The sequence below is a fragment of the Cryptomeria japonica genome, chromosome 9 (genome assembly GCF_030272615.1).
Source record: "Cryptomeria japonica chromosome 9, Sugi_1.0, whole genome shotgun sequence".
In the NCBI taxonomy this organism is placed as follows: Eukaryota; Viridiplantae; Streptophyta; class Pinopsida; order Cupressales; family Cupressaceae; genus Cryptomeria; species Cryptomeria japonica.
The window spans coordinates 32084607-32156695 of record NC_081413.1 but is presented as its reverse complement, the minus strand read 5'-3'; the positions used below and the strand labels follow the sequence as shown (position 1 = coordinate 32156695).

At 34.5% G+C, this 72089-nt stretch overlaps 1 protein-coding gene across 1 annotated transcript; it reads right to left on the bottom strand.

The window, feature by feature from the left end:
* Nucleotides 1–44185: 44185 nt before the first annotated feature.
* Nucleotides 44186–62886, bottom strand: LOC131858255 (uncharacterized). The gene is made up of 5 exons (XM_059211442.1): nt 62867–62886; nt 49251–49317; nt 47598–47696; nt 44548–44738; nt 44186–44368 (listed from the first exon to the last, which is right to left on the bottom strand). Exons 1-5 carry the CDS (start codon nt 62884–62886, stop codon nt 44335–44337), a joined length of 411 nt encoding a protein of 136 aa, XP_059067425.1. The 3' UTR covers nt 44186–44334.
* Nucleotides 62887–72089: the final 9203 nt, after the last annotated feature.

Sequence of the window (72089 nt, the reverse complement as noted above, 5' to 3'; positions counted from 1 at the left end):
CGGCAAATACTCTTGTAGTCAAACAACTCAAATTATGTCAGTCATAGTGGCATTCACTGTTTATCACAAAATGCTATTTAAATGCATATGGCTATTTATCCTAGTGGTACTCCCTGTTCATCACAAAGTACTACGTGTGTGACACTCACTATTCATCACAAAGTGTTACTCACATTTGCACTCCCTGTTCATCACAAAGTGCTACTCACATTTGCACTCCTTGTTCATCACAAAGTGCTGCTCATATTTTAGTACTCCCTGTTCATCACAAAGTACTCTATCTTGGTACTCACTGTTCATCACAAAGTGCCTTGATCTATCCTAGTCTTCCTAGAGGACCTGCTTGAGTGTATCCTCTCAGCAGCTTATCGAATCGACAGTGTATGTTCATCACAGAACTGTCGATTTGACCTAGAAGATGCAAATTCATACTTTTTAAATGCAAACGCGCTTACATGACACAAACGCTTTCAAAGACTGCACAGATGCGCCTGCCTGACACAGACGCACCTGCTTGACACAGACGTGCCTATGCTCTTCATAGATGCACCTCTTTGACACAGATGTGCCTTCTTGGCACAAACATGCCTGAACAGCACAGACGCAGCCGCAATTGATGCAGACGCCGGTTCAGACATAGACGCGCCTGGCACAAACACAGACGTGCCTAGCAGACACAGACGCACCTGGCACCAACGCAGACATGCCTGGATGTTTTTGACACTTTTTTGGACCCTAGTCTAAGTGCATTTATTACCCTATTCGACATGCATTAATGAAAAAATTAAATGCATCAAAGTACGAGGAGGTTTGGTGGTACTTACCGGCTTTCCTGCCTCTGCTGGCCTCTGAAATCGGCGAACGCGGTCGAATCTGTGAGTGAAAGCCATCGCTGCTGACTGCTCCTGCTCTATTTTCACTCTGCAATATGGTCTCATGGATGTGTAGATGACAATGAGAATGTATTTCCCCCGTGGTCTATCTTATAGCCTACCCTAGCCCTCGCCTTCGTTTCCCGAGTCAGTCTTCATTATCTCATGACTTTGTCACTTTATCCAGTCAGTCCATTCTAGCCTTTCTTTCTTATCGAGAGATTGTCTGCTATCTTTCCAGACATTTTCATCCAATCTCTTGAGGGGGCATATCATTCCCATTCTGGGGCAACTCTGTATCAGTTCATCTTATCTTCTTTGAAACAACGCGACAAGCCGCATTGTCTCAAAGAGGGGCAAAATGTAGACACCTAAAATTGTCATGTCTAATTAAATAAATATTTTATTTATTTAATTATCTAAGCCTTATTTATTTAATTAATTCATTTATCCCCTTCTAGCCTTATTTCACATTTAAATAAATACATTTATTTATTTAAATTATCCTTTTCCTAAATTAAATAAATATCTTATTTATTTAATTATCCCACTTCTTCTATTAATTAAATAAATCTTTATTTATTTAATTAATTCATTAGCCTTTTCTACCTATGACACATGTCATTCATCTCTTAATTCATACACTACCTACCCCTTTCATTATTTTATTATTTCTTTTACCGACCCTCTAATCATAGCCGACCTCCTTTTACACCTCTCAATCTTATCCCTCCATTTCATATTGTGTCTTCTATATAAGGAGATGCTTCCTTCATTATCAAACCCTAATGATCCTAATGAGCTAAACTACTTGATCAATTGACTACACTACGATCCTACTTGCAACCACATTCCATTCTTTGTTGAGCTCTTGTGCATATAAAATCTGAGAGCAAATATATCAAGCAAGATCAATGGAGATAGGAAGAATGGAGATCAAAACCCTATTGGACATGTGATGGTATAATCTTTGTGATTTCATTTGATTTGCATTGTCTTAGGTAATCTTCATATGTTATGGTGGATCTTTGTTGTTGTTAGGCTAGGGTTTTGTGGTTGAATTCATTTAGCCTTTCAATATTGTTATTATTGTTATCCATTTTCACCATATACAATATATATATATAACAATCTCCTTTCAAAAAGTTGCACAAGCCCAAAGATTATTAATAAGGGGACATTATAGTGCAAGTAGTATTAAAGAAGGGAGAGAGAGAGAGAAACAACCTGGGAACGTCTAGACGTTTGTAGGGGGGCTGCTCAATAGTCCTTGAAAATCAACAACCTGCATGGATAACTAATGCTAGTGGTAGTCTACATTGGGAAGTAAATGTATTTCAAAAGACATAAAAGGAACCTACATGTTCATATATGAAAATGCAGTTTAACATTCAATATAAACTACCACTAAGTAATATATATCACCTAAATTATATGTGTCAATTTTCCATAGTGCCAGAGCCGTGCCAGAGCTGTGTATATTAGCCACCTATTTTGGTACTATTGTTATGCACTCAAGGACACATGCCTCTATTCTGACTCAAAATCAACATTATGGTGCGACTAACACACGACTTAGTCACACATTTTACACAATATATTTTACATTCAACGGTTGTGATTGAATAATATGTCACTAACACATAGTAGGATTTGTCTATTCTTGAGCCTTGTTATTGACTAACTCCAACTCCAACACCAAGTGGCTTTACCTGCCCAACAAGCCTTGTTATTGTAAATTGCATCGCGTGTTATCCTTTGGCTTTACCGCTGTTAGCTACATCAAATCACAAACTTTACATGATCAATGGTCTGAGAGGTTGTGTCTATTCTCGCTCCAAAATAGACAAATTGTACAGACTGAAAACACCATGTTAGACAAAGGCAACCATCAAATGAAAAACCTACGATGAAAAACCTACCACAAACATGGGATGTTAGTCGCCCCATACTATTTTCTACAACCACAATAGAGGCGTCCCGTTGCGAGACTAACTTGAGTTTCATGTTAGTTTTTTCTTTGACAAACGTACCAAGTTTTGGAGCCTGCGGGCCTCTTCTTCCTATCAGAATACGGTCCGAATGTGGTTCCTTCATTCGCAAGCTTTTAATGTGCATGTTATGTACAATAAACTATTGGTAACCATGAAGCATGCCGCGACTGTCGTCCGACATGTCCACATAATTTCGCGTGGGCTTTGAGGAGTGAAACCGACAACTCGACAACAACTCCACATCACATATCGTGGGTCCGAGTGCCATGACAAGTTGGCATGGTATGCATGTCTCAGAAATGTATGTTGATGCATTTCATTGGTATTGTAGGTCTGTTGTCGAGCCACAATACACGTAGCTATTAGGTGTCTCCCACATATATTTGCATATATGTTTATTCTGTATTTTTTGAGTGAGATTAGGTGCGTCCAACTTGTGTTAGACATGTCTATTCTGGCTTCAAAATGCAATTGTACCAATGACATGCATCGACATACATGGGATACGTCTATTTTGGCTCCAAAACGGACCTATCATACCAACGTCATGCATCAACATACATGTTTGAGAATAAATATATATGCAAATACATGTGCTAGGCACCTAATAGCTATGTGAAAGAGAAAGTCGTGCAAAATGTTCTATTTCAAATTGAGCTTCTTTTACGTGGTCTTGACCTTGTTTACATGTTATGGTTTGCATTTTATGTTGAAAATTATTATGGTTTGCGTTTTGATGAAAACAGACTCCTCAAAATCAGGTTGTTGACTGGTTGATGCAACCGTTCCTTGACTGTGCTTGACCTACTCTTATTTAGGAGTTGATCTGTTGTTTGCTGACAATTAGGAGTTGATCTGTTGTTTGTTTGACGATAGCAAAAATGACAACTTTTTTATTTGGCTAATATGGAAAAAGGAAGACTAATGCATGAACGAAAATATTATTGTTGAAGTAGGCTGTGTCTATTCTGGCTCATCGTTGAAGGGCATCTAATTTCACAATGGTTGAGGGCAAATTTCTAGGACTGCAGTTTTCTGTCTCGTGTTTCGACTTGGGGTATGTTGAAATCCACCTCTATAACTCGTATTTTTCCTGTTTCAGTTTTGATTTTGTTTAAAATAACCATGGTTTGTATTGTTTGTTTGTGTTTCTTGTTTGCCTCTATATATAGCCAAAATAGCTTCAGCCTATGTAGAATATTTGCTTGTTTTAGAGCCAGAATAGATGCATACCGTCACATTAAGGTTAGAGACCACTAGGATTAGGTTTTCTTTTTTTGATCTAATGAGCAGCTGAGAATAATGGAAATAGAGCACAATATTTCCATAGCTTCTTTTGTCTATGTTTTATTCTGTCTTTTTTCTCTGTATTGCAGAGGACATGTTTGTTGAATTACAAGGTTAGAGGATCATCTGCATCACCTTTTCTATATGTGTGTGTGTGTGTGCATGTGTGTATTGCTTCATATTCACACACACACATATATATCTATACTAGCACACACCAAATCCTTATATATATATATCTCTGTGTGTGTGTGTGTGTGTGCGAATATGAAGCAATATACACACATACCCACACACACACGTTGACAATTTTTTTTTCTGGCTTTTAATGTGCGTGTATAAGAACAAGAATTTAATCTTTAACAACTCTTCTCACTATGGAAAAATGACACATATAATTATGGAAATATACATACCTTTAAAAACTTCTAGATCTTCTTCACTCTGCCAACCCACAAACATGGAACCTTGGTATCCTGACACGACCATGCTGCAAAATGATTAATAATTTCACAGACAAAACACAAAATGACACACGAACTAAAAAAAATTATTGAATGTCTTAGGGTTTCAAATTACCGCAACCGCCTAAGACTCCACCCAAATCATTGTCCTCTTCACACTTCCCAATGACACACTTGTAAAACTATCGATATCTATTAGGGTTTGAATTTATTGATGGGGCCATAACCCTACACAACAATCTTCAAACGTCCCACCCACCTATGTGCTATGATACCTCCTCCCTACACATGAAAAAACCCGCATGTTAATAGGCGATAACAATATACCCATACAACTCGCATTATGCATGCGGCCGACTTTTGTCCTCCCCTTCGGAGCCACAGATATTTTGACAATGCATACCTATAAGTCCAATGGAAGTGCAACTCCACTCAGTGATTCAACGAAGGACATTGTGATGCCACGATCTCAATGGATTTCTTCGAATATTTTCCCCTCCTCCATGATAAGAGTTCGACATGCAGCTCCTGTACGAAATATATCCAAAAATTTTGCGAAATTGAGTTTTCATTCAAAATTTTAAAAAAATATATTGAAAATTGTGCACATAACATGTGACTACTGATGTTAGTCACCTGATGGACACAAAAATACCGGTTACCAAAAATGTTAACCGCACGGCCACCAAAATGTTAACCGCCTCGCCTGATGTAACCGTTGCATCACCGTGACATTGATCGAGAAAATGTTAACCGCAAGAAAGATTTTCTGTCAAACGCAAACCGACAACATCATCAACGTCATTGCTGCTGCAAATACCTCCATGTCATCTATGGGTTCTAGGAATGTTGGTCTCATGGACTTGTCGTACTTGAATGGTATGCCTTCGACATCATGTAGAGGCATGTCATTTTGGAGTCAGAATAGCTATAGCCTCGACTCTACACTATTATTCACATCACTTATCAGAACAAGCCAAAATGCAATATTATTATTCTCTGATCATTTTAACTTCTTGGTTTATGTGTGCATATTGACAAGTTGGCGAGCCAGTTCCCTATTCACATGTCAAATCAAACACTTTTCTTACATTTTTTGATTAAATTGTCTTTTACCATGCATCTCTTTTGGATGTACCTACTATTTGAGTAGATTGTGCCTAGTAACACGGCAAGGCTATACTTATTAGGTATGACTTGTCATGTCAATTTTTCTTTTTAACTTGTCCATCTTTCATCTTGTTTATCACTATTAGTGTTTAGAAGCATCACACGATTTATAATCTCACACTTTTTGGATTAGATTGTGTAGTCAATTTTTTGCATCAACATTTCGGATCACACTCGGTGATCCATCATCAGGATACTAGAGAGCTAAGAACCATGATTGCCAGAAACATGATGATAATACTGCGTGGGCAGTTTAAGTTCAATAATGTCAGCCCTGCTTTAAGTTATCTTATAGATTTAGTTTTGTATAATATTATTTTTATTTATTTATCATCTTTTGATACAAGACATAAATTTTTTAATTAAACTATTTAAAAATTATTAAAATATTTTAAACAACAATATTTATCATTAGAAATCATAGGGTAAAAATTTTAAGAGAAAAAAAAATCCTATTAAATCAACAAAACATAAAGTCTTTAGAAATAGACTACAAAGATCAAACAAATTCATTAAGAAGGAATCAAATAAATGTCAAGTAGTTTGTAACATTTCATTATTTAGGAATATGACTAGTAATTGCACATTGGTGTGCAATAGGTACGTTGAATAGGTATGCAAGGTCAATTAGAGAGAAAATTCGTTTGTTTATTGCATCAGATTGTGCAATACATGAGTTCAATGGGGGAGAGAGAGGGGGTAAGGAGATAGAGAGGAAGATAGGGATAGAGATGAAGTTGAAGATGGAGAATAGGGATGTGGAGAGAAGGGGATAGAGAGGAGAGGGGGATTAAGAGAGATGAGAAGATAAATATATAGGGAGGGAGATATAGAAAGATAAGATAAAGATAATATGTAAGGGTAGAGAGATTGAGAGATAATAAGATTGAGATAAAGGGAAAGACATGGATTTATATAGAAAATAAGGGACAATTGTAGAGAGATATTTGGGGTAGGGAGAGGGAGAGGTGTATGGTAAGAAGAGATAATAAGGGTCCATCACCAACAAACTCATGTTACGTTTGCAACAATTAGAGAGGAGAAAGAGGGAGAGATAGAGAGAGAGATAGAAAGCGATAGAGGGGTAAAGAGAAAGAGAGAGGGGGTTAGAAGATAGAGACAGAGAGGGAGGATGAGTGGGAGAGATAAAGAGAGAGAGGATAGAGGGATAGATAGAAATGCAAGAAATAAATATATATAGAGGGAGAGATTAAAAGATAAAAATAGAGGTAGGAAGTGATGTAAATAGAGGGGTAGAAAAAGGGAGAGATATAGGGATAGAGAGAGATGAAGAGATAACAAGATAAAAATAGAGTGAGATAGAGGGGCAAAGACCTCCATGAAGAGGGATGCATGTAGAAAGGAAGACATGTTTAGAGATAGAGGGATAATATATATTTTAATTTTTATTATATATTATATCCTATATAAAGTAAATCCATTTTAATTGCGCCTTTCAATTTTCACTCTAGTTAAAAAAAAATTAAAATCATGTTGCATGAGTATAATTTATTGTTAATATGTACTTTTTAATATTAAATTTGATATCATTTGATTTTGGTTACCTTAGATTTTTTTTAAAAGCTACTGATATTAGTTTTTTAATTATTATTTATTTAAAATATGATATTAGATTTTTAAATTTTGGTATTACCTATGTAAAAAGTTGAATAATTTATTTTAACAATTAAATGATAGCAAACTAAAAAGTTTTTTAAATGTTAAGAAAAATAAATAAAATTATTACATATAATAAATATTAAATTATAATTCAAAACATAAATTTATCAGAAATACTTTACGAAGTTTTTAATAATTTTAAGTCCTACAAAGGGAAAAAAAGAAATCAAAATATAATAAACTTAGGTGGAGAAAAACAAGGAAAAACTCGCAAAAATTTAGAAAAAACTTTAAACGTGGCAAACATTGGTGTGAAATCCAACACTGGCGTTCAATCCATGTTTGGAGGATCATGTTAGCCAAATTTCTTAAGACTTAGCCAAGTTTTTTTAGACCTTAAAATAGTACAGGTAAAAGTTTACAATGTTGTCACAGTTGCTTTGGCTGGAGATGTCTCATTACGAAATATATTTCAATCAAAGTTTGGAATAGTACAGATAGATGGGGTGAAATTCAAATAGTATGAATGTCTTCCAATTAGATATTATAAGTTTTTTTTAACGCATTTTTACTCTGAATTTGCAACTTCTAAAGATAGGGTTTGAACACTCAATGAATACATAGTGTAGGCAATGTAGTATACAAAATATACATAAGATTTCAGTAAATGGAATGGTTATTGTTTAAGCAAATTTTTGTTCATTTTTTTTGTGTTCTGATCCTCTTTTATGAAAATCTTTATGGATAGGATTCTTTAGTGTACAAGTGAGAACCCTAATTGACTTTCATTCCATTGAATTGCTAAGGTAATTTTGAAATCTTTACTAGCTACTCTAATTCAAGATTTTGGTGATCATTTCCTCAAAATTGTGATGTTTGTAGGATATTTGAAAACCAACATAATCATTAAGGATGTGGATGTTGGGAATTCAGAATCTTCTACTGGTGGTGGAGACTTAAAATGAGCACAATCGAAAAAAAAATGGATGGCACAAAATAAGAATGGACCCACTATTGTGGATTTTTTTTTCAAGTTGTTGTGCATAGCAGACAATTATGTTTTTGTTGTTCTCTGTCATTTTTTATTTAATTCATTTTCAAGATTGTAGGCATTGGAAGTTCACATTATACTCATATAAGGATTTAGGTTATTTCAACCAAAGCCAAGCTAAGTTGTAGTTGTCTGCTAATTGACTGTGCTAGAGTCCATTCAATTTATTTCTACATTTTTTAGCTTAAAAAATAAATACTGGAGAAATAGAGTAAGTAGTACAATAAATATGAAGGAAATTTGATAGTATTTTGTCATAAACAAGCATAGAACCTATTAGTTAATAGTCATAAAAAATACCTATGTGATGACAAGGTGAAACAATGGTAGTAACTTGGAAGCAAGAATACAAAGCTGGAAATAGTATGCATAGCAATTACATTAAAAATGAACAAAATAGTTTATAGGAAGATGAACTGAGCATGACAGTGTTATGGGCATGAAACATACTTGTTTGATCATTACAATCTTACTCTATGATCTCTGCAAAGACTATTACTGATTCAAGCATCCCTGCAATTTCACATTAATCAGAAGATTAAAGTTTGTGAAAATTGTTGTGCTGGAACATGAGATTCTAGGCTTCTTTTTTGTATTATTATTTTGTGGATATTGAAATAGCCTTTTCAGGGTATCCTGAGCATGATCAAACATGTTCTGGCTCGAATAGAGTGGAAAACATGGGGGCCTTATGATCTTGGAGGACCATTCCAATGGATTGTATTGCAAAATTGAACATGTTAGTGCTACGGAGCCTGATTCTTACCTATCGAATTCACATGCTTGTCTTCATGAGTTGAAAGTTATAGTGGAAAATATTGCTACTGCTGCTTACGAGGGATGCCCCTCATGGCCTTGTGTCCATTATGCCTTAAAAATTCATTGATACTGTTACAAATGAATTTTTCTATCAGTCTGATCGACAGATCCAATAACTTTGAAAGTTAAGTGGGCAGTTGATAGCTACAAGTAGAAATTTGCATTGAATGTGTGAATTGATTTGAAAGATGAGTCAATAGTACGTATGAGTCACTCGCCTGGAGATGGCATAGAAGACAGTGGTGCATTCAATAAGTGCTATCCAACGAGAAACATTTGGACAAGTTGAAAAATGAATGGCGATGATTGATGGAATGGTCTTGCAGTACCTTTAAGAGTTTATCAACCATTGATTTGAAACTGAAGGTCGTTCCCTTAAAATAAGGGAACGCCTTCAGCATAATTATAGAAGATAAAATCAAATTTTTATAAAAGGAAAAGAATCTTATCCATGGATATAAGATGCCAACATCAAAGAAGACTCATAAAACCTTCTGTTATTTAGAAGAGACACTAAAATCATAAAAGATATCTCAGTTATTATCTTCTTCCAATCCAACTCATAAGATTTAGCTAGAGACACGGGGATTTCCTAGGCCTCAATCTAATTATTAGCAGCAAACCTCATAGCAGAACAAAAAAAAGAAGGGAATCAAACTAGCACTATCGCACCCAACTCTATCTGCATGCACGCACACACACACACACATGTATGACAATAGGACAAGCACAAGTGCATAGATATATTATTTAATATAAATATAAGCATTATAATATATGCATTGAGATGAGAGAGAAAACCAACTAGAGAAGTTACAGAGAGCCATGCTCATTCTATAGGCCAAAACTCACTAGAAGCTAACGAGATGATTACAAAAAATGAGAGAACAAGGATCACTCTGCCATACATATTTGAGATTATGGAGGATTTATTAAAAAAATCCATAAATCCAATAACTATAAACTTCCCCAAATAGAGAAAAAAAAACAGAGTTCCAAAAGTTTAGTAAAGGGAACCACCAAGAAACCTACACCAAAAGACAAGAAAACCCTAGAGAATTTGGAACCAAACAACACAAAATGCCCTTGGCTAGATAACCTTTCGGATTCCTTTCCCCTACTTCTTCATCACCAGCGTTATTCTATTGGGGAGGAATATCACCAAACTTGTAACCCACAAAGGATTCATTGGGTTTTTTTTTTGTGATACACTTTCGTGTCTTCTCCATTTTCTAATGATGAGGTTTATGAAGCATAATCTAGTGAAGAGATTAGAACGATTCAGAGAAGAGGGTGGCCTCATATGGACAAATGTGCTCTGAAAATATCCCTAACTCGCCCTAAAAAAATTTACAATTGTTTGACTCCAGGCCGATCTTCATGGCATTGTATAGTTTAGCATACTGGGATTTCTTTCCCAAGTAATAACCAACTAGTTGATGAAACAAAGCATAAAAGGCATATTAACCTTGAAAGTTTAGAAGATTATGTAGTTGTCCAAGCAACTTTGATATCACCTCCACGTAGATGCAAAAATGGTATTTGGTCTCATTCAAATGCTTGTTAAATTGTCCCTTCCTTAGTTATGAACATAAAAATATGAATTGAAACATAATGTCATGGTAAAAATTTAGAATATCTACTTCATGATGCGAAATATGAATCTTAGAGAATATTGCTTGACATATACTTTTCCATATGTGCAACAAAATACACTGCCTCATAGAATCAACAATCACATTCTTATAAAGTTTGAAACCAAAAGGATCTTCCAAATCTGAATCTCTCGGATTATAGGGTGTGACACCATTCTGTGTGATCTCCCAAATCTCCTTGCGAAGACATCTCAGATGAGTTTCCATCTGAATCTTCCATACTATGTAATTTATTCCATCAAGACTTGAAATATCCCTTCGAAAGATAGCTCTAGAAGAACTGGATGAAGTTGAACTATTAGTCGCCATAGGATCTTCCTTAAGCAGTTAAGCTTTCTGCATAGAGGACCAAAGCTCTGATAGCAATTGTTAGACAATTCAAATAACCAAAAGACAACTGAGAGGGGGGGGGGGGGGGGGTGAATCAGTTGTCACAAATTACACACATCATTAGCAATTTAAACTTCAATACCGGAACCCAAAACATTAATACCGGAATAGCAGATAAACCAATTAAGTATGAACAACAATCATAGAATAAATACCATCCACATGACACCAAGATTTGTACATGGAAAATACATGAAGGCCAATAGCCTAGAGCACACTGCTCATCACAAAAGGAGCCTCACTGGCTACATATAAATCCAGACCACAATCCGAAGAAGTGTTGAACTACAAAAGATAGCATCTCCTATGCCTAAGTACAATTCTGGTTAAGCACAATACCAGAGGACTAAATCCTCTAACATAAACTCATTTCAATCTCCAATAATTGACCAACTCCTCTGCCTGAATGATAATATATTATTCACACATTACATTCCTTGACCATGACCTCTTTCAATAACCATGATGATCTACAAATAACAATTGCACCTTAGTGTGCAATGGGTACGCTGAAAAGGTGTGGAAAGCTAATCATAAAATTTTTGGTCTATTTTTTGCATACTAAGAGGAGAAGAATTTAGAGAGAGGGGGGGGGAGGTAAGGGGATATAGATTGGGGATAAATATAATGAGGGAGATAGAGATAAAGATAGGGGATAAAGAGAAAGGGGAGACATGGATATACACGGGTTTAGTGAGGGAGATATAAAAAGATAAAGACACATATAAGAAGTGATATATTGAGAGAGAGAGAGAGAGAGAGAGAGAGAGAGAGAGAGAGAGAGAGAGAGGCAAATATATATAGGGAGATGAATTTATACATAGAGGGAGACATGTCTAGAGATAGAGGGGGGAGAGGAAGATAGAGGTAGAGATGAAGAGGGAGAGAAATAAATAGAGAGATAGAGAGGGTTAGAGGGAGAGATAAAGATAGACATAGGGAGATAGAGAGGGTGAGATAAAGAGATTTAGAGGAAGAAGAAGAGGTAGAGATATAGATAGATATATCTATGTTGAGATAGAGTGATTTAGAGATCAAGATATAGGGAGATATAGAGGGGGGAGAGGGAGGAAAAGAGACAAATAGAGAAACAAACAAATAGAATGCGGAGGGGTAGATAGAGAGGGAGATAGAGATAAGGAAGGGAAAATAGGGAGTGCTCATGCATATGTGTGAGTGAGAGAGATATAGAGATAGAGGTAGGGAGGAATAAATAGGGAGTGTGTGTGCAAGAGTGTGTGAGAGAGATATGGATATAGGGATAGGGATCCAAAGATGATTGAAATAAAACTTATAAATTAGGAAAGGTAGAGAGAGCCCGAGAGATATGTAAGTAGAGATAGATGGAGAGATAATGCGATAGAGATATAAGGAGACATGAACAAAGAAATATGGAGATATAGAGTTAGAGAGAAAAGAGATATAGATGTACAGGTCTAGCAAGAAGAGAGAGAACAAGAGAAATAGTGGGAGATAGAAAAAAGGATATGCAAACATACATAATTATAAAAAAATATCACAAACTAAACAAAATAACAGAACACATTTGTCAATTTCACATAATAAGAGCCAAGAAAAAAGGGGTAATGGAAGATTCATTAATAAATATCACATATATCAATAGTGGATAATGTTTTATCTTTTTTGACCATAACTAGCTCACTAGCAATTGCACCTTAGTGTGCAATATGTACACTGATGAGGCTTTGAGATAGGAGATAATAGAGAGAGGGGGAGGTAATTGGAGAGATAGAGAGAGGGGGAGAGAATAGGAGAGAGAGATAGGTAGAAAGAGAGAGAGAAGAGGGGGGAGAGAGAACTTTAGAGATGGAGAGATATAGATAAAGATAATGAGATACAAACATAGAGGGAGAGCTAGAAATGATGAGATATATAATTAGATAAAGAGGTAGGGAGAGGGTGGTAGAAAAGAGAGAGAAGTAGACAGAGAGAAAGGGATATAAAAGAGTGATAATTAATTAATTAATTTATTCTTTTATTTATAAGCTAACAACCTTATAGTTATTGCATAGGATGTTTGTCAGTGCATTGCAGGATTATAAATATGGCTGACAAAAATTGATTAAAATGCAGGTTATCATGGATTACTGTACTGCAACAAGTAGGGGTATGTGTAAGCTATTTGTGGCAACAGCTGGATGGACATAAAACCATCACAACTATTGCACAAAATATAATCTTGAGCCTAAAGTTGTGCAGAGGAAGTTGTGCGACGTTCTTCTGTTTTCTTTGCTCCAGGGATGATGCCAATTCTTTTGCGATTTTCAGACTGCTGCGCGATAGGTAGGTTGCAGGCTACACTCAATCATTTAAATCTGAATACAGAATCTGAAGGTTTCTATGTGTTCAAGATGCCTGGTAAATCTTCATTGTAACATATATGCAGTAAAATATACCATAAATGTGTGCAAAAGAGCACACATTTGCTCTTTTGTTGTATTCTATTGCAGGAAATAGATGTGCATAAAAATGGGCCATTCTATGAGAGGTGAAATTGCAATGCTATCCACTCTTTGGTTTCTGCAAATGAAGGCAAAGAAACATATCTTGTTTTTGTATTAAATTGTGGGGGCCATTAATGCATCAATTCAGCTTGTGAACTTAAAATTTTTATTATCAATTTTGTAAATAATTGAAACTTTGTCCTCTGTTTTAATTCCATGGCACAACTCAAGGCTTAGAGAATGTTTTTTAACATCCTTTAAAGGACATCCAGGCCCTGTTCATCTTATTAATTATAGTTGACTAAGTTTAATGAAAAATTATTTAATTAAAACATTTGAAATGTAAATTTAATGTTGAATTATAATTAGTATTATATAAATTTTATTAAAATTTTATAATTTTAAAATAATAATAATTAAGAATTAGATTTGTAATTAAATTTATTATTATATTTTACTACAAAAAAATTTAACTATGTAGATTAATTATTTATTTTTTGTTAAATTAAAATTAATTAGAATATATTTAATCAGCAAGATTGAATTTTATAAATTAGAGTTAAAATTTAATTAAAATTAGAATTAAAATTAATATTATATAGACTATTTATATTATTATTTTTATATTATAAATCAAGAGACCAAAAAGATGGTTATATAGATGAGTTCAAGTGAGGCAGGGCCTCAACAGTGAAACCCAAAAGAACTAGATGAGTGTCATATATAATGCACTAAAAGAAAACTCCAAAATAAAGTTGTGCTTGCTGCCATAAGGAAGTAGAGGAGGATTTCATCCTAGTCTTCCAGCCATGTGGTCCTTCCATCCAGACCACCTTCTTCCTTTCCATGATTTGTATGCACATGTCAACCTTGTTGAAAGGGGGAGCTCTGGTATCTTGAAGTTCTTTAATCAATTTCTTAATTGCACTCTCAAAGGTGGTTTGATTTTCTGTGATCCTTGCCCATTCATACCCATCTTGCATCTTGTGTATAAACATGGTGGCTCGGCCTTCTTTGAGGAACCACAGGAGTTTTTTTCGTTCAACATTCATTAGGAAGAAAACCTGCACAACAATTTTATAATGTGAGCTTTTTAAAAAAACTAGTAAGTTCCCTAGCATTACCTTGGAACTTCTCCTCATTTCTGAGTTTCCAAATAAACCAGAGGATAAAAGAAGACAAAATTTGCCAAATTAAGTTAGCATCCTTTTTAAGATTATGGACGAAACCAGTAACTATATCATAAGTGAAGACATGCTCAGTAATGGATATTCCAAACATTAACTAGATCTCCCTAGCAAAAGGGCAGTCAAGGAAGATGTGCCAAGTGGACTCAGGTTTATTGCAGACATAACAAAGATCATATGCAGCTACATTATTCCTAATAGGCAATCTATCCAGTAAGAGTTGCCATCTAAAACACTTGATCTTAGGGGGGATGGGGGATTTCCAAAGGTTCTCAAAGGTTTTATACCAAGCGGTGGGGCTGTGGTGGACATTCCATAGGGTGTTGACATGGTCAATCACAGAGGTGTCCTGGTTAAGCAAGTTGTAGATAACTTTGGACTTAATTTTTGGGAGGGGGGAGCCATCCTTCCAAAGGAATGAGAGGTACCTGTGGGTGTCAACATGAGTGTTCTTAGGGAGATTGAGGGTGTTACAGGCATTCCTAATCATATTGTAGGTCCGCTTATGTGAAGCAAAGAGATTAAATTTACTACTAAGTTCCTCCCAGGGGATGAGGTTGTCATTTTCTAGGATATCTTTAAGATACTTGATCCCCTTATTATGCCAAAATCTAGCAGAACAACCTTGGGTTAAGGCCAGTGGCTTATAATTATGGTGGAGGTTCCACCATATCAACCTTTCACCATGTATAGTGTTATCACAGTCAAAGCTAGAGTTGCAAATAAGTCTACGCACATGCTCCCAGGCTTTCCAGATGGACTTAAAGACCCAGGTGCCTTGGACAGACACCGAGAAACTTCTAGCAAGTAGATCACTGAGTGAGAGGGCTTTCCATGATTTGGCAGCCTTGGGGAATCCATTTTGAATGTTGTTTTTGATAAGAATTTTCCAAGGTTCTTGCCCATCTAGTGCATGAAATATCCATTTGGTGGCAAGGGAGATTCCTTGTAACTTAAGATCCTTAAGGCCCAAACCTCCAAGTTTTTTGTCTAAGTGGCACCAGGCCCATTTCACCGCATGGACCTTTCTTTTGCCCTTACCATCAGACCAGAGGAAGCATCTGATAGCCTTTTGAATTTCATAAATTTGATAATTGTTGAACATCCAAACCAAAGAGTAGTAGATACTGTACGAGGAGAATTTTTTGACATACTTGAACCCTACCTACTAGGGAAAGGATCCTATTATCCCACTTGTTGAGCTTATTATCAATTTTCCCCTTAATGTCTTGAAGAGAGGGAGAAATAGAGAAGGGGATACTGAGATACTTGACAATCATGTTGGGTCCTCCCCATGAGTACCCATCTTGCTGTAGCCAGTCTGGAGGTTTATCCTTCCAGCCAAGTAAAATAGATTTGGAGTTGGAGATCCTAGCTCCAAAGGCTTTACCAAAGGTGTCAATTTTTAGGTTGAGGGAATCGATGTTTTGCCTAGAGAGCTCCAGGAAAAGAAAGGTATCATCAGCAAATTGGATATTCAGCAGTTCAGAGTCATCCAACAGCACGATGCTATGGACTCTAGGAGATAGAGTATCATCTCTAAGGAGATAAAAGAGGGCATCTGAGGAAATAACAAACAGAGTAGGGGCAAGAGGGCAACCCTGCCTTATGGATCTAGAGAGAGGAATAGGTTGGGATAGGGTTCCATTAACTTCAATCATGGCGGAAGCATCTTTGAGGAGAATTTGGATGTAGTCACAGAACTCGTTGGGGAAGCAAAAAGCTCGGAGCATCATGAGGATGAAATCCCACTCGACTCTGTCATAAGCTTTTTCAAAGTCCACAAGGAACATAGCAGCATCCTAGTTAGAGGTTCTGGCCCATTCCATGGACTCCCAACTAGTGACAAGGTTTTCCAATATGTATCTGCCTTTAATGAATCCAGTTTGGGTAGAACAAATGAATTTTGGAAGAATATTTTCAAGGCAGGTAGCTAAGGCTTTGGCAAGGATTTTGTAGGAGACGTTGAGGAGGGTGATTGGCCTCCAGGTCTTAATGAGCGCTTTGTCTCCTTCTTTAGGGATGAGTTTAACAATACCTTTATTTATGAATTCCCCCAGGGTGCCATTGTCAAGAGCTTCATTGTATATGTCATAGAGGTCATGCGTGACCCATTCAAGATTGGCTTTGTAGAACTCCATAGGTAGACCATCGGGGCCTGGGGCCTTATTATCCTTAAGGGCTTTAATGGCATCGACAATTTCTTGTATAGAGATCTTGGCTTTGAGGAGGAGAGCATCATCTTAAGAGATTCTTTTAGGGATGATGGTACTACATTTGTGTCAAGCGTCTTTCGAGGCCTCATTATCTTCTGAGGTAAAGAGAGTTCTATAGAACATTTCGAAGGCCTCTTTGATATCATTGAGATCTAGGAGTTCCTTGTTGTCTATAGTTATTCTATCAATTTTTTCTCTGTTTTGTTTCTGCTTAAGGAGGTTAAAGAAGATTTTGGAGCCTTTATCTCCAAATTGGAGCCAGTGGTTGTGAGCTCTAATGAAGGCTCCCTTGATTTTGACCTACTGGTGCTTTATGAGGATATCTCTGGCTTTAGAAACATGCTTGGCTAAGGTAGGGGAGGAGGGGTTAGTCTAAATATCCTACTCTAGGGAATGGAGGTGATGGGTGAGAGTTTTTTCCATGGCTCTAGAGTCCTTGGCTTTCTTTTGGCCAATGGTTTGGAGTACTTTTTGCCAGGAGGAGACATTCCTTGTCCACCTGAGAGTGCAGAATTGGGGAGGTTGAGGATGAAGATTGAAGAACCTGACTACCTTAAGGGCACCTAGAACATCTTGGTCTTTGAGGAGGGAGGTGTTGAGAATAAATTTCTTTCTACAGGGGCTGCTAAAGGGGATAGCGTTTCTAGTGTTGATGACCGCAAGGATAGGGAAATGGTCAGAAAGGGTAACTGGTAGGATAGCAACTGCACTCCTCAAGTGGTTAGGGGAGAAGGAGAAGAAGTCATTGTTAACATAAAATCCATCCAGTCTGGAATAAATACGATTGGGACCTTGTTGAAAGTTGCACCAAGTGTACCATAGGTTAGAAGCAACAATTTTAGTGCCTTCGAGGGGGTCAAATAACTGGATTTTTTGTTTAAGTTTGTCCCAGTGAGGTTTTTCTGCATTTTTCCATTCAAAAGGAAGTCCCCCAGCCTTGTCATCTTGATGCTTAGTCATATTGAAATCTCCAGGGGATACTTGGGAGGGAAGTTAGCCAGATCCAAAGGGACACTCTTTCCTTGTAGTCATTAGGTGCATATATAGAGCAAATGCCAAAGCTGGAACCCCTAATATCTAGGGTAGCCCAGGCTGCTCTATTGCATGGGGAGATCCCTTTATCCCTAATGTTGCTTTCCCAATTAGGGGAGATAAGAAGGCCAACTCCTCCCTTTCCTTTCGGGTGGTTGGTGCATATTTTGATTGCATCTCTCTAGATAAAGTCAAGTGAGCTGTCAAGATGGAAACCCATAGATTTAAGTTCTTGCAGCATCAAGAAATCTATGTTCTTATGGTGGCTTAGAGAACTTTTGATGACAAACTTCCTATCAGGCGACTCAAGGCATTTAATATTCCAAGAGATGTATTTCATTAAAGAGGAGGGTTAAGAGGTTCAACTAGGGAGACCGTATGGATCTCCAGATTTCTTTTTATTCTTGGAGCCCATAGGCCTACCTTCCTTTTTAGTCAAGGAGGATCCTTTCATAAGGTCATCCTCATCTTCACTAACTTCAGATGGTTCATTCCTATTAGCTGCAATTCCTCCTATGTCGGACCCAGACATTTGGGAGTCTGGAAAGCCAAGGAGCACTGTGCTAGACCTACTTTCTTCAAGACCCTTATTGGCATAGATTACTTCAATAACATGATTATCTTCTAACTCTTTGAGCATAGAGGCTGTTGAAGGATTGGTGATGTTAACTTTAGGGGTAAGCCCTGCAGGTGATGAGGAGTCCGAATTCTTGGGGGTTTCAGATCTGATCATCACACATGTAGGGTTATCACTGGTGCTAGCAACATCAGCACTTTGACTAGGGTTCTCAATTTTTTTAACCATTTTTTTTACAACAGAGTTCGCCGAGGCTCGAGCGGGAGCAGGTGAGCTATTATTTGTAGGGAGGGGGTAATCACAGATTCCCATTCCTTGGCTGATAGTTGGGATATTAGGATGGTTTTGATTTGGGGCATTCAGGTTGCTAATTTTCCTCCTACGCTTCCTAGAAGTGACCAACTGAAAACAGTCAGAGGGCGATTCTGAAGGACCAATTGTTGGGTCACAGGCTGGACCGAGTTGGTTTGAGATAAGGGGAGTGTGATCAATGTGCATGGGTTTTAATTCTAAAGAATTGGTGATGGGAATAGCAACTTCTTTGTTAATAGGGAGTGGGGTGGATGAGTGTTGAAAAATCTTGGTTCTAGGGTTTGTGGAAGCATCAGTTGAGTTGGGTTTATGATTTCTGCGATTAATGATTGGGCAATTTTTCCAAAGATGCCCTTCTTTTTTGCAGAGAAAGCATGCATTTAATCCTCCAAGAATTTCAATAGGGCAGACAAAAGTTTCTTCATTTACATTTAGGGTTAAAGATGGTGGGATATCAATCCCTGGCTTAATGGACACAAGCATTCTGGCATCCAGGTTAGGGACGAGGTTACCACAGTTGTCTCGACCAACTCGTAGACTGAGTGAGTACCACAAGGAATCAACCACTTCTACAAACCCTAGCCCTCGTGATGAGAAGCTCTGCATAAACTCTAACCCCTCGATGTTCAACTCTGTAAAAACCCTAACCCTCATCCTTCCATCGCTCTTGATCTACTCTTTCGTGAAGATTTTCTTTTTATCGGTATGCTTAATCACTCTCTAGGCATTCATGGCAGCCACGTAGGGGTACCATAATGGGCCGATTTCTCCTTGGTCCCAGCTCTATTCTTCTCTTCAACTTGTGTAGCTCGTATCTTTGGTAAATGAAAATCAATTCTGAAGTCTGTGCAGGTGATGTTGACTGACCAAACAAATACCGTGCAGGCAATGTTGAAGGGGGTGTTAATATCCCACTGATAGTGGACGCGAGTGTAGATGTGGTCTGGTTATCTACCACATAAATAATTTGACTGATTTTGCAGGGGTGCATTCAATTGGGGTTTCTCATTGTTCTTCATTCACTAGAGATCGTCTGTACAACTTCAGCGGTAGAGGCCCGAAATCGACACCTTCTCCTTAATTTAGATCAACACCAATCCCTATTTATATTATTTAATTTTAATCTTTCAATATATATAAAATACTTTTTTATGTATCAATTGTTATTTCTAAATTCAAAATAATTACAAAATACCTATAAATATTTTAATTTATTATAATATTAATGTGATCCTAATTAAATCAAATTTTAAATCTTTCTTAAATATAATATTATTTAAAATTTGCAATTAAATTTATTATTTTAATTAAAAGAATTGTAATAACAAAAAAAAATTGTAATTTATTTTAAAAATATTTAATTAATTATAATTTTAATTACATTAAAAAATTAATATAAAATAACAATTTTAAAATTAATCATGAATCCTGATATAATTCTAATAAATGGAGAGGATAGTTGATGAAAGAGAAAAATAAAGTAATTTATAATAGGCTCATGTCACCTATATATATTATAGACTCTAAAAGATTAATTTTTAGATGCAGGTATAATTAATTCATTAAGCTTAGGCAACTATAATCAATAACTAAGATGGATAGGGTCTGGATATTAATAAGCCATTCATGGTTCATTATACTTAGAAATAAGAAGAGTCATACATGACTTGAAACGCATGGTTGTCATGATTTAAAAGAATCAACTGTACATTGTGCGAAAGTTAAAACCGATAGTGGAAACGTAAAAAAAATGTATTTTAGTGGAAGTGATGGACGGTTGAAGTCTTTTCAATTGTCTTGCACCTATAGAGGTATCTTGTCAACCATTGATCTACTTTCAGAGATAGTCCATTTCATATAGTATACACCTTCGGTGTAATTATTGGGACATTTGTGCACCACTACTGGGTCATTTGTGCTTAACTACTTAGGCATTTGCCCACTACTACTGGCTATTTTGAGTTCTCTACTATTGGTGCAAAGGTGATTATGTATTGGACCACACTTTGAAATTTGTACTTTTTGACCTTTGTACACATAACAAATTCCATAGCATACATCGTTACTACCCACAAGTAAAAATAATAGCTTTAAGCCATTAAGGCACATACAGAGAGAACATAAAAAAAACATTATCGAAATCAGATGAATCATTTAGGATCTTAAGATGTGTAGAGTTAGCTATATCCACTATAGGGTCCTTTCCCATAAAAAGTTGATGCAAATAAAAATTACATAATGAAATCCGACAACAAAGTTGTAATCTAATGGACTGTAGAAATCTAATCTCTCTTCAACATGACTAAGTCACTATTGTATTATTACATCATTTCTCAAGTGTAGGTTGTATGATCACACAAATGATGCGATAATAATGTAGAACAGAGCAGTAAAAAGACTTTTAAATTCAACGTAACATCCTCTGAAAATTTGTTTTCACTTTAAACTGATGTTTTTCATTCTCCTCAAATTACAATAGTCCTCTATTGCATTTCTTTTCAAGTATACTTAGTTTTATAATTTTACTTAAAATTGATTTATTTTAGTAAAATATTTTTATTTTTATTTTTGAAATTTAAGATTTATATTTGTTTTAGATTTTTTTTCTTTTTAAAGTTTATTTATTTTAAGATGTAATTGAGATATAAATTTATTCATTTTATCTATCAAGAGATTTTTATTACAATTTTTTACACTAGATATTTACTTTTTCAATACTTTTTATTTTTTAATTTTAATTTTAATTTTTTTAATCAAAGAAAAAGAGAATACAATAAAAAATGAAATAGCAGCCAAAGGAAAGACTGCAAAAAAGAGAAATAAATTATTACAGAGACCATATCCACCAACTCACCAATCAAGTATATAATTAAGACTACTTTGTTGAACCAAACAACCTTTTCAATAGTTTATTAACGTAAATTGTCAACATAATTATCTACACCTCTTTCTAATTTTTTACTTAAAGAACCTCTCCATACATAGATTCTTCATGGCATTGACATTAGATCATTAACTATTCTTCAACATAATTACCTACACCTCTTTATAATTTGTTGCTCAAAGAACCTCTCCATAAATATTGTTCATGGCATTGATATTATCATTAGCTCTTCTAGTTTCTTGCATGGTGCATGTAGAGTCTTCCTCTTTCATTAACCCTCCATACTCTCCTACCAAGGTTGACCTTGTGATAGTGATGACACCCAATTTTCCCACTTCTAGTGTGCCCCCACCTGTTATGTTCTTTCCTCTAGTGGCATTTCCACACCTTCTACAATTGTACCACTGATATCTAATCCCACTAGTTTTATTCTATCTTTGTGCTAGGTAGTGTTATCCCTTCACTTCATTATGTTAGTGTTTCACCTTCCTCATATTATAGTGTTTCTTATTATCCTTTTGATGTTGTATATTTGCCTCTTTTTTATCATCATCTTTGCGGTGTCTCCATTGTTACCCATGCTACTATTGTTATCACCATACACAACTTTATTCTACATGCACTCTAGTACAAAATTTAGTGTCGAGAAGAAAGTCAATTATGTGTCTAGTAACCAAGACATTGTTAATTATACTTCAAAACATGATATTTGAAGTTATTACATATCCATTTCATTTTGGTTTTGTGACACATCACTTTGAGTTGTATCATTGTAAAAATGACACAAGTTCTCATAACCTTTTAATGTAACATGCCTAGACTATGCTAAGGATGACAATTTTAAATGGGAAAGTTAAATTTCCTTACACTCTTCATGCCTATGTTATATACAATGGTTCTACTCATCGCCTTTTGGATTCACTCTTTTGATCAATTAACTATAAAATTTCATTGGTCATAATTTTTCATAAACATATGGACATCAAACCAGTTATTTCAAAATTAGTGCGAGTGTTTCCAAGTCTCTAATGAATATATTGATGATTATGCTATTTGATTTGACTTATTTTGCGCTGAAATTAAATATCAACTTCCTAATGACAAGTTACAAAGGATTTTTTTAAAAAGTTTTTGATACCTACTATCAATATTATAGTATTTTTTGAATAGATATTCTTCTTTCATGGAGCTTTGTGATCATGCCAAAGATGTTAAACTCAAATTAGTTGTTTCTAATTCTTTGAACTATGGGTCCTCTCACACATATTCTATACTAGTGCATCTCTCACTCTAAACAACACTCTAGTCTTTGTCAAGAGCTCTCCTTTTTCTGGAATGTCTACTTCTATCTTCAAAGAACCATGGCTCACTTTCTCCCACTTTGACATGTAGAAAAGGGTCACTTTGATCCTTTATTTGAAGCTATCTCTCTCCCTATTTAAGATATAAATGCATTGTATTTTACTGCAAGACCACATTGTTAACTTGCAGTAGAGAGTCAACACTCCCCCTAAACTTGTACTTCCTCTTTTTTTAAGAAGAGGGATATGCCACTCCCAACTTATGTTTGATATATTCAAATGATTCCTTTAGAATGGGTTTTGTGAAAATATCAACAATTTTCTCCTTTGTCTCATATACTCCATCTTCAGTTCTTTTCTGCAACTTTCTCTGTTAGAAAATGATACATTATTTAGATATTGTTTGTCTTTAAATGCATCGCTAAATTCTTTGAAAAAAACATAGCACTTGTATTATCACAAATGATAGGAATGGGTTCATCAAACTCAATTTTTCGTCTCCTTCAATTTGTATTTCATCCAAAATATACGAGCGCACCATCAAATTTGTGAAACGTACTCCACTTCTATTGTAGGCAAGGATATTGAATCTCACTTCTTGATCAACCATGACACTACATTTTCACCAAGAAATAATTCTTTGCCACTTGTTCTCTTCCAGTCATCAATACTTCTAACCTGATCTAAATCTGTATATTTTGTCGAATTGAAATTTTTGCCTTTGGGATACCATAGTCCAAAATCCTCAATAGATTGAATCACATATCTGAATGTTCTTTTTGTTACTTTCACATGAGTTTCCTTAATTAAACCCTAACCATAACTATGATTCAACCTCAATTGGAATTGAAATATTTCCCATAATTGATCCCTAATCTAATATTAACCCTATTCCTAATTGAATCCCAACCTTAACCTTAACCTTAATCTAATCTAATATTTGTTAGGATAACTGGTGGACAACTAAGAGGGGGGGGGTGTGAATCAGTTGTCAACAGATTATATCAATCAATCCACTTTACAACCTTTAACCAGAGCACATAAACATTGAATACCAGAATAGTAGAAACAAATACTGGTAGAAACAGGTACTGGTAAGTAGTACAACTTAACAATGAAACAGATAATCAACACAATGCAACCATACCACATAAAACTATGATTTGTATGTGGAAAATCTAGTAAAGTGAAAAACCATGGTGGGAAGCCTACCCACAATCAGATGATACTTCTGCAAAAAGTATGAGATATAATGAGGGTCCTGCATATGTAGGAAGGCACACTTCCTAGAGAACAGTGCTCATTACAAAAGAGTCTCACTAACTATAGAGAGGTTAATTGGACAACCATCTAGAAGAAGGAACTGCCACAGATATCATCTACCATGCCTGATTATAGTCTCGGTTAAGCTCAATACCAGAGGCCTCTGGCCTCTTACATAAACCCAATTGATTTGATCTTCAATGATCAAGCAAATCTCCTTTGCCTGAATGATATTACATTATTCGCACATTACATTCCTTTTCCCATATCTGTGATCTACAATGAGATCTTACACCAATTTATACCAACCCTAAGACCTAAACCAATTAGGTCAGCCACCTAAAAGATATTACAATAAGATTAGTACATACATCCATATTACAATGATATGCCATGTTGGCTTTAGACCAAAACAACATTAACTAATCCATAAATATCTTGGTAACATGTAGAGAACACGTTAACATGATACCGGTCCATAACCTAGATAGGTACCATACCTAATCTGGGTTCACCATGCCAAAGCGATGTCTCCAATCAGTCAAGGCACTATCAAGGATCACCTTCTACATCCTGAATTCCATATAGAAGCCGCACCAACATCACTTATGCATCCTATCAAGGATTCTCAGTAAAAGCTTTGTCGGTAAAAACTTAAACCCTTACCGGTATAGGCTTACGAGAGTGTATGATAGCATCCGATCACCAAGTCAATACCAACTGACCAAAACATGCTCCAGGAACATGTAACACATAAACCAAACATACTTCATTGATCCAAACATGCTGGAAGTGTCCAATAGATAGTCCCTTTTGTTGGTAACACTAGATCTCCTGCCAATAACCAAAACCTGTTTGCGGGTAACCAACCATAATAGCTAGTGTTGAGATCAATGACAAAACATCAATGCAACACATAATCAATTCCTCCATAATGCCAACAATATTAACCCTAATGCTATTGAAACTTTATTCGTAATATAACCCTAACCCTAAGCATAATTTAACCCTAGTCCTAACCCTAACTCAAAAATTTATTCTACAATTCCAATTGATAGATAATTCTATTTAACCCTAGCCCTAACCTAACCTTAACCCTAACACAAATTATAATGGAAACCTTTATTCTAATTTTAATCTTAATTATGTTTGAACCTATACCCTAGTTTAACCTTAATGCTCATTATAAAATTGCTCAAAAAATTTATTCTATAACTTTAACACTAGCCCTAACCCTAACTTGATGATGCAAGACATTAATTAAAATTCCTCTAGAAAGTTATTAACAAGTAAACTTTAAAATTAAATTATAAATATGTTTTTTCATACTATCTAAAATTAAATGTAAAACTTTTATGCATGTTCCAACTAAATTAAATCTATATAATTTTTGAAGTTAACAAAATAGTTAATAATCTATTTTTAAAGAAAATTTTATTAATTGAATAGTATAATGAATAATGTGTACTCAATGATTTTTAATTTTTCTAAAAGTTTATTTTAATTTTTATAGAAGTTATTAAAGATAGCCACCAAACATAAAATTTAAACTTCAATTAAAGATATATATTTTAATCTAAAATTAAAGATAATATCTTAATGCATGTCCTAATTATATTAGATAGTATAATTTGAAGTTCACCAATTTTTTGCAAGACAAATCCTATTAATTAAATAGTATAATGAATAACTAACTATTGTGCACTCTATAAAAATTTATTTTATTTTAAAGAAAAAGAAATTTTTTAAAAGAAATTTACTAAAGGTAGTCATATAAAATAAATTTTAAATTTAAATTAAATATATGTTTTCTAAAAATATATAAAATCAAAGATAATATCTCTATGCTTGTGCTAATTAAATTAAGTAGTATACTTTTTAAGTTTAACAAAACCAATAAAAAAAATATTTTTTTAAGACAATTCTATTAATTAAATAGTACAATGAATGACTATAAATCAAAAATTGAAACAAGATAGTGAGCCTAAATCCTCTTTTGTAATTTGAAATGGTTTCTTTTCTTCAATTGCCATACATGAAATAAGATAAAAGTGTAACAAATGAATCTATGATTAAAGTGGTCAAGGCTCTATATTATTTAGTATTATCATAGATTTAAAAATTTATAATTCTAGTAAATAGTATTGCCAATTGTAATGTCTAATATGAGTTAGATATTTTATCTTTATTGTTCATTTATAAATATCCTTTGAATTTCATTTTTCAAAAGAAAACACTTGGAGATAAATTTTACCATCAAATATATATGCCTGAATTTGTTCCCTTTATCACTTAGCTTATAAAAAGTCTCATTAGCCTTTTTCCCAAGAGGGCAGCATTTAAATAGAGGCCACCAAAGTCACAAAATTATTATCTTGCAACAACATTAAAAATATAGTACTTTAAAAAAATTATAATTCTTACTAAAGAAGCTACATTCTTATTTAAAATTTTAAGATCAAAATCAAACCTATTCTCACCAAGATATATATATGATTCAAATAAAAGAAACTAGAGATATTTAAGAATCCTAAACACATACCTTGAACTTTGTTTCATAACAAACATCCAATTTCTATATTCTTAAGGAAACATGACCTCCGATTTGGGCTACCCAAACCCATGGCACAAAGTGGAACCCTGACAAATTATAAATAAAGAAAAAATGTAAATTATGCAACGTATACTTTCTCTTCTAGTTAAGCCAGAAAACTATCTCAAATTCTAGAAGCGATAACTTGCCGATAAAAGATCCAAACATTCCATAGACTTAGGATAAGGCAAATGAACATGTCTTGTCACGAATCGTTTTATTTAATATTGTGCAATTTAAAGATGTAATGTGCTTTTGAAATTTAAAATAGATTAGATCATTCATAATCTAGTATGAGGAAATATAGTATGCTTTTTACTCCTGCAAATGATATGAAATTCAATATTCTTTTGGGTTTGTCAATACTGATAAATTTTTGAGTGCAAGTAATGCAGGATGAGGTGAAGGAGGTTGACGGCGAGAACATTAATCAGGTAGAATTTCTTTTAACTAAATGACTTCGATGGAAAAGGGAATCTTTCACACACCACATTAGGATTTATATTTGCATCTTGAAAGATGGATGATTTAAATGATCTTATTTAGTGTTTGTTCAAATTGAAATGATGAATTTGGAATGAGTAGTAGATTGATTTAAATAATTATACATGTGCATTGATTGCATGATGTGAGTGGCGATTGAATTGAATTTAAGTTGCATGAGTAATGGTGAAATATTAAGCTTTATGGTTAAAAGAGATAAAATGTGTAGATGATTCGAAAATGAATATAGACCCTAGGTTTTTATGTCCTTCTTGTTCAGATATGTATAATGTATGGAAAAGCGTACTAATAAGTACTTTTGTAAATTGGTCAATAGTATAAAATCTATATGTATATAAGAATTCAATCATATACATATATCAATATCCAATTATAGTGAAATTTGATTTCATCAAGACTTTTGTTTATACATATACGTAATCATTTGAGATCAAAAATATATACACATTATATACATGTGTATATGAATTCTAATGATAATTCAATCACAGACTTATAGATAAGAGTGTAATTATCAAATATGTAAATAGGTTCGAGGAATTAAACTATTTTATAAAAATCCATTATCTATATATATATTGAATATTTAATTATGCTTAAGTGATTATTTTCTTATTTTATGATCATGACCATTCAAAATAATGTATTTATGAAATTAAATTAGGTAATGAAAATCCGATATATATTTAATCAAAGAAAAGGTTTATTAAAGAATTTATTAAAAACAAAGCTTAATGTTTAATATTAATGAAAAGTCATTTATAAATTATAAAACATACCATATTACAAATATAATATTATATATTACTTTATTAAACATGTTAATAAAGGTGGCAGGTTAAAAAGGTGGTCGACCATTTGAAGCCAAAGGAAAAGCCGCTTTGGTCAGTGTGTTAATAGACTTCCTCCACCCGCGGTAGCCGCTGTCAAAACCTTTAACGCAGGTCAAATGCAGAGGGAGGCAATTAAAGGTAAGTTGTTTAAGGTAGGCGTAGCTTAAGGGAGATACCACTGACTACCACTACCACTATCAAAACATAAATAACGTGTAAAACACATAAGCCATGATATCTACCTTGATCGACACATATAAAAAGAACTTAAATTGATTTAGACTTGGCATGCAAACCCAATCCACGGTGGATAAGAAGTCGATAGATTCCATGTTTGACTAATGCAGCAATCAAGATCCAACTGAAACGGCTAGAGGTTTTTAACAATAAAGGACTTGAACTTGCCACAAAACAAGGATGGTATTTAATTCATAGAACTGCGTGGAGATTATAGTTACAACCACATGACAATAGAAATAGTGGAACAATAAATAAGACCCAGAGGATAGCAGCAAACATAGCCAAATATTAGAATAAATAGACATATACACACACACATTCTTTCATTCTTTCCCACACGAGATTAGAAGAGCGATAATTTCTTGAAGGAAGGGTTAGAATAGTTTGATAGAGAGGAAGAATAGTTTGATAGAGGAAGAATAGTTTGAGATAGAGGAAGAATATTTGGATGTAGAGGAAGAATAGTTGGATAATATCATGGAGATTGAGCGATAGAGAGATAGTTGGATAGAGATAAGAATAGTTGGAGAGAAAGAGAGACTTGCGACCAAGGCATGGAATCATTTGATGAAGAACGACAATGTCAAAAGCTTACAATCCACTCTAAGTTTCCAAGAGGTTAGAATCCTTTGTTTATGTTTTATTTTATTTGTTAAATTTTGTATAAAATGTGTAGAAATGGAAGTTTAGATAATATATAGGTACGTCCAAATGGGTATCAATTATTAATATCGTATTTGAAATGCTTTATAAACCATTGTGGAATAAAAGAAAATAATTTAGAGAAAAGATGTTAATATCGTATTTTGCACAAAAATAAATAGTTTTAATTTTAGTTTTAGAATGTGTTTGTGTACTTTTGGTTACATATGAGATTAATTTCATACATGTTTAACACCTTCTTTTGTATGTACTTTATTTTAGATGAAAGATTGATTTTAAGATTATTGCTTATAAAAGTTTATCGTTTTCCAAAATATGAAAGATTGTCTTCAATAGATATATTAGACAAGTAATGATTAGTAAGCAACAAAAATGATATCTCTATTTTTGTTTTAAAAGAAAGATTGTATTCTCAATAGAATTTGTGTTTGAGGGAATCAAGCTAGGGTTAAGCTTGAGTTGGAAAAATTTACCTTTCGGGATGGGTGCCAAATGTGGATGTTTTAGGGAGAATAGTTGCTTTTTCCAACTATTATTTTGCTGTGCATGGCATATACTCGACCGAGTTATTGTTTGAATTATCTGTAGAAAAAGATGGAAATTCCTTATTTATACTCTCTACCACATCCTAGTATGATAGCGAATGCTTGTTTCTTAGAATGAAGTAGGAAAAATGAAAATGCATATGTTATCTAGGCATGCACCAGATTCCCTCTTGCTTTCGAATTCTTTGGTTAAACCAATTCGTGCAGGGTCGGGTATTCTTGATTGACCAAGAATTTTGAGGAAGCATAAGCTTCAAGGTTGGGCAGAAAAAGCACCTAATTCTTGTTCTCGTATGCGTTCAAAAGATAGAAGGAAGTGACTAAGACTAAAGATCGATGGATGCATCTTCTTGTATATTCTTAAGGCAATTTGGAAGCCTAAGTAGGAAATAAGAACTTCTTAGTATTGGATATTGTATTATTCATGTGCATTATTATGATATATTCAATGTTGTTTATATCTTGTATAAAATATTCTTAGAGATTGAAGTTTTAAGTTATTTATGAATAAAGAGTAGTTTAGGGTTAGATCCTAGATTAACGTCATTACATGTCTACAATCAAAATCTAGATCCACAAGATTCAGTGAGCAAATGCAGAATGAAATGCTGAAACTGCAAAATAGGAACAAACTGAAAGAAAATGTTTTTTTTTTGTTGATGCAAGATTGCCAAGAACCAAGGATGCTCCTGCATCATAATAACATTGTTAAAGAATTCTTATTTTGTTAGTTTTCTAGTTTAACATAATGGTAAAAAAAATTAGTAAACATAAAATAATTAAAAGATATGTATTAATAATTTTGGTAAAGCATTATGATTTGGTAAAATCTCCTTTAATATATTTGATAAGGAATAATATAATCCATGATATCTATTGAAGGTATCAAAGAAAAAAGGAAAAAGAAAATATTTGCAAAATACTCCATTAACATGTACCAAAAAAGACTAATAACACATGGGTGAGAGAACAAGTAGACGCTTTAAGTAGAGTAAGGAGAAATAAATGCAACTGGGCCTATGGAAGAATATTATTTTAGAAGTTTCTCTCCTTGGTTTTTCATTCTCTAATTTTCAGAGTGTCCCAACCTTTTGTGGTTATCATGGATGCAAGGACAATTTGAGTTATGGAGATGAACAAGTCTACGTTGAAGTTGTTATAGCAATTCAAATATAAGTGAAATATTCGCCATTGTGAAGCCTAACAAAAAATCCTTGTCGGTTGTGATAGGATTATAAGATATTTTGATCTTTTGGACCTCATGTGAGCTTCCACAGTCAATAAATCTTGGTAGGATTTCAACAATTTTGTGCTCTAAATTACCTAATATATCATCATCTCTAAAGAATTAGCATTTTTTGGAGTTCTCATCATATTATTTATAGAATATATCTACAAAATAATTTGTGGAACCTCTCTGTATTCTTTGCTAAATCTACATAATGAACACAATTTATAAACTTTTTCTCGCAATTGCATATGTCTACATTGGAATTTTGTTTCTAAACATATTCTTTGTTAAAGAGTTTTAAGTAGAATCTAAATTTGGACATAAGAAGTACACTTGATTCCATATAATTTCCTATTGAGTAAACTTTTTTTTTTTTTTTTGGAAAAGTGGTAAGCCACTGAATATATATATATTAATAGGATAATTGATTCAAGAGCTCAATAGGGAAAGAATCAAGAAGAAAACCCTATGTCATTGCTCATATACAATAAAAAGAGAAGTCAAGGCTATAAGAAGGGACCCCCCAAAGATCCAAAGGGAAAAATAGGACCTTCCCATAGTACAAACCTCATAAAGGCCAAAGTTGAGAGTAGTAAGACAAGACAAATCTAGAAGAAACCTTAAAAAACTACCCCTAAAATCGGATATCATGAAAAATTGGGGAGCAAGATTCTGGTTACTAGAACACAATAAAGCAACCACAACTGGTTGTTGGTTGTATTATAACGAAACTTTAATATCGGTATTCCTTTCATATTAATCGGTTCAAGGAGCCTTCATTACCAGTACTACCCAGTTGGTTAACAAAATGTCTCTACTACCAATTCTGTTCTACCAATGGAAACAAAAGAAGAGACCAAGTAAAGATGCCACAACTAGTTGCCGGATGTATTATACTAGAACTTTAATACCGGAATGCTTGTCATATTAACCGGTTCAAAAAGAGCCTCCATTATCAGTTCAACCGAGTTGGTTAACAAAATGTCTCTACTACTGGTTTTATTGAACCAGTGGAAATAAATGAAGAGACCAACACCTGTTACCTGGGATAGTTAATATTGCATGTAGGCTTATACTTACACAACCTGGCCATCCTCAATAGTTTTTGAAAATGGAGAGCCATCCAACGTCCACAGTTATGCTCATCAAAATAGGTACGAAATTTACCCTCTGCTTTACTCATGCATCAGCCTATTGAGTAAATATTAATAGTGATATTGCTACAATAATTTAACTATGTAGGTTTTTGAGTCAAACCTATCAGCCAATGTTTTATGACTAATGGTTCACAAGAACCCATCTCTCATGAGAATAAATGGAACACATAGTGCTCACTACATCTAGGTGATACTTATAGAGGTGATACATTGGGCCTTCGTAGGAGATAACCCATCCCAATACTACTCCAACTCGCATGCTTAACCATGGAGTTTCATCCAATGTTAAGCCAACCTAGCATACTACCCCATTTGAAAAAACTTCAACAAGTGTCGTGTCCTATTATTGTTACTCTAGTTTCACTTAATGCTAAATATGAAAGTTGAATTATTGCAAATCATTATATTACAATGTGTAGGGCTTTGTTTATTATGGTTTTACATAGAATCAATAGGCAATTAGAGTGTTGTAGAATATAAACTTCAAGCCTTCTTAGTATTTTACTAAGAATAGACTTATTTGGTTTGTGCAGATAATACCTCATTGGCCCAATAAATTTAGTGAAGATACTCTTATCCAAGACCCTTGTAACTTTTGAGAAATTGAGACCAAATGTGTGGAGTGAAATGTAGGATATGCTTTTGGGATGTATATATAATCTGGATGGATCCCTTAAAATCTATACAATAAAAGTATAATTTTTGGTAGGTAAATTTTTGAACACTTTATTTTACAACTGTTGGACAGTTGTCATCAACATAATTTTGTATGTGTAATAGTCATTGCAATTAATTATGGGTTTCAAGAAATGGTGATTTTATATGATTCTACATTAGTAACAAAAGAAGGTCATGAAAATGGATAGAATATTATATTGTATTAAAAATATGAAGAATGTAGAACAATATCACATCACTAGCCTAATAAAAACACTGAGATCAAATTTTGAGCAACGAAAGGAAAGTATATTTAAAAAATCAACATTCTTAACCTTTCTTGAGTAATTATGACATTTTTTGTCTTGAAGTAAGATACATAAATGTGTTGTATTTGGCAGTCATGTCAATTTTCAAGATCTTAGTTGAAACATTATCTATTCTAATCCATTGGCTGAACTATTAAACTATAAATTATCATGTCATAGTGTATTCAAAGCTATATCAATAATTATACTAAAAATAGTATGTAAATAAATATATGGTAGGAGATGATGGTATGATGAAATAATAAGTATCTGGTAGAATACTGAGAGGGGGGGTGAATCAGTATATTGAAAAACTAATACAAAGTTTCCAAACTCAAAACTCAGTCAAACAAAGTAAACATATCTCAATCAAGATCAATATTCTTAGGAATACTTGACATTAACTAGTTTAACTGTTATGACAACTTTTAACAGTAAACACCTTCAATATTGTAAACATCAACAATGCTTAATATTAACTCAACATATTCATCTCTCAATGCTTCTACTTAACATGGGCCTTATTAGAAGTTACTCAAATCAACAAATAAGACCACTCCCACAAAAGCATTCACCACTTGACACAAATGTTTATACGTGGAAAACCCAAATAGGTAAAAACCACGGTGAGATGGGACTCACAAGGATAGCTATTTGAACTCTTTCAAAGTTCTCCTTGTTAGGAGCCAAATCCTGTTAGAGCTTTACAATAAGTCCTGTTAAGAACTAATTTCGATTAGGAATCACCCGGTTAAGGGATTTACAAATATGCTTTGTTAGAAGCACAATACCCTATTAGGAGTAACCTCGTTGGAGGATTTAAGACTCCAAGCTAATGGACCACCTCGTTAAAGGATTTAATGAGTAACCAATCTTGTTAGAGCTTACCCAATTAAGGGATTTTACTTCTGCTATAATTGTTAGAAAATAATAGGTTTTCTTGATCTGTCTGAGTAGCGCTACATTTGCTTGATCAGATCCTTTTAAGCTTCAACCTACCTTGACTCAAAGTGCAGATCCATTCACTGGTTGGGCAACCACACACTCAGCAAGTTTTCTATCAACTTTGCCAACAAAATTTAAAAACAACCTCATCGACCTTAAATACAAATCAATTAGGTCGGTAACACAAGAAAAACCTAATTCTCATCATTGAGATTACAAACAAGTCAACACAATCTTGACTGTTAGAAATCATGACAATCTCTTCACATTCTTCAAGATAATTTCAACCACTCCATGATCACCGCTCCCTTGGACTTTGTAACTCATCACATGCTGAGCATTAAATGCAATCCACTTTTCCCCTTCCCTAGACAATAAGAAAAAAATGCCAAGCCAATTTGAATTTATCCTCATACAATTATCACACGTGTCTCCAACAGTACCTCTCATTAGATAATAAACCAACAAACTTGATTGGTTAGGGTTTAACAACTGATAGGGTTTACCAGTTACATAACATAGAAAGATTTGACCCTTTACACCGGTTCAACGGTTCAACTCACAATCTTTATATACCGGTTATAATGTCATCTACAATTCTCTTCTTACCAGTTGCTAGTGAATATCAAAAACAAAAATATCATCAATAACATGAATACCTTTTACTAGTTTAATTGACATCAATGACAACATATTATTAATGCAATCTCTATGTAAAATACCAACAATCTCCCCCTTTGGCATTGATGTCAATACAAATATCAACGCCTCTGATTGTTGTTGAGATTGGTGAATAGGAATCTTGGTTTACATTACCAAGTATTCACTTTGCTTTGTGTGTCCTCAGCGTGCCACTAGTGAGTAGGAATCCTGGTTTACATTACCAAGTATTCACCTTATTAGACACATAATTCTTCTCCTCAATCACATAATTCTTCTCCCCCTTTGACAAAAAAGCCAAAGTGAAAGTAAAACATGTAATTCTGCTCTCACTGTACATCAACATCATTCTGCAACTTGATGCTCCCCCTGTGGAATACATCCACTCATTCATCAATCCATATAAGATTCTACAAGTAACTCAGGGACTGATGCAATCAACAACATGTTCAACTGACTTCATGAAGAGGGACAACTCCCAATTGACTTCTAAGATACTCAAATGTGGTCTTAGGCAGAGGTTTGGTAAAGATATCTGCAAGCTACTCCTTGGTAGAAACATGCTCCAAAATAACATCTTTACTTTGAACTTTTTCCCTCAAGAAGTGATATTTCAATTCAATGTGCTTAGTCCTTGCATGCAAAACATGATTTTTAGAAATATTTATTGCAATTCTATTATCACACAAAATCTTTATAGGTTTTGAGATTTTCATCTTCAAACCTTCCAAAATGTCCCTCATCCACATAGCTTGTGTACAATTCATATAAGCTGCTACATATTCAGCTTCAACAGTAGATTGTGAAGTGCAGCTCTTTTTTTTACTACTCCATGAGACTAGCCTTCCTCCTAGAAAGAATGATCCACAGGTAGTACTCTTCTGGTCATCAATAATTCCTACCCAATTAGCATCTGTGTATGCTTCCAAGTCAAAATATCCACCATATGGATACCATAATCCACAGTCAACAGTACCTGTCAGATATCTAAATATTCTCTTAGTTGCCATCAGATGTGCCTCCTTTGGATTCTTCTGAAATCTAGCCACAATACCAACTGCATGAGTAATATCTGGTCGACTATGATCAACATAGTGTAGTTTGCCAATCATTGACCCAAATTCCTTTTCATCTACAAAATTAGATGCATCTTCCTTGGAAAATTTATAACCTGTAACCAATGGGGTTCCAACTGGTTTACAGTCACTCATACCGAAAGTCTTCAAAACCTCCTTCACATACTTAGATTGAGTAATGAAAATACTATTCTTCATCTGCTGTATCTGTAAGCCTATGAATTTTTTTGTTTCCCCTACTAATGACATCTCAAATTCATTCTTCATTTCATCTGTAAAACATTTACTCACATCATCATTTCCTCCAAATATAATGTCATCTACAAATACTTCACTGACCAGTATATCATCTCCTTCAGACTTGAGATAAATGTTGTTGTCATCAGTGGTTCTAGAAAAGCCTATCTTCATCAAATGAGTATGAAGTCATTCATACCATGCTCTGGGTGCCTGCTTTAATCCATACAAAGCTTTATGCAATTTGCATACCATGTCTTCCTTATCTGTCAATGCATAACCATTAGGCCGCTCTATATAAACCTCTTCTTCTAGTATCCCATTCAAGAATGCAGACTTAACATCCATCTGGTATACTTTGAACTTCTTATGAGCTGCAAATGCAAGTAGTGTCCTGACACCTTCCAGTCTTGCTACTGGTGCAAAATTTTCTCCATAGTCTTCTCCTTCTTCTCGTGCATAACCTTTGCATACTAATCTTGCCTTATTGTGAACTACAATGCCATCTTCATTTAACTTGTTTTTTAATACCCATTTAGTACTTATAACATTCTTGTTTACCGGTCAGGGTACTAGGGTCCAAGTGTTGTTCTTCTCAATTTGTTCCAACTCCTCTTCCATAGCTTTCACCCAATGATCATCACCAAATGCCTCCTTAGCATTTCTAGGTTCAAAGGTGGATATCATGAAAGAGTTCTCTCTTATTCTCCTTCTAGTTAGTACTCCAACATCCTTATCCCCAATTATCTATTTAGGATTGTGATTCAGTCTCACATACCTAGGAATAACATGATCATTCTCTTCAGGTTCATCTTCTTTATTGTCATCTTCCTTTGAATTTATTAGTTCTGGTTGAACAAGTACATCAGGATTTGCTTTACCGGTTTCTGATTTAACAGTTTTAGGTTCTAGAAGGAAAATGCAAGGATCTTCATTCTTATTCTTAGAACTAGTTCCTTCTGAAATTTCAGGACATTCATCTACATGAACATCAACACTCTCAACAATTTTCTGTGTCTGGTTGTTGAAGCATTTATAGGCCTTACTCTTGGTGGAATAGCCAAGAAATATGCCTTCATCACTCTTAGTTTTAAACTTTCTTATGTAGTCACCTCTTTTAATAAATTTTTTTCTACCAAATATTTTAAAATAGCTAACATCAGGTGATATCCCATATTAGTACTCATATGGGGTCTTGTCCTTACCTCTTTTTACCAGAATTCGGTTCATTGTGTAGACATTTGTACTTACAAATTCTTTCCAAAAGGTTTTTGATACACTTCCTTGCATCAACATACTTCTTGCAGCTTCAACCACTGATCAGTTGTTTATCTCTGCTATACCATTTTACTATGGTGTCCTTGGTGCAGAAAGCTGCCACTTGATACCATTATCATCACAATATTTAGTGAATTCTGCATCTAAGTGAATTCACTGCCTTGATCTGTTCTTAGACATTTTATCTTTTTGCCACTCTCTTTCTCAGCTAAGGCTCTGAATGCCTTGAATTTTCCAAAAGCTTCATTCTTATCCTTCAAGAATGTGACCCACATCATCCTTGAACAATCATCAGTGAAGATCATAAAGTATCTATCACCTTGAATGCTTCTTATTCTTATTGGTCCACATAGGTCTGTATGAACCAAATCTAACAAGTGCTTTGCTGAGAAGGACTTTCTCTTGAAAGTTGAAGAAGACATATTTCCTAGTTGATTTTCTTTACAAAGAGGATTAACCGGTTTGTCTAGCTGAGGCAGACCTCTTACTGTCTTAGACTCGCTTACTTTAATAAGATTGTCAAAATTTATATGATAAAATCTTCTATGCCAAAGCCAGCTATCATCTATTTTTGCAATCAAATAGTTGCTAACTTTAGGATTGAGATGAAATAGATTACCTCTGGTCTATTTGCGAGTTGCAATTAATTCATCTTTGTTGTCAAAGATTTTGCATATACCATTTCTAAACTCTAGTGGGTAACCTCTGTCATTAAGTTGTGCCACACTTAACAGATTGTGCTTTAGGCCTTCAACCCAATAGACATCATCAGCACTGCTCTTCCCATTAAGAGAAATAACTCCCTTGTACCTTTTACCATACAAGGTGAGTCATTGCCAAATCTGACAACACCGCCATCAAATTCCTTCAGTGAAAGAATTTTGCTTCGTTCACCAGTCATGTGATGTGAACAACTACTATCAATGATCCAATCATCAGAGTTATCCATTTCGGATACTAGTGCCTTCTGATCTGATACTTCTTCCTTAATTGCTACGAACACAATATCTTCACTAACATTATCATCAGATTCATCATCAATAATACCACTATCAATAGCTACAAGACGATCTCTCTTGCCTTTACCCTTGTACTTCTTATATTTGTCTCTCTTGTAATCATTTTCACTATTAGGGCAGTTTGCTGATATATGACCAATCTTGTTTCATGCAAAACACTTAAAGGTAGCTTACCTCTATATTTACCAGTGCCTCTAGGCAGATGTTTTGCCAACAATGCTTCAAGTTCCACTAAATTGTCTTCATCATCAACATCTTTGCTAGATCTAGATTCATAGCTATTGCTGGTATCTCTACTTCTCACAGATGGGTTAGAGATAGAAGCTCTAAATGTAGATTCTAATTTCTATACACTACCATCATAGCCATTTAGTTCAAAAGCAATAAGTTTTCCAATAATAGAGTCAAGAGTTACCTTTGTCTTGTCAATGGATTTTAGCTCCTGAATAGCTGCAACTCAGATAGCATAGACTGGTAGCAGTGTTCTCATTACCATACTGATTACTGTGGCATCTTCCACTTTCCCTCCTGCACTCTTTATCTCTCCAGCTATCTCTTTAATCCTTTGACCATACCGTTGGATGTTCTCACCTTCAGACATTCTCATGTCGTCGTACTTGCCTCTCAAACTCTCTTCTTTAGCAATCTTGACATGCTCATCACCGCTATAGATATCTTCAAGTTTCTTCCATACTTCATATGTAGTTTCAAGACCATGAACATCTATATATTCAGCATAAGATAGGGAATTGATAATAGCTTCTAATGCCTGGTGATTTTATAGTTGTTCTTTCTTCTGATCATCGGTTAGGGGGGTAGTAGGTGTAGTATACTTATGTTGTATATGATCCCAATACTGACTACCAAGACTCTTAATTTAAATCTTCATTATGTCACTTCATATTCTATAGTTATCTTTGTTAAACTTGGGGCCTTCTTTCTTCATCATGATCTAAAAGATCTTTTCCTCAAGCTGTTAGGCTTTTAGATTAAGAGGACTTGAGATGCTCTGATACCAATTGATGGTATGATGAAATAATAAGTATTTGGTAGAATATTGAGAGGGGGAGGGGTGAATCAGTATATTGAAAAACTGATACAAAGTTCCCAAACTCAAAACTCAGTCAAACAAAGTAAACATATCTCAGTCAAGATCAATATTCTTAGGAATACTTGACATTAACCAGTTTAACTGTTATGACAACTTTTAGTTTAGTAAACACATTCAATCTTGTAAACATCAACAATGCTTAATCTGAACTAAACATATTCATCTCTCAATGCTTCTACTTAACATGCCTTATCAGAAGTTAATTAAATCAACAAATAAGATCACTGCCACAAAAGCATTCACCACTTGACACAAATGTTTATATGTGGAAAACCCAAATAGGTAAAAACCACGATGAGATGGGACTCACATGGATAGCTATTTGAACTCTTTCGAAGTTTGCCCTGTTAGGAGAAAAAGCCTGTTAGAGCTTTATAATAAGTCCTTTTAAGAACTAATTTCGGTTAGGAATCACCCAGTTAAGGGATTTACAAATATGCCTTGTTAGAAGAACAATACCCTGTTAGGAGTAACCTCGCTGGAGGATTTAAGAATCCAAGCTGATGGACCACCTTATTAGAGGATTTAATGAGTAACCAAGCTTGTTAGAGCTTACCTGGTTAAGGGATTTTACTTCTGTTGTAATTGTTAGAAAACAATAGGTTTTCTTGATTTGTCTGAGTACCACTGCATTTGCTTGATCAGATCCTTCTAAGCTTCAATCTACCTTCACTCAAAGTGCAAATCCATTCATTGGTTGGGCAACCACACTCTCAACAGATTTTCTATCAACCTTGCCAACAACCTTTACAAACAACTTCATTGACCTTAAATACAAATTAATTAGGTCAGTAACACAACAAAAACCTAATTCTCATTATTGAGATTGCAAACAAGTCGGTTCAATCTTGATCGTTAGAAATCATGACAATCTCTTCACATTCTTCAAGATAATTCCAACCGCTCCATGATCACCGCTCCCTTGGACTTTGTAACTCATCACATGCTGTGCATTAAATGCAATCCACTTTGCTTCTTCCCTAGACAATAAGAAAACACGCCAAGCCAGTTTGAATTTATCCTCATACAATGATCACACATGTCTCCATAATTACCGCTCATCAGATAATAAACCAACAAACTTGATCGGTTAGGGTTTAACAACTAATAGGGTTTATCGGTTACATTACATAGAAAGGTTTGACCGTTTACACTGGTTCACCGGTTACAATTCCATCTACAACTCTCTTCTTACCGGTTACTAGTCAATATCAAAAGCAACAATATCAACAATAACATGAATACCTTTTACCGGTTCAATTGACATCAATGACAACATATCATTAATGCAATCTCTATGCAAAATGCCAATAAACTCAAAATGCCAATAGGAGAGACAACACAATAAAGGACAAAGACGAAGCAAATCATTTTGTGAAATTAGAACAAGATTGGAACATATATTAAGAAACTTAAAAAACTAGATCATACATGGAAAGTCAATCTTTATCACATCATATGGACCAATATGATGATACTTGGCAACAATTATAGGACACATAAATTGATAATCAGTTCTAGTACTATCGACAATGGGTGTTTCATTTCAACACCTATTGAATTCATCAGCTATTAAAACATTTCAAAAAATTTACATTGTTTAGTTCATAATTCCTGCCACACAACAAGGAGATCTTACTAAATTTAAGATATTAAGAAAGAGAAGTTATTCTTATTAGGAAACCAACATCCAAGAAAGAACATTCAAGAATGACTAAGAAATTTGTTTAATGAAAAATTACAGTTTTATAGACTAGAAAATATTTAATTGCATTTTAAAGTGGAAATTTTTTCCTTATGCCTATAGATACAGGAGGATGTGGCATGGAAGACTCAAAATTCATCATTTGTCCTGTCAGAGACAACATACTACTACCAAAAAGATTAACTCCATGCGGAAATGGCTGCAAAAAATAAGATAAAAGATTTATTACTGAGTAAGGGAACATGGAATTAACAAATGTCTAAATGTAAATAGAAAACTCAATAACGAAGACATGAGGTAGCTATTTATTTAGTTTTAAATATTGATTGATAAACATAACTTATAGCATGTGTAGGAATAGGGGAAAATGGTACCCCTTGTGGAATCACTCCAACAATAGAATTGTTTGTGTGGCTTTGGGTTCCATCAAGAGGTACACATGTGATCAACAAACAAAGTGTTGATATCATATGTAGAAGTTGGGTCATTGTAAAGTTGATTCTACCAACTGAAATTGAAATAAAAAGAATATAAAAAATTATAAGTTGTTAGACAATATAAAAAATCAGAATCAATTCTCGCTTGAAGTACAATATCTGACCCTTAATGGGTATTCTAATTCAAAAATTGCACGATATAAACTGGTTGACTCGTTTACAAGTATTTTGCAAACTATCAATAAATATGTGAATAACAAACATGAGATTTGCTCCAATTCTAATCACATTGCTTGAGATTTATGTTGATTCAGCTTTGAAATAAGGTGATTGATGTTAGATTAATTCTTACTTATTATTAACTAGCTCTCTAGGTAGCAATCCACGGGGGCTTCACTAAATAGGCAATATCATATCACATGCATTCATATTGGGGGATTTAATATCCCAAAAATGAGGGTGCAATATATTGCCCATCGATGAAAATAGGGGGTTTTTTAATTCAGGCTATGAAAAATGCAACATTTGTGCAAATAGGGGGGATTTTAATTCAAGCTATGCATTGGGAGTGGGTGGAAAAAAAGGAGTTTAGGGCAATATTTTTTGAAAATAGGGGGATTCTTTAGTATGCCATGAACGCAAGTGATATAACCGAGGTTCACTAAGTGAAGCCCTTGTGGTACAATCATCAATGAATACATTATATCTTTGGAAGTTTCCAACAAATCTATGATGCTCCTCTTGTAACTATTGAAATGCAATAATTTATCTCTTACCAAGTTTGAAAACTATGGCAAAGTGATGCAGGAGCATCCCCGGTTCATAGCAATCTTGCATCAACTAAAAAACATTTCCCTTTATATTTTTCTTTTTGTTTGCAGTTTGCAGTTTTCCTTTCTATGTGTCACAATTTTGGCTCATCGGATCCTGTGGAGCTGGATTATACTTGAAGGCTTGATCATCTTTCTTTCTTTTAAACTGCATCACATTTGGATCACTTTCCGACAAGATATCACTACTAGTTTCCATGACAATTTCTTGTTAGTGGTTGTTCCTTTGTTACCGGTTGCTTGAGACCTATTCTGGTGATCTACTAGAATCCATTCTGAAGCTTGCAGAGCCTTGGATGTTGATTTCGATGTTCCTTGGCATGTGGCCGAATTTCTACGTTTCATCCTTTGGATTTTTTGGAGGAATCTCTTGGCGAAGGCCAACCTTGGTTATTTTCATGTTAGGTCTTGTTCTTCGGGTTTTGATCCCTTTTGGGCCAACTGGATCCTTTCAGTTGATATATATATATATTTGTAACTATGCTTTCGAATGCAATCAATTAAAACAAATCAGAGAATCAAATAGCTAGACTATACATAGTAGATAGATCTTTCGATTCAAGGTCCTGATGTGACCTATTCTACTAGGCCTGTGTGCTGGTATGTTGTAACCTGATTGTTACTAGTTGGATGTAATCAAATTTCATGCAATAAAACTATTTGTTCTGCATTGCCTCCATCATATCTGTGTGTTTCCATTGTGTTTACTCTTGCTAACTAGTCCGGATTGATCTCTTTGAGGTCCCTCCTTATCGGTGACTACTTCAAAAAGTAAGGAGAGAAGTGGTACCTATGATTTATGAGGATCCTTGACCTAGAAGTTTTAGTATGTGGAAATTTCAGCTTATGGAAAATTGGAGGGTTTTCATTTATAAGCTTTCTTATCTCTAGACACATCGAATTCTGTATGGATGTTGTATTCCCATACAAAGAAAGATGCTCATTTTCCATACATAGATCCAATTCATGATTTAAAATTAGAATCAATATAGAAAGAAGGAAACAATGGGAGAACATGAAAAAGTAATAAAAACCAAACATAAAACATAACACTACCTAATGTTTCCTAGAGGTATATTAGTTGTGTGATCTCTTTGTAAATACCATTCCTAACATGTTCAAATAATTTGAGATCCTTTCTTAAGTATTTCCACAAGTTTTGCATATTCTTTCTTAGAAAAGTGTAAAACTACTTATGCAAAACTACTCAGAAAATAATTACCTAAAATACTCAGTGTTGCATTAATTAAATAAAACGAAGGAATTTATAAAATGAAACCTGTAATATTGAAATAATTATCTGCAACATTCATAAAATAAAAAAAGACTAAAAAATAAACAAACAAAATCTACAAACATTCTAGAATATGAACCGTGAAGAGTTTGGGAATAAGAAGCAAGAACTATCAACTTCTTTAAACAAAAATTAGTGATAACTCAAAGTCCAATTTTCACAAACAAAGAAGCCTAAGAAAATCTTAATTATTAATCATCAAATATTGATAACATAAAGTAACCTAATGTTCATTTAGGAAATACATTTTACAACACATCAAACACTAATACAGATCCAATTCCAAAAGAGAATATTGCTTGCTTAGATGTCTAATGCTTCTAAATATTTATGTTTCCTGATCTCAAAGAAAGTTTTTGTAGAATGAATATTCTCTTGAACTGTTGTAAAATTGGAAAGATAAGCCTCATCTTTATCCCATTCTCTAGCTAGAACTTGAGATTCAAAACACTCTATGTTAAAGTGCACCCAGACTCTTGTTCCAACCTAGGCAATGTGAAATCAATGTACAATCAATATCAAAATTAGAAAAAAAGAGTGTTTAGCTCTCTGATTTGTAGGATCATGCTAAAACAAAACCTTGCTCAAAATTACCAAAATTAGATAGATAATAAATACTTGTGTTCCCTTTCACTTCAAGCCTCTCCTGATTTGATAATACTTACTTGTGTGTCATTTCATTTAGCCTCTCCTCATCTAGAAATTGCAAAATGAGGAACAACAATTCATTGCTCAAGTTGGTTCCTGTTGTGACAAAATTCCAAAGGTCTAGCCCAATGATTTGGTCCAAATCACTAACCTTGAACCAACTCTGAACTATTCTTTCTCCTCCTCCTTCACAAGGGTCAATATAAACCTGTACCATCCAACTCCCAAAAATATTTATGATAAAAAAGGAAGAACAAATTCCATCTTTTTCACAAGCACAGTCGTCTAAACAAAGTGAATAATGCGTAAATTACATATAAAAACAAACAAGAAAGATTTAGTTTAACATTATATGGGAATTTTTGAAAAGGGATAATCATTGTACCTATGTGTCGTTTTAAAGAATGGAATGTGTGCAAGCTATGCACATGGATTTGTTGAAAAACTTTTAGTAATTAATTGTAACTAGTAGGCATAAAATTGAGAAAGTCGGGAATTTTTCTTAGATGATATGGTTTCAATAATTATTCTAGATAGACATGCAGGTTGTGGAATCGTAGCAAGACATACCCAACTATTTTGTTAGTGCAACTTCCTGACTTATAATGAAACTACAATATAGTTTGCATGCTAGTTAGTATTAGCATTAATTACTAAGCATCCATCCTTTGTTATAATGCAATCTTATCCGTTAATTACAAAAATTACAAAGATTGGATGATCATGCATTGGTTTTATTGATTCCTCTCCTCACCATAATTTCAGCTCTTAGAGAATTCATAACTTGTATTAAATAATGTTGTGGAATAATGTAATTTGACACAATTTGTACAAAGAATTTTCTTTCATTCTCAAGCTATTTTGTTTTTTCTATTTTTTATTCTTATTTTTGTCTACAAGTTTTGATTATTCTTTCATGTAGATTGCTATTCTGCTATGCAAAAAAATTAGCATGGTATCAGAGCTAGGAAGCTAGGAAGGAGAAGCCTAAAAATTTTCTTTGCAGATACTAAAGATCAAAGATGTTGCAAAGAATGAATTTTCCAACCTCTAATTTTCTCACACCATACAACTATTTCAAATCAAAGTCTAAGATTCTGCTTCAACTTAAAAGTAGAGGATTGTATTGAATAGTCATGGATATAGATGTTTAACCAAATCCTGCTATTGAAAAATCCAAATATTTCAATATGATGGACAAAGCCTTTGGTCTTCTATGCTTATCAGCATAAACTAACAATGTAGTCAAAAATAAATTCTATTATAATAAGAATTTCTCTTACCAAAATACTGGTTCTATAGCCATCAGAGCACTGGTAGGAAAAAGAACCATAAAGAAAACCTCCAGTCTAGCCCTTTCAGGCTTCTATATCATCTTAAAAAAACATACTAAAATTGTTCATTCATATATGCTCCTAGATCCAGACTCTCTAACTGCTAAACATATCCAACCATATGACATGAGGTTGGCAATGAATAGTTGAAACAACCATTCCTTAGACTCTACTACCGGCATAACTTCAAAGAGCATGGCAAGGTAGGTTACAATGCAATCCTAATTACCAGTTAGACTGATAATATTCTGCTGATTAAGGTTCTTAGGAACCTTTACTCCTTATGCCTGCTTCCTTAATCTTCTTCTTTGATCTGCACAACTCTGATATTTTCTTCATGGAGCACAAAATCTGTATAAGATAGAAATCTCGTACAATTGTCAGCAGACAACAATTAATCTAAATGCAGAGTGCAGCTTATCGTTTTATCCACTAGGTGAATAACAATATATGAATGCAACTAAATGCTCTTAATCTTTTCTATATGCTGAGCTCAACCCTTATGGGAGCCACATTTATCCCCACATATAGAAATTTTGATGAGATTAATGCAAAGAGGATGTCATTTAAGATTGAAAACTCTGAAGATGCAAATCTTATCTTATCCTTTGTCTATGCAAGAAGAAGTTGAAAACAAAGATAAACTCTAATTTTGTACGATCTCTACGGTCGCACAAAGCAGCCTAAAGCCCTCCATAAGTGTCGTCATTTCTGTAGTCTTATGGGATGGTTTTACTGTAAGAATCCAACTCTATTCTTACAGATATAAATCTACAAGTGTCGACTATTGTAGCGATGGGGTCACCATCGTACTACCGTAGTTTCTTTTTCTTGCTCTAACTACAAAGAGCTTTCCTTTTCTCGTTCTTCTCAAGAGGACAATAATCGGTTCAGCTCTTGCTCTTCATCTGGAGTCAAAGAAACTGGCTTTGGTCGTCCTATTTTGAACTGTTCTGGAGAAAGTAAGACAAAGGTCACGTGAGTGATCACATGGTCTTTTCTCAGTTTAAACTCTTCAGCCTCTTGAGGGCTTGTAGCAGCAAATCCAGTAACAGGGGGAGATCTAAACTTACTACTCATCGTTTTACTAGAGTCGCTATCGAAGTCTTTACCAAACGTGTCTTTCAGATCTTGCTCTTCTTCAGGTGTCAGAGGATGGTTGCTCATGTATTGTTTCCATTTTTTTTCAACCTCTTCATCAGACAGATTATCTATGTCATTCTGACCCAGCTCTTTTAGCCTTTGTCTCATATGCTCAATTCCAGCTTTTGACATTTCCTTTCCTATTTCATAGACATAATCATACACGTAATCTTTTGGATTTGGCTTCAAATAGAAAATCTTGTTAGTAAATTCTACAACATTGTTCCAAGCTCTTATGAAGAAATTTTTTACGCTCTCTAGTACGCCAGTAATAGAATTAATCACAGAGTTTACGAATGACATGACACCATCTTTTACCCATGTGGCAAAAGCCGTCACTCCACTAACTACAGTAGCCCATGCGTTCTTTGCAGCATTAACGACTGTTACTGAAAAAAAGGTACTAACTGCCTGTCCCATTGTTCTAAAAGTCCTAATGGATAGGATGAACACTTCTGGGTTCTATTATTACTACTATTTCTAAAAGATACTCAAAGATTGATTAGGATCTCCAGAAACAACTCTAAAGGCGGGGCATCCCCCGAACTTAGACAAGCGAAAAGTAGATCTTCTTGAAAAGAAACACTTACTTGATTTGTTGCTTCCTCTGTGCTCCAAAATGCAGACCCAAAGTCTTTAAAAAGGATGATTAGCTTCAAATAAGATGTATGGAATGGATGCACAATGCCCTATTTATATGCATAGTTGAATCAGCGAACGGACTAGATTGATTACAAAAAATCTAATCTCGACCAGCGAACGGACTAGATTTATTGGCAAAAATCTAATATCGACCACAGATGTCAACATTCAACCTACTTAAGTCCGATCTATGATGGTGTGGCGCATATTTGGACACGTGCATATCCCACGAAATTCATATTTTCCTGGAAAGAAAACTTGGTTAAGATCATTTATAAACGTTCATAGGTGGGGACGCCGCTAATGGTGGGTGCGGCTAATCTGGTTCTAAAACAGATCTTTAACTTTCATGTTATGTATTTTTAAAAAACAAAAAAAGATGGAGTTAGTTTTGCTGAATATGATCAAGATCTGCAATTTTTGACTAACTTTTGTGTTATGCGGAAATCGTTACATTTTGGAGTCAGTTTAGCTGCAACCTCAGCTAATTTGGCTCCAAAACAAAATCACTAACTTTTGTGTTATGCACTTTTCAGAAAAATGAAAGACACAACTAGTTCTGTCCAGCAATACCAAGATCTATAATTTTCGACTAACCTTCGTGTTACACAGAAATCACAAGTTTTTGAAGCCAATTTAACTGCAGCCCATAGGTGGAGCATTCCTTTGTGAGCACAACTAGCAATGTGGTATTTGTCAAACCAAGACATGCTTTTCACATGCTACCTTAAAATCCTGGGTACTCGACCCTCCATTAAAATTCATTAATATTGTTTGATATTTAGAATTTGATTAGGAATGTCTTTTTGTTATAATACTAGAGATTAAGTGATGCAACATGCAATGAATAAGGGTGTTTTAAAAATCCATCCCATCAATGTTACTCCCAATAATTTTTTTATTTTAAAAATAAATAAATAAATAAATTTTTTAAATAATAACTAAAAAAAATCTTCCTTATTTTTTTTTATTTAAAAATAAATAAATAAATAAATCTTTTAAATAATAACTAAAAAAAATCTGCCTTACTTTTGCTCTTAGCTCCACCTAAGCTCCACCTTTGTTAGTAGAGCCACCTATCCCTCGTTAATTAGATTTTTATTTTATGAGGACGATTTATAGGTCTAGGGGAGAGAGGGCAGAAGTGGAGTAGGGACGTGAAGTGGGGATACTTGTTGAGGGTTATGAGCCCTACAATTGAGCAGTCAAGTTGTCAACATATGTCATTAAAAAGATCAAAAGCAATGATTAAATGGACCACACATTGTACACATAAAAAGTGTTTTATAATATGCATATATTTGTCAAAATTAAGTGGAAGAGAGTACAATTTTACAAGTCAGAGCATATTCAACTAATAATTGTCATGACCCTATTGTATCAGTCGTGGTATGGAAATGGCCACAACATTGAAATAAACACCCCCACAAAAGTTAAAAAAGAGTACAACCATGTAGACAAATGAGCCTTAGTAGCTCATCTTTTTAGCTTGTAAAACACCAAATAGAATCTACGTCATCACTTTACAAGACATTCCATCCCATCAGAAGCATAAATCAAATCCAACGCTAATTAGTTAGATACACATTCACATCACTTACCAAACCAAAACCAACACATTGTGTCCCATTGAACATATCAAAGCGCACACTTAATGAACACTTCCACCTACGTTGAACAACAACAAGATGTAAGGCCAACATTGAACCTATTAAATCAACATGACACAATTTAAAACACTAGAACATACTACTTTAAGCTATCAATCAAACCAATCAAGTCATCCATTTATGGCTAACTTAAAATCACATAAACAAAATGTAAAAACACAATCTAGTCAACTAGATAGATATTTAAGTGCTCCGAGTGTTGTTTAGTTATTATATACAGTTTGTTGCAACTATGCTTTAAAGTTCCACCAAGTTTGTTGACATAAATGTGCTTTAATGTCCATTTGTTGTAGTACTCCTTTAAGTGCTTTAAGTGTCATTTAATGTTCTACCCAATTTGTTGTAAATTTCCTTTAAGTGTAATTCTCAATTTCCTCCTTCAATTGTAATTGCCTTTGTAAGTGTCCTATAATGTTTTGTCGTGTTTGTTGTGTGTATCATTCAAGTGCAGCAAGTGTTCTTCAAGTTATCCATGTGTTATTTGTTGTTAATTTCTTTTATAGTTAAGGTTTCTCTATGCATTTAAATGTAGTTCTAGGTAACAGTGTCTATGATTTTAATTTATATTGTTTATGCCATCATGTGCCTCCAAGTGCCATTGATCGCATTTGTCATCTATGACTCTAGAGACAAGAACATGGCTTAGGTGCTTTTCTGCCTAACCATGAAGCTTACACTTCCCCAAAATCTTTCATAACATGAAAGATATTCGTCCCTGCACAAAATGCCTAGCCACCTGGAAACAATAGGTAGAAGGGAAACCTAGTGCAACTCAAGATATACTTACATACATTTGTTTGTATGTAATTCAGTGTCGTAAAATCAAGATATGGCAGAGAAATATATATTAATAAATTTTGCTAGGATAATTCATCTATTTCAATTAATACATGACTTTGATCAAAGTATATTAATATTTCAAGCAAGATCTTGGAAAGAGGACCGACCTTCTCTATTATTCTATATCCGACACCCATTCCCAAAAGCATAAACTCGTAACTCACAAAGAAAAAGAAAAACTTCTCTCCTTAAAGGAAACACTCAAACAAACATGTATTTTACATAAATTCATTTGTTCAATAATGATACAATTAACAAACATGTATGCCTCTCATTTTGAAGGGATTATAAATCTATATGCATCCTTTTTCTTATTGTGAATCATGCACAATTTCTTAAAATCAATACCTTTTTTCATGCACAAGAGGATAATTTCAACTATATACATTTGATGTTTTTAAGGAATCTGCATGGTTGTATTCATTTAATCATGTATAAGAATAGCATAATTTAATTATCCCTATATACATATATCAATAAAATCCCATTCAGACATGCATGTTGATTTTTATATTTATTGAAAAAAATATCAATAGAGCAACAAAAACTAGTCTATGCCAAACAACATGTGTTCATTTGCATATATATGGTTGTATATATATTTAACCTAAAATAAAGAAAATAAAGTATTCCACATGTCTTTATGATCTTATCTACAATAAATAATACATTTTTCCTAGCAAGTTTGGTCTATAAAAATATAGTCATATGAATCTCGAAAGAAAAGTACATGAGATTATTTTTCCATTCATTGTATATAATTGTAGATTTATAAGAAATTGTGTATTTTATTATCCTTCATAATTCTTGAAGCATCAAAGGGTCTTAGTTTCTTTTATGCACATATTTGTATATACATATATTTGGAAAAAAATGAAAACTAATGAGTATCTATCCATAATTTTAGTTTTTTATTTCAAACCATATTTCCACTCCAAAATGAAATAAATTCAAGAAAATAATAAGAAAAAAGAGATAAATTAACTTCTTACTAATTTGATATTTTCTTGAAGAGTTCTTGGAAGTGATGTTTCCGCTCCTCTAAAAACCCCAAACAACTAATAAATAAATTCCCGAAGCTCTAAACTAATACTCTAAATAAAAACTCTTTAGGAATGCTTAAATATCTGATGTAAATAAAGTCAAGAGAGTGCTGGAAATCTCACATAATACTTATGTAAAATCCCCAATCTATCCTTCTAAACCTATATAAAAAAAGCTATCTAAAATAATGGTTTTGTTTTGTAAAAGAAATTTGATTGTTTTGTGTATTGTCATGCCCAAAATTTGCTAAATTTGTTCTTCTTCTCTAGTTTAAAACCCATATGAAACACTAAGAATAAGCCCCCCAAATGAAAGGTTGGTTGGATGCATGCATGGAAATTAATTTCTCATAAAGGAAGTGTTGGTTTTTTTATTTTTTACACCTAAGTGCTTCTCACACTTAAAATGTCGTTCTCTCACACTTAAAATACTTCTCTTCACTAGTCACACAAAATAAAATAAAAGGATTCTTATTTAAAATCGTGTTCATAAACCAACCAGAAAAACTTCAAAAGATAGTACCTTTTAATTATTATTTTTGGCTAAATCATTTATATCAATGATTACCTTATGAAGATTTAACTATTATTTTTAAAATAATAACAAAAACTTTTTAAAGTCAATATAAAATAATAACAAAAACTTTTTAAAGTCAATTCATATTTACTTATTCTAAATTTAAAATAAAAACAACGATTCTCATTCTAAAATAAATAAGAGTATCTTTACTTAGTAAGCAAAAACAATATTATTCTAAAAAAATATATCCTTCTTTTAAAACCAAATTATAAAGATAGTCAAAAAGATAAAAGGAAGCTTAAGGAATAATTGTTTTAAAAATATATTTTTAAATTTTATAAGAAATACAATCATGAACTATTTATATATTAAGTTTAGTTCATTAAAATGAAAAGTATTATTTTTATAATAAAACATGTATTTAATAAATAAAAAATTGTAATAAATAAAAATCATTTTTATAAGTGTTTTATAATAATATATTATAAAATGAAAAGAATATATGAAAAATATAATTTTAAATAAAGAATTTTGTTATAAGATAATAAAATTTGTTTTTTCTAATATTTAATATATATTTTCACTAAATAAAAGTAAATATATACATATTTTTTATTTCAATTTTTTAATTTTATGGAGAATAATTAAAATTATAAGTAATTGATTTCATACATAACAATAACATTAATGCATAAAAGTATCAATTTCATAATGATTGTGAGATTTTGCCAAGATCAATAGCTCAATGAAAAGTACAAATAGAGAGACAAAATAAAGGACAAGAATAAATTGTATTCTCATCAATAGATAAAATGACCAATAGTTGTTCATACAATGTACATGAGCCTACATATATAGGCAAGGCAATATGGATATGTGAGAACACAAACATGACATGTGGCTCAATAAGAAACAAGGGTAGGTAGGAAATAGGTGTGGTAGGTAGGATAAACAATAAATTTCACATGAGGTGGATCACCCACCACAAGTGAAATTATCACTCCAGAATAAGTAGATATGATAGAGTAGTAACAAGATCAACACCGTAAAAGGTGGAAATTCTCCTACAGACACTATCCCAATGTGACAGAAACACCAAAGTGTCTCATACCCAAACTACTATGAAATGCATTTCCTAAGTAAACTTAAGTAAGATGTAATAATATCCATCGTGAATAATTATTTACACCAACAACCCCCCTTAAGTGCAACTTAGGGGAATGCACTTAAGTCTAGAATACAACTAAGCAATGCAAGATGGGTCTCAGATATGAGGCCATGTTAGGTACCCATGTACAAATGCAAATGCATGCAAACCAATGCAATGAAATATCTCACAAAATGGAGAAAGAGAGAAAAACCCAATGGGAAAAAACCATCCCCCAAAAGAGAGATGAAAGATATACAAGAGAACTCTCATAGAAGAATGTGAGGAACAAAACCCCATGTGAGGAAAAAGTCCCCCCCATATGTGAGAAGAAGAGAAGCTAGGAAGCCCCCCCTCAATGTAGAATCTGCACCAATGATAGAAGCTCGATGATGTATGAAGAAACTACTCCATGAACGTCAAACAACAATCCTACCCTTAGGAAGAAACAAAACCAAAGGTGTATCCATGAAGTCTCCACAATCATGAAAGGAAGATGTAGGAAAAAAACTCATGATGAATCGAATCTCTGAAAACTGCTCAAGTGTCCCCATGTCGATGCTGAAAGATATCCCCTCCAAAGGTGGTAAACTGCTCCACACTACTGAAAAAGGCACTCCAACATCTAGTGGAGATGGATGTAGAACAATGTCAAAGGACTCACATGTCTCCTCTAAACATAAAGAGACCTCTTCCAACTACTGTACCTAAGTATCCACAACCATGTCAACCTCGAAAGACTGATCATGTAGAGAATGAACAAGAGGCTCACAGTGTTTCCTCACAACAATCGAAGAAGGATCATCTTCATCAAAGAGAATATGAATATCATCAATGATGTCTCCCAAATCTGCAATGTAGGATTCCACAAACAAACCTGCAATGTCTGTCAACTAATCATCCCAAGAATTTGAGGCTGGAAGACGAGGTACATATCCTGCTCCACTGAATCACATGAAGTAAAATCTGTCGCACTATCCACATCATCAGGTGCAATAGGTGATGTGATATCAATAGTAGGAGATGAAACACAAGGCTCAAGAATGGGGTCACATGTGAGAATCCCCAAGTTCAAGTACCTAAAGTTAAAGTTCTCAAAATTTGAATCATCATAAGAAGTGTGATCATCATGTGAAGAATCATCATATGTGAAATAATAATCATCAACAAAATCTGAAAAAGGAGTATAATCGAGATGCATGATCAACCACCCCAATCACAATGATAGCTCTAATCTCCAAGTCTCTAATGAAAACTAACTCAGGTGTGAACTCCACAATTCTCTTAGTTGTGGGGTACACACAACACATCTTTGAAGGAGTTATGCCCAATGGAAATAGTTCCCTTCCCAATCACATCCATGTATGTATGATTGCCCATCAATATCTGCGGCATGGTGAAAGGCTCAAATGAAGAGAACATAGTCTGTGAAGAAGCCATATGATGAGAAGCCCTTGAATCTAGAAGGCATCTCCCTGAATCATGACTTGTAGAAGCACAAAGAGCTTTTCCTTTTCTTTTCCCAAAAGAGTGAGTCTTCCCACTTGTAGAAGCCATGAATGCTTTTCCTTTCCCTTTTTATTGTGAGGAAGTGGAAGTTGATGAATCATCCTTCTTGTAGACATTAGGAAAATCAATGTTATGTTTTTTGAGGATATGAGTGAGCTCACCAATTTTCTTAGAATGGAAATGATGCTCCTCATGACCAAATTTTTTACAATAGGCACAAGTAGGTCTCTCCCTCTTTAGTGAATTATCCCTCTTGGAAGAGGATGAATCGCCTTGTTGTGGAGAAGGTGATTCTTTGTCCTTAGGCTTTGATTGCCATTTCTTCTTGTTTGAGTTGTCCTTTCCTTGATTTCCTTTGTTCCCTTGATTTACCACTAATGCCTGACACTTAGAAGCCTCAATAATGCTAATGCTTATCAACTTAGTTTATTCCATCATCAACATTTTGGTGAAAGCATCAAATGTAGGCATTGTGTATTTTGAAGCCATTGTTATCCTATGGGTTTGGAAACTAGAAACAAATGCTGCATATTCTTGTGGAAGCTTTCCCATAAAATTGAAGATCAATTGAGTATCCTTCTTATCAATGCCACAATCCTTGAGTTGTGCCCTCAACTTCTTTTCCTTAGTGACATAATCTTGTATAGTATCAAAGTTCTTGGGATCTAACATGGTGAGATCACTATCAATCTAATATCCCCTAATCTCATCAACTTGACCATACAAGTCTTGAAACTTTTGCCAAACATCCTTGATTAAGGTACATTTCTCAATATGAAAAATGAGATCCTTTGATACATACTTTCTTAAGGTACCAATTGCCATGATATTTTTAGTGAGCCAATCCAAGTGACCAAGAAGATCATCCTTAGGATCAACGAGAGCAACAATAGTTCCATCAATATAATGAGTTAGTCTTTTTTTCATAAGTTTACTCCATGCATCAATTTTCCAAGTAGCATAATTATGAGGAATTAAGAGAGAAAACTTAAAAAAACCCATATCAGTGAAAAGGAAATAACACAATAGCACAAAATCACATGAGACACCCCCCAAAATTCACTCAATCAAAATACCTCCCCCCCAAAATGATGCTTTTGACACTTTATATGTAGTGCATGTACAATAGGCCACTTGCAAACAATAGAAAGGTGGACTTCTGATTTTTTTTTACAACAATCCCAATAGGCTAAGAGCTACAATGCAAAAGACCAGCAAGATAGATCTATGCAATACAAGTGCCAAATTGGCCAAAAAGACCATATTCTGAAAGTACAATTTGTACCCAAAATATCTACAAAATCATAGCATATTATGAAAGTAGACAAAAAATTATGCACTTTCAAAAAAAATGGCACCTGAAAAGGAGTTCGTATGAGCCCAAATGGAGTCTCGGGAGTTGCAGAAATGGGTATTAGACATGTAGAGTCACCAAAAACTAAGATTTCTGAAAAATCTATCTATAAAAATCAAAAAATAATTCCACCACGAGAAAGTACATGAAACATTAGACCATTTCAAAAAAAATTGCACTAAAAAAGGAGCAAAAATGAGCAAGATATGGCCTTCCAAAGTTGGATTGCAAAATTGAAAAGCTCAATGGAGGGGGCCTACCAAATTTTCAAAAAAATGATGATGTCAACAAAACACGATGTTAAATTTGACAACCTCCCTGTTGACTGGGCATCTATACTATATGGACTAACATGTGGCAGAACTAGATAGGCTGAATGTGCTGACGTGGCCTATATAGTTTATTTGCTTGGCAGGATGGCGTGTCTTTTTGTACAGGTGATGTGGTGATGATTGGGCAGGTATGGTTCGTACAGTACTGTAGATGTGGCAAGCTAACTAGGCATAGCTAGCGGGGTCTGCATGTCGGCTTAGGGTCCAGCTAGAAGGGTCCACGTGGCAGAGGTGTCAGTAGCCAAGGGTCGCATGACTGTGTAGTAGGAGGTTGGTCGGTGGGAAGAACCAAACAATGACTGGTGGTAGAGACAGGGCCGCAAGGATGTGCAGATCGGTGGAGTTCAGGGTATGGAGAGAACTTCGATAGGGAGTTGATAGGCTGACAAGAAGCGACAGTCACGGGGAGCCGATAGGTCAGCGAAGCCGGTGGGTTGTCAGGAGAGGTCGACGGAGGAGCGGCCGATGCCAGAGTTTGGGTCGTCAGTGGTGAATGCAGCGAGGTTGGGGCCATGGCCAGAGTAGAACATCGATGGAAGGTCGTATGCTAGAGAAGAAGTAGTGGCGGTGATGGGCTTGCTTTGACGGTACCTTGCAAAACTAACGCGGGGTACAAAACACGTGTGGGGGAAAAACTCCAGACCCCCCACAATATAGATTTTTGAATTTTTTTTTAACTTTTAAAAAAAAAGTTCTGTGAATTAAAAAAAAAAATTTCAGAATTTTTTTTTCGAAAATTCATACCGTACCACCCAAATTGGGCAAATTTTTTCTCCAAGCTTGAAATTTGACTTTCACCCAATATAGGCGAATTTATAGTCAAAATTTATGGAAATGACCACCTGGGCACAATGGTGAGGTCAGATATGTTCTGGTATACCTCCAAAAGATGCTGCTCCTCAGATCTTCCTCTTGACGTTGCAATAATACCTCTCGAAGACGAATCAATGACACTATAATGGCTCTGATACCATGTGAGATTTTTCCAAGATCAAGAGCTCAATGAAAAGTAAAAATGGAGAGAAAAATATAGGACAAAAAGAAACTGTATTATCATCAATAGATAAAATGGTCAATAGTTGTTCATACAATGTAGATGAGCCTGCATATATAGGCAAGGCAATATGGATATGTGAGAACACAAACATGACATGTGGCTCAATAAGAAACAAGGGTAGGTAGGAAATAGGTGTGGTAGGTAGGAGAAACAATAAAATAATCCATATGAGGTGCATCACCCACCCAAGGTGGAATTATCAGTCCACAATAAGTGGATATGATAGAGCAGTAACAAGATCAACACCATAAAAGGTGGAAATTCTCCTACACACACTACCCCAGTGTGGCACAAACACCCAAGTGTCTCATACCAAAACTACTATGAAATGCATTTCTTAAGTAAACTTAAGTAAGGTGTAATAATATCCATGGTGAATAATTATTTACACCAATAATGATGAGAAATTATGGCGTATTCTAAAGGCGGAAATTTCATTTTTCTACCATATCATTTCAAAACAAAACTAATGTAAACCAAGCATCTTCATAAATATCATTTGCATTCTACATTCAAACTACATATCAAGATTACCAAGAATGCAAAATCTCATGAACACAAAATTTAAACATCCCAAATGCAATTATTAATATACTACATGGGTGTGTAAGTACATTAGGTTTCATCATGCATATTCTTACTAGGGAACTTCAACCTCAACCATGTTCTCATCTTTGAAATGCATTTGCACTAACTTGAACTCAAATTTGCATCAGTAGGTCAATACAATCAACTATATTTAAAGCATGTGTAAGATATTAAGCTCATAAAAATAATTTAACTTCATTTTAATTTCAATTTTATTTCCATGCATTTGAATTTAACAATCTAATTTTACCAATCACACTCATGTTAAAAATGAAAAGAACCAAACAACATGAATTATGTATAATAGTCTATCAATTATACTAATAATGTAAGCATAGGATTGAGATGTGACAACTCAATTGATAAAGACAAAGTCAATGCAGGTTTTAGTAAAGAGATGAAAGAATTTGTTAATGAAGTGGACAACATGGATGACTTGGAATTGAATGAGACAACATAATTTTAAATAGTGTCAACCATTACAAAATTCATAAATTTTCCTATACATGTTGTCAATAAAAGACCAAATAATCATGGAGATAATCAAATTCCTTTGAGAAACAGTCCCATTTTATATGACTACATGAAGATCTATTCGAATAAACAGAGGAATAAATAACTAATCTGAAAAGAAACAACAAAAATGTGGAGGAAAAGGCAACACGTGTTGTGGCATGAGAATTGAATGAGCAAGACAAAATAGATAAGGAGATTGCTCACAAAGAAAAGGAGAGTTGAAGATTGTAAAACAAAAGGAAAAAGAGAAAAAATAGTTGTAAGAGAAGATTTAAAAGGAACAAGAGAAGAAGAAAAATAGTTGGAGATGGCATAGTGCAAGCTTTACAACAAGAAAGACACTTAAATTCTCTAATGAACCCTTTACCTAAAAATGATGCCTTGTTTTGAGAACTAGTGAATGTAAATATTCTAGGGTTTTTTGTTGTATTGAATTCGTAACCAATCACCTAGTCACAAGTGCCTTGCACTTAATTTTTAAATTTCACTTCATATATGCAATTCCAACTCCTACTCAAAAGGAGAATATGTTTCCCACTACTTCCCTATGCACCACTACAACATCATTTGTGGGCTCACCAACAAAATCTTTTCCAATTTAGATGGACTGACATTGGTTATCACCATTGCATACATTTTGTTGATGGTAACAAGTCCTATACATTTAGTTGATAGTTACAAGATGCAGGTCCTAATTTTTTGTTTAGATGGTCCCATGAAAATTGAGTAAAAAGGAAGGAATGTAATAAGGTTTCTAAACTAATATATGTATGTGACTTTTTTTTAACATGACCATGTGCCAATTTTTTTATGCATAGTAGTAATAATCTAATGAAAATCATTCATTCTATCACCCTTACACTTTATCTGCCACTTGGGAAAGGCATGATTGGTCCAAGGGGTTCATTTATGGGCCAATGGTTCATGGTGCATGTCAACCAAGAGAAGAGGCATATGAAGTCACACATCTAGGTTGTTCAAGACCAAACATTATGTAGACTATGTTTTTGGTTGCTAGATATCAATATAATCCTAAGAAATCTCATGAACAAGCAGTATAAAGGATATTCAAATATTTGAAAGGGGCTCTGAAATATGGATTATGGTATAAGAAGGATGATTATTTCACTCTAAAATTATATAGTATATACATATGTTAATTGGGATAGATGGGACGATGATAGGAGACGTACAAGTGGTGGTGCATTTTTTGTGGGAGGAAGATTGGTCTCTTAGTTGAGTAAGAAACAAGATTTAGTGTCATTATCTACAACAAAAGCATAATACATTGCAACAGTATCTTTTTGTACTCATGTTGTATGGATGAAGCAAACTCTTGGTGATATTGAGGTGAAGTATGATGAAGCAATTATTTTTATGTGTGAAAATAGGTGTTATTAACAGTTCAAATAATTCGATAATGCACTCAAGGAATAAACACATTGCAATCTGGTATCATTTATTTAAGAGATAAGGTTGTAGAGAAGGAAGTCAGATTGGAGTATGTTAGACTACTAAAGAAAAAATTAAGGATATATTTACTAAGGCTTTGGTGAAGGATACCTTTGAGTATCTCTGACAAAATTCGAGGGTTATTGCACCTCCTTTTTAAAAATAGATGAATTCAGCTGGTGCATATGTCCAGGGGGAGTTCTAAAGTTCATCTTGTGCCCCTAGATTGATGTAGTGGTTTCTCTTAGGGGGAGTAGTAAGTGGTACAATTATCAATGTCTTATTAGTAAGGGGGATAATTTTTTTACAAAGTTCCCTTTGTCCTTAATATCAAAGAAGGAGAGATATATAGTTTGAGTTGAGTTCATTTGTCTTTGTTGTTAGTGGTACACAATTATTGTCATCAATGACAAAGGGGGAGAATGTTGGAAACTTAAGCTGTTCTGTTATGTTGTCATAGATTTCACTATGTGTTGCAGTTCTTTGAAAATGTATGTTATGATTTTGTCAACTAGTTTGGTAATGATATTGAATAAGTCTGCGGTGTTTTTGAAAGAATGGTGTAGCTGAATGTTAAATATGTAAGAAACACTATTTATGCATAAATAACTATTTAGTCCCAATGGAAGGATTCTTTGGATTCCTCCAATATGTGAATATTATGGAGTGTGGTTCTAGATATAATGTTTATGATTTCTGTACGTTGTACTATTAAGTTTAGAGGTCCTATATATTGCTTAGATTGTTGAGTTAGTTGTTGTTTCTGACAATGGGGTGTCTATTAGAACTGGTCTAGAGAATGCTTGGTAGATCTTTGATATGTGGTTTTATCTGCTATGACTTAGAGGACATGTTTATTTTATTTTTGTAGTGTTCTGGTTCAATTTTTTATTATTGGTTTGGTCTAAAAGTGAAGTTATGATGTTTTGAATTCAGTGTTGTTAGTTGGTCTAGGTTTTGATTGATTGAGGTGATGCATTCTATTTGGATCATGCCTTTTTGGTCTAGACATATTTTAGCGATTTAGTGTTGATTTTTATATGGGTATCATCATGGTTTGTGTAGATCTGCATTTAGTTTTGTGAATTGGATATTTTTTTTGGGCCAACTAGTTAGTGTTCTATAATGTTTATCTACATGTTTCACTGGCTATCGACCTTAGAGGATGTGTTGGCATGTGGAGTTCACTGTAATAATTTGTAAAGGATGTGTGGTAATGTGTTTTAGTCCTCTCTATCTCATAGAGTGGACAACATTTGATGCTATAGGTTCAGGTGGCTCAATTTGTGTAATATCGTATATTATGTCTATGGGATATGTAGTTTAGGGTTTCAAGAATTGGCTTGTATACATAGGAGTTCACAAGTATGAGTTGAGTATGAGATGAATGTGGATTAATGTGAAGTATATGTGACTAATGTGTAAGAATTTATGATATTGCAGAAGTGGGAAATTCAATTGAGATAGTGTTTGTGGTCGGATATGATTTTCATGACATTGGTCACTTGACACATTGGTTTAAGGACAATTTCATGATTAAGAGATCTTGTTCATTTCAATTAATTTTATCCTTTGCACCTACTAAAAGAATATGTGTTCTTTTTGGTAGTTTGTGCACCTTTGTATCTTCCCCAAAGGTTGTGCATGTTAGTCTTTAAAGGACTTTTAGTGGCAATGAGCCCCTTGGTCTTGTGTCTAAACTTTGTGTTGGTCTAAATTATGTCTCATAATTACACTTTACTTAAGTTGACTTATGATAGTGTATCTCATAGTATTTTAGATATGAGACACTTAGGGAAGTGTGCACATAGGGATGATGCATGTTGGAGAAATTCCACCTTTTGTGATTTTATCTTGTTGTTACATTCCACCTTTGGTGGGTGATCCACCTCTTGTGGAATATTTTATTACTTCTCCTACCTACCGTCACCTACCCTTGTTTCTCATTGAGCCACATATGTCATGATTGTGTGCTCACATATTAGTGTGGCCTTGCCTTTATACGAAAGCTCATCTTACATTGTATCTAATGATCCAATTGATCTTATTTTGCATCTTGATTAGAATACAATTTATTCTTATCGATATCTTGTCTCTCTTTTGTGCTATTCATTGTGCTCAAGATCTTGGCTATATTTGACAAATTCTTACATGGTCCATTCGGGGTTCATTGATTAGTCCATTTGAAGACATTTTGGAGCATTCCTTTTTGTATTTGAGGAGACGTGAAACTGGGGAGGATCCTAGTACGGTGATTTCAACCTCATCGTTAAGTCCGGAAGGCCGTTTCCATGAATTTTGATTGTAAATTCACCTATATTGGGTAAAAAATCAATTTTGGGGATTTGGAGAGTTTTTTTACCTAATTTGGGTAGGATGGTATGAATTTTGTAAAAAAAAAAATTTAATTTAATTTCTACGAGTTTATTTTTAATTTTCATTTTTTATTATTCACAAATTATTTTTACAATTGTAAAAGTTTTTAATTAAAATTTTTTGAAAAAAAATATTATTATTTTGTTTGGGGGTGTTCACCTCACCCTATATCACTTGTACACCTGCATTTTTGTAAGGATTTCTAGCTCTATTTTTTGGCAGCCTCTATTGTTGGCTCCAACACCAGCTTCGGCTATCCTTTCCCTTGCTGGTAGATTTCGTCAATATTTTTTAGCCTTGATCGCTACTCCACCACCGATCTTTTCCCCGATCGTTGTTGGTTCCTCATGCCACCAATTCTGTACACGATAGAGCTCCCACCACATGCCCTCATTTCGTAGTCAATGCCAACTCACATGCCACATGACATCCTTTGTTTCCCTGCAGTACACATGGAACCTCCTTATTATCCCACACATATCTTAGTCACTACCTAGTCAACATGTACAAAAGCACCACATCACTTGCCAAATTTGATGCCACAACAACACCACGTCACTACTTGGTCGACCGCCATGCAAGCACACCATACGTACAACCACCTACCACCTGGTCTCCCATGTAGTTGTCATAATGTCTACATAGGCCACCACATCAGATTCCATATTGTTTGTACTATTACATGTTGTGTTCAGATTCACATCATACAATGTCATGCAGATGGATAATGTCATCATCCATAAAATGCATAGGGGGTGTGACTATTTGGTGATGAACAAATAATCGTCAAATTTAAGCCAATCAAATACTGACCTCAACTCTGAGTCAGCCATTTTTAAGAATTTATGACCTCTTCTCCAATGAGATTTTTGATTTTGTAGTTTAACTTCGAAGGCTCATAACTTGGTCATTTTGAGGCCTTTTTCAGTGCAATTTTTTTTATTTGGGTTATTTGTTCGTGCTCTCCATAGTGGTATGATGTTTTCTAATTTAGGTGGACATATTTTTTAGAATTTTTAGTTTTTCACAATTGTACCTATCTAATCCTCGATTTTGCAACTTCAAAGGCTTCGTTTGGGCTCATACGACCTCCTTTTCAGGTGCCATTTTTTTGAAAGTGCATTATTTTTTGTTTACTTTCATGTGGTGCTCTCATATTTTTACTATTATGAGTACAAATTCTACTTACAATATTTTTTCATTGTTTTTAACTCTTTGGTAGTTGTAATTTGCTTCGATCTTGGTTTAGATCTCTTGCAGCATAAATGTTTGAGTCTTGTATAGCCTATTTAAGTTAGTTGTTAAGTTGAAATCAGAAGTTTACTTTTCCATTTTTTGCAAGTGGCCCATTGTAAAAGCACTATGTATAAAGTGTCAAATCATCTATTTTTTATATTTTTTAATTAATTAATTAATTTATTTATTTTGGGGGGGTCTTTGATTAAGTGAATTTTGGGGGGTGTCTTGTGTGATTGTGTCTCTCTTTTCTTTGCACTCTTTCATTTTTTCGCTATGGGTTCTCCTAAATATCCACTTTTAACTCCACATAACTATCTTTCATGGAAAATAAAACATTATGGCTATTGGAACATTGAGGAAGTATATATCAAAGGATATCATCTTTCAAATTGACAATTGAAAAATAGTTAAGGATGCATGGGATTTCTTGGGAAAATTGTATGGTCAAATTGATGGGATTAGGGCCTATCAACTTGATAATGATCTCACAATGTTGGATCCAAAGAACTTTGATACAATACAAGATTATGTCACCAAGAAAAATGAGATAAGAACACAACTTAAGGATTGTGGCACTGATAAGAAGGATGTGCTATAACCTATTGGGAAATCTTCCATCAGAATATGCAACATTTATTTCTAGCTTCCAAAACCATCGCTTGAAAGTGGGTAGTTTCTTCACTATGCCCATATTTGATGCATTCATAGAACTGTTATTTTTAGATAAAACTATGTTGATGAGAATGGGATTTCTAAAGTCTCCAAAGCCCATGGCTTTAGTGGTTAATCAAGTGATTCAAGGAAACGATTCCAACAAGAAGCAAAAGGAGTTCAAGCCTAAGATACAACAAGACAGAGAACAATCTTCCTCTCCATGACAAAAAGATTCTACTATTGGAATCAAGGATCACTGAGAGGGGGGTTGAATCAGTGATCTACCGACAAACACTTTTTTTGACTTAATTTCAAACCACTGGAAGTATATGTAGAAACACAAGATAATAAACCACAAAATCATAACACCAAGATTTTTACGTGGAAACCCAAATCGAAAAAACCAGAGTGGGATTTGAACCCACAATACTATTCCACTATCTCTAGTAGAAAAATAATATTACATGAGGGGAATGCACTTGCATTCAGGCACACTGCCTAGCGTTCACTACTAAAGTTACAAAATAGGGCTACAACCCCGGAGGAAGGCTCACTGCCTTACAAGAGATTACAATCTGATTACAATAAGTGAAGAACTGGAAAATAGCATCTGACTATGTCAAATATCAATTCCGGTTATGCACAAAATGATCCACTACACTATTATGCTAAACTGCTATGTTCTACTCTACCAGATCAACAAAATTTGAAGTGTGCATGTGAAACTATGCTTAATCGCTTCAAAGACACTGCACATTATTTTCTCTACTACTAATCCATTAACTCAAATGGTCTTATATATCTGGATTAGCAAGATAAATCTCCCATAGGTCGACTTCTAAAAATTGCATAACGCGCAACATGAAATGTGTAGCTGCAAGTCAGCTCCAATATTTTAAAAACTTTGTACTAGACTGAAAAACACATTATCACACACTTCCTATAGGTCTCACATAACTCCAAAACACAATTCCAATCACCATAATTAATTTAAACAATCCAGACACATACTACATCATCAAACATGAAGAATACTTTGCTTTGTTGCTCTACTAGATAACGAATCTTCAAACAAGTGACATAATCAATACCTGAGCATAGTCTTGCATGATAATAAGCTTTTGATACTTAACCAATCAACCTTGATCACAAAAGTCAAAATTTGCTTCACCAAAAATGAAAAGTGTTCTCAAACCTATACATTGAGCTTCACTAGGCAAATTGATCATAGAAGATATACTCTAAATTATTGGTTAACCAAAACTTCATACCAGATTAAATTAGCAGGTTGATTTGCCATCAATGACAACTCCTAAGCATCTGCAATCATCAGAGAGTACCAATATTCACTGAAGCATCACCAGAATGTCAAATGCCAACATCTACTTCCTCACCTAAGGGAAAATCATATAAGGAGAGGCTTTCTTACTCACATTGCAAGAAAAGTGGTCATGATGAGCATCATTGCAACACTAGGAAGATTGATGAGTTGACCAACATCCTCAGGAAGAAGAACATTGATTTTCCATTCGCTTACAAGAAGAAGGATTCATCTTGTTCCCCTTCCTCGTAGTCAAAAGGAAAGGGACAAGCTCTTTGTGCTACTAAAAGTTATAATTGAGGGAGATGGCTTCTAGATTCAGGAGCTTCTCGTCATATGGCATCTTCGCAATCTATGTTCTCTTCATTTGAGCCTTGGAGAATGCCACTGATTTTCACAAGGGAAATCATACATGTATGAATGTGTTTGGGAAAGGATCTATTGCCATTGGGGATAACTCCTTCAATGATGTGTTGTGTGTACCCCATTTGTCAAACAATCTTCTTTCCATCTATCAGATCACTCATGGGGAAACAAGGAAAACTATGGAGTTCACACCTGATTCCTTGTCTTCCAGCTTCAATTCCTCGTACAAATACACACACTTGAGTAATCTAGGTTGTCATTGTGCTTGGAATGTCTTCATTGTGTAAACATTTGTAACCCCTTAAAACTAAATCCTTAAAATTTAAAATCATTTGCATAATTCCTTTGAGTGCTTGTTGCTTGTTTATTTTCAAACATTGCCAAAGGTAAGGCTTTCCATCAAATCCAAATGTCTCAAACCAATCCATTCCAAATTCCACTATCTCTAACATCCTAATTGTCCAACTTCAAATCAATGTATGAAAATCCAATTCAACATATTTGGACCATAGTTCACTATATTAAAAAGTGTATTTATTTTATTTGTTAGGTAAACTCTATGTGAGTTGAGTAGATAAATAAGGGGGTGGGTAATCAAATTAGCTCATTCAATATGCTTTGAAGCATAAGATCTAGAGTCACTCAATTTTATAAATTTCCTAGTTTTTTTATGGTTACAAGAAGAAAGCATTTGTAGTGCACGCATATGATTACCATTAGATTTATATTATTTCTTATGTTTACCCTTTTGAAAATTATTCAACTTGGAAGTGTAAGAAGGTATCTAAGGTGTATAAGATGACCCATATTTCAAACCATTAGAAAAAAGTAATATGATATTTCAACATCTTTCATATAAAAACAAAGTTCCATGACAAATATATTTTTTCCAACTTGTCATTAGAAAGTTGATATTTCAATTTAACACTAAGTAATTTGAATAAAATGACATAATCACTTGGGAACACTTACACTAATTTTGAAACCACCAGTTTGAAGTCCATGTTACTCTGAAAATGTGCAAAGCAATCTTTTAGCTAATCGATCAAAATAATGAATGAGGCCAAAAGACAATAAATTGAACCATTAAATAACATAGGTAAATGAAGTCTGGCCTATAAACTGCAAAACAAAAAACTAATATAGGAGGAAAACTTTGAGTAGCACTGCCTTAAAAATTAATGTTTACGGTACCTACCGAGGCTTTGATTTTTTTTTTAACAAATTATCCTGCAACATGAGAAATCCGTGGGAGATGTGGACCCAGGAAAGCATGTGGTAGAAACGCAGAGTCGGCTCCACCTCTTTATTTGTACAGTGACATGTTGAATAGGGTTATCCGTTTGTGGATAAGAGTGGATGAGTTGGTGAAGATTGAATATTTTTATTATTGATGGGCACACATCACTGGACACAGCTGCCTGCAGCCACTTATATCATTAGGGAATTGATGATAAGAAGTGACCTATTGGATAAGGCTATTAATTTGTATAAAAGAATACGAAGAATTAGTGAAGATAATAAGTGACATGTTTGAAGATAAAACCAGTGGTTTTCATGGTGGGAATCCCCCTGGTTCAGCAAGGCTGGAGCTAATCTGGTTCTAAAAACATCACGATTTATGTAGAACATGAGGATAAGTTGAAAATTAAGATGTTGGTCATGATTGGCAAAACTAATTTTATCTTTCATTTCTCAACTGTGTGTATGTCAATTGTTTTAGAGCAAGATTAGCCACGTCTCTTTTGTAAGCCCCACTGCATGGACGTCTTTGTCACGATGGAGAGGTCAGGTCTCTGCATGTTGCAATCAAGGGCCCACTTGGCATTGGACAAAAACAGTGTCTCCAGTTTTGTTCCCAAACTCAATCCCTCTTACGATACCATGGGAAATCTCTTTGCCTAACAATATTCCTCTTGAAAAGTCCCCTTCAATCAAATCATGGAAATAATCGCGTTCCAAACCCTAATCACAAAGGTTCTAGCAGATGCCAGAAGCGACTGCGGAATAGAAGATAATGGAACCAAAGCAAACAAAGGTGGTGCTCAAAAAATGGGTGCCAAAAGAAATACCTAGGCTATTATTTTTTTGGTTTTTTAATAATTCTTTTTAATAAAAAGTTTTTTAATGAATTTAAAAACTGTGTTTTTCTTTATTATTAGTTCCTCCCAAAGGTATATATTTATGCATTGATTGTATTCAATTTTTCTATTAACTTAACCAATCATATCATAGAATTAAAAAAATTGAATCAAAATTCTATAGTCTATGTTTAATTTTTATTTTCCATAATTACATAAATGCCATTTTTCTTTATTTCTATTGGGCCATATTGCAAACAATGGATGTAAAATTCCCTTTTTTTTTTATAATGCATATTTCAATTTATAATGTCAAATCATATTATCTATGTCATCTATGTAAGTTATTTATCAATAGTGTTAAATTTAAATCAAGTACAAAGCTTTCAATCTACGTAAAAAGAATTATGGCCTTGAAATGACAAGGGAGGCTTACTAATACAGGTTCAATAAATAAATAAAATTAAAAAATTATTGTTCCTTGGGTCTCTAGTGATCTTTGCCACACATTTTCAAGTGCCCAATAAAATCAACGAGTTCATTCCATTAGTCATATTATACACGTGTTGTCTTTAATAAAAAGCTAGTTGCTAGCAAGCTTCTAAGGTAATGTGTCAATTTTCTATTGTATCGCTCAACTCCTTCATATTGTAAAGTTAATTTCTTGTCTTTTTTATCACTATGTGATGTGCAATTATGCTCATAAAATGAAATTTCAAATCTACCATGGCAAGAGCATTAGTCTAAATGTGTGTGTATCAAATAGAGACTGTTATTGATCTTTGTGTCGGGTCCAACATATTATTGCATGTAACTAAAGTGTAATTCAGATGCTTCATAAACTTTTTAACGTGACCGATGATACTAGCATGACATTCTTTTTCGCTCCACGTGAAATGCTTTAGACTCAAAGCTATGAACTAACAAGGCCACAAATGTGGTACCTCATCCCCACACTTCACTTGTTCACACCCGTGAGCACAATGGCATAGTGAAGACACAAGGCCTGCGAGCACGATGGCTTAGTAGGGGTTTGAACCTTGGTGGCTGCTTCACAAACGAAATGTTTTAACCATGACACTACATGTCCAAAGACTTATTATTACATTTAATTACTCTTAACAATAAATTAAATTAAGTTTATGAAGGACAACCATGGGCAGAAAGGCATGCTTTTCTGGGTGTATGTAGCTTTGTTGTGTGTTTATTGCTATTTTGGGTCCATTTGCAGGGTGAATAGCGACCTTGTTACGATGGTTTACAGGAAGAATTATCAAACTATTGATTGTGAAAGGATGGGGGGGACTTCAAAAGAGTGGAGCCCAGGGATTGTATAGTGTGGAAGAACAAAACTACAATATGGAGGATTCTGGAGAAGGGTGGCATCACAATCTATATTGATAAATTACAAGGGGCTAAAGCCAAAATTACCAAGCTCATTGTGAAGAATTATAACAAAGGTTATGTTTCTTTGTATGGAAGGGATTTTGAGATCAATGAGGATCTCATTGCAGAAGTTACGAGGTTTTCAACTGACAACATCATATTAGAAGAGGTAGTTAGGAAGTTGAAACTCACAAGAATACCCCACACTAGCCCTTACAAGGTGACATGGTTGAAGAAAGGACAAAGTGTGCTTGTCAATGAATAGACTTGGGTAAAGTTTTCTATTGGAGGATATAAGGATAAGATCCTTTGTGATGTGTTGCCTATGGATGCTTGTCTTCTGTTGCTAGGAAGACCCTGGCAATTTGATAGGAAGGTGATCTATGATGGAGAGGAGAACTCCATATCATTCACAAAGGATAGCAAGACCTTCAAGATTCAGTCTTTGATAGAGGATGAAGAGGGAATTTCAAAAACACCTAGTGTCTTATTGGCTATTGGTAAAGAGTTCTTAAACTTGCTACATGAGGAGGAGATAGTGAAGTGTGCCATCTTTGTCAAACCAAAGGAGGAAGAAGACAAGTTGTAGGCAGAAGTACCCAAGGAGGTGAAGCAAATCTTGCAAGAGTATAAGGACATAGTGAGTGATGGAGCACTTGCAACAATCCCACCTAGAAGGTCTATAAGCCATCAAATAGAATTTGTTCCTGGAGCATCCCTACCTAACAAAGCTGCATACAAGCTTACACCTGATCAAAACAAGGAGGTAGCAAGGCAAGTGCAAGAGTTATTGGAACAAGGACTGATTAAGAAGAGTATCAGCCCATGTTCAGTCCCGGTAGTGTTAGCATCAAAGAAGGGAGGCAAGTGGAGACTTTGCATTGACTCAAGGGAAATCAATAGGATCACCATAAGGTATAGGTTTCCTATTCCCAGAATAGAGGATTTGGTGGGTTGTCTAGGAGGTGCTATGTATTTCACCAAATTGGACCTTAAAAGTGGTTATCACCAGATTAGAATCAAGGAGGGTGATGAGTGGAAGAATGCTTTCAAGACCACTGAGGGATTGTATGAATGGCTTGTGATGCCATTTGGACTCACCAATGCCCCAAGAACCTTCATGAGGTTGATGAATGAGGTGTTAAAAGACTTCACAGGCAGGTTTGTGGTGGTGTACCTAGATGACATACTCATCTATAGCAGAACCAAAGAGGAGCACCTTGAGCATTTGAGGTTAGTCTTAGAGAGGTTGCATGAGGAGAAGTTATCCATCAACCTAGAGAAGTGTGACTTCTTGAAGCAAGAGCTGGTCTACTTAGGATTTGTGGTGTCTAAAGGAACCTTGAAGATGGATCCAAGCAAAGTGGAGGCAATCTTGAACTGGCCTGCACCTAGGATAGGGACTGAAGTTAGGAGTTTCCATGGATTAGCTCATTTCTATAGGAAGTTTGTGAGAAACTTCAGTGGTATATGTGCACTAGTCCTTGACACCATAAAAGGAGGCCTTAAAAATAAGTTTGAATGGACTGAGTAGGCTGACAAAGCATTTCAATTGTTGAAGAAAGAATTAGCCACAAAACCTATCCTTCTCCTACCTACCTTTGATAAGATATTCACATTGGAGTGTGATGCAAGTGGAATTGCAGTAGGTGGTGTATTGAGTCAAGAGGGAAGACCTATGGCATTTTTCAGTGAGAAGCTTAATGAAGCAAAGAAGAAGTACTCAACTTATGACCTAGAGTTGTATGCATTAGTGCAGTCTCTAAAGAAATGGAGGCATTACCTACTTCCAAAGGAATTTGTGGTGTTCACAGACAACCAGGCATTGAGTTACATTAACACTCAAGAGAAGCTTAGCAATATGCATTTGAAATGGATGGAATACCTCCAATCCTTCACCTTCACCATCAAGCATAAGAAGGGGCAACTCAACAAGGTGGCAGATGCATTAAGCAGGAAGTTGTTGACAGTTCAAGAACTATAGTTGCAGAGCATAGGAATAGAAGGTTTCAAGGACCTCTATGAAGGAGATGAAGACTTCTCATCAGCTTACAAGGTTTGCAAGGAGTTTGAGAACCATTTCCATGGTGAGTATGCAGATTACACTCTCCAAAATGGTTTCTTGTTTAGAGCTAATTAGTTGTGTGTACCAAGAGGATCCATGAGAGAGAACCTCATCCAAGAGAAACACAATGGCAGTTTAAGTGGACACTTTGGAGTCAACAAAACCTTGGATTTAGTACAGAGGTACTACTATTGGCCAAAGTTGCCAAGGGATGTGAAAAGATATGTAGAATAATGTGGTGTGTGCCAAAGAGCAAAAGGAGGAACAAGCAATGCTGGTCTCTATCAACCATTGTCGGTCCCTCATAGACCTTGGGAATGTATAAGCATGGACTTTGTAGTAGGACGTCCCAAGACAAAGATAGGTATGGACAACATCTATGTGGTAGTAGATAGATTTTCCAAGATGAGCCATTTTATTCCATGTAAAACTACACATGATGCTAGCTATGTTGCACATCTCTTCTTTAAGGAGATTGTTAAGATTCATCGACTCCCTTTAAGCATTGTTTCAGACAGGGACAACAAGTTCATGGGTCATTTTTGGCAGACATTATGGAGGAGACTTGGAACTAATCTCTCATTTAGCTCAGCTTACCATCCACAAACATATGGTCAGACTGAAGTCATCAATAGGGTGTTAGGCAACTTGTTGAGGTGCTTAACTAAGGAGTATGGGCAGACATGGGATCTAGTCATTCCACAAGCAGAGTATGAATATAATGATAGTGTGAATAGGACCATTGGTAGAAGTCCTTTTGAGGTTGTCTATGGCAGACATCTAAGGAGAGTATGTGAGTTGAGAGACCTTGGTGCCTTGGAAATGAAGAGTGAGCAAGCAGAGGACTTCACTCAAACTATCAAGGAAGTCCAAGAGAAAGTCAAGAAATCCATCCTTGAATCCACTCAAAAACTGAAAGCCAAA

What these genes read in the sequence shown, in the direction of transcription:
- LOC131858255 (XM_059211442.1), bottom strand. Translation starts at nt 62,886, where the DNA reads ATGGCTGACTCAGAGTTGAG. An exon ending in ATGGCTGACTCAGAGTTGAG is followed by an intron (nt 49,318 to 62,866) that starts GTCAGTATTTGA and finishes TGTTCAACGTAG; the next exon opens with GTGGAAGTGTTCATTAAGTG. An exon ending in AATGTGTTGGTTTTGGTTTG is followed by an intron (nt 47,697 to 49,250) that starts GTAAGTGATGTG and finishes GCATATAAATAG; the next exon opens with GGCATTGTGCATCCATTCCA.